We start from the raw sequence: 72089 nt of genomic DNA, 5'->3' as shown, positions 1-72089 counted from the left end.
TTTATCGACAGTTGCTTCTAGCGGGTCTCCGAGGGGCTACACGATGCCCTACTAATTTGGCTCAGGTAAAACAGGTATTACAGGAAGCAGGTGAAACTCCCTCCGCCTTTCTAGACAGATTTAAGGAGGCCTACCGTATGTACACTCCCTATGACCCAGATGACCCAGGACAAATGACGAGTGTCTCTATGTCCTTCATCTGGCAGGCTGCTCCAGATATCAGGACTAAGTTACAGAGGTTAGAAAATTTACAGGGCTATACATTACAGGATTTACTTAAAAAAGCTTAAAGAAAAAGAAGATAGAGTTCGCAGAGAGAGGGAAGAAAAAGAATTGAGTCGAATCTTGGCCGCCGTAGTTCAGGGCCAAAAAAGGAAGGGAGATAGGGGGGGAGCTCGAAAGGGGCTGAAGCTGGATAAAGATCAATGTGCCTATTACAAAGAGAAAGGGCACTGGGCCAGAGAGTGCCCCAAGAAGCCTGGCGGACCCCGAAAGCCTCGACCACGAACCTCCCTCTTGGCTCTAGATAAAGATTAGGGAGGTCAGGGCCAGGAGCCCCCCCCCCCGAGCCCAGGGTAACGCTTAAAGTTGGGGGGCAGCCGGTTACTTTCCTGGTAGACACAGGAGCCCAGCATTCAGTCCTCACCCAAGCTTCAGGACAACTCAGTGACCGGACGGCCTGGGTACAAGGAGCTACTGGTGAGAAACAATACCGATGGACTACGGACCGCCGGGTTCAGCTGGCTACTGGTAAGGTGACCCATTCCTTCTTACATGTTCCGGACTGCCCATACCCTCTGCTGGGCCGTGACCTGCTCACCAAACTAAAAGCATAAATTCATTTTGAAGAGAGAGGGGCCCGAATAACTGGCCCCCATGGAACTCCCCTTCAAGTTCTAACCCTACAATTAGAAGATGAATATAGACTATATGAACTGGGACAGGACAAGCCACAATCCCTAGAAATAGACACTTGGGTCACGAATTTTCCACTGGCTTGGGCAGAGACTGGTGGGATGGGGTTGGCACTCCAACAGCCCCCCTTAATTATACAGTTAAAGGCCACTACAACTCCAGTCTCCATAAAACAATACCCCCTGTCACATGAAGCTTATCAAGGTATAAGGCCTCACATTACGAGGCTTCTGGATCAAGGCATCCTAGTCCCCTGCCGGTCGCCTTGGAATACGCCTCTTCTGCCTGTTAAGAAACCCGGCACTGGAGATTATAGGCCAATACAAGACTTGAGAGAGGTCAACAAGAGGATAGAAGATATTCATCCGACTGTTCCAAACCCTTACAATTTTCTCAGTAACTGTTCATCGATGAGAAACAGGGGTATGCTAAAGGGGTCCTAACACAAAGGTTGGGACCCTGGAAACGCCCTGTGGCCTACCTGTCTAAGAAATTGGACCCTGTGGCCTCCGGCTGGCCACCGTGCCTAAGGATGGTGGCTGCTATTGCTGTCCTGATCAAGGATGCTGGAAAATTGACTTTGGGACAGCCACTCACCATCCTAGCACCCCACGCAGTGGAGGCCTTGGTAAAGCAGCCCCCAGACCGCTGGCTCTCTAATTCTCGCACCAAGCCTTGTTACTGGATGCAGAACGGGTTCAGTTTGGGCCCGTAGTCGCCCTCAATCCTGCCACCTTGCTTCCTCTACCAGAGGAGACAAAACAGCATGACTGCCTACAAATCCTCGCAGAAGTACATGGAACCAGGCCGGACCTATCGGACCAGCCTCTTCAGAATGCTGACCACACATGGTACACGGATGACAACAGCTTCTTGGCAGAGGGAGAGCGAAAGGCTGGAGCTGCGGTCACTACGGAGGACAAAGTGATTTGGGCGAAAGCCCTGCCTGCTGGTACCTCCACACAACGGGCTGAACTCATCGCCTTGACTCAGGCGCTCAAGATGGCAAAAGGTACGAGGCTAAATGTATATACAGACAGCTGTTATGCCTTTGCCACGGCACACATCCACGGGGAGATCTACCAGAGGCGGGAGCTGCTCACATCTGAGGGTAAAGATATTAAAAATAAGGCTGAAATTCTGGCCCTCTTAGAAGCCCTATTCTTGCCCAAAAGACTGAGTATTATACATTGTCCAGGACACCAAAAAGGGCACAACCCAGAGGCACGAAGAAACCGGCTGGCCGATGCCACGGCGCGAGAAGCGGCCATGAGCAAACAAATCTTGCCCTTAAATAGCCCAGACCAACCCATGCCCCCACCAGTGGGACAAACCAGTTGGGTTTATGCCCATGAGGACATAGAGCTCCTAGAAAAAATGGGGGCCATCTACCACCCTCAACTAAAACAGTGGGTCTACAAAGGAAAGACAGTTATGCCAATAAAAATGACTTTTGAGGAAGCTCCCGGAAACGGCGGCACAGGTCTTCCTGGTTGCTGCCGCTGCAGAGAGCCCGTGGGCAGCACCCCACGAGCGAACTTGAGCCCCGGGACCACAGGTAAGACCACCTTTTCTGCTGCAAGAAAGCTGCCTGGTGAGCTTGGGACACACGGAAGCAGAATTCCTGTAGAACCGGGCACGTTCTGTGTTTATCGGAAGTCCCACACCCGGGGATCCCGGCCCTCAGCAGCTCTCTGCCCCCAGACCCTGTGAGAGAGAGACCCAACCGCCTGGTCAGGTGGGCACTCCTGAGGCTGCAGAGCGGAAGAGACCACCAACACTGCTCACCCCTGCCCACATCCCTGGCACAAGAGAAAACTGTATAAGGCCTCTGGGCTCCCGTGGGGGAGGGCCCAGGAGTGGCAGGACCCCTGTGCCTGAGACACCACCAGAACCAGAAGGAAACAGACCGGATAAACAGTTCTCTGCACCCAAATCCCGTGGGAGGGAGAGCTGAACCTTCAGAGAGGCAGACAAGCCTGGGAAACCAGAAGAGACTGCTCTCTGCACACACATCTCGGACGCCAGAGGAAAAAGCCAAAGACCATCTGGAACCCTGCTGCACTGAAGCTCCCGGAAACGGCGGCACAGGTCTTCCTGGTTGCTGCCGCTGCAGAGAGCCCGTGGGTAGCACCCACGAGCGAACTTGAGCCTCGGGACCACAGGAAAGACCAACTTTTCTGCTGCAAGAAAGCTGCCTAGTGAACTCAAGACACAGGCCCACAGGAACAGCTGAAGACCTGTAGAGAGGAAAAACCACACGCCGGAAAGCAGAACACTCTGTCCCCATAACTGACTGAAAGAGAGGAAAACAGGTCTACAGCACTCCTGACACCCAGGCTTATAGGACAGTCTAGCCACTGTGAGAAATAGCAGAACAAAGTAACACTAGAGATAATCTGATGGCGAGAGGCAAGCGCAGGAACCCAAGCAACACAAACCAAGACTACATGCCACCATCGGAGCCCAATTCTCCCATCAAAACAAACATGGAATATCCAAACACACCAGAAAAGCAAGATCTAGTTCCAAAATCATTTTTGATCATGATGCTGGAGGACTTCAAGAAAGACGTGAAGAACTTCCTTAGAGAACAAGTAGAAGCCTACAGAGAGGAATCGCAAAAATGCCTGAAAGAATTCCAGGAAAACATAAATAAACAAGTAGAAGCCCATAGAGAGGAGACACAAAAATCCCTGAAAGAATTCCAGGAAAACATAAATAAACAAGTAGAAGCCCATAGAGAGGAGACACAAAAATCCCTGAAAGAATTCCAGGAAAACATAAATAAACAAGTAGAAGCCCATAGAGAGGAGACACAAAAATCCCTGAAAGAATTCCAGGAAAACACAATCAAACAGTTGAAGGAATTAAAAATGGAAATAGAAGCAATCAAGAAAGAACACATGGAGACAACCCTGGATATAGAAAACCAAAAGAAGAGACAAGGAGCTGTAGATACAAGCTTCACCAACAGAATACAAGAGATGGAAGAGAGAATCTCAGGAGCAGAAGATTCCATAGAAATCATTGACTCAACTGTCAAAGATAATGTAAAGCAGAAAAAGCTACTGGTCCAAAACATACAGGAAATCCAGGACTCAATGAGAAGATCAAACCTAAGGATAATAGGTATAGAAGAGAGTGAAGACTCCCAGCTCAAAGGACCAGTAAATATCTTCAACAAAATCATAGAAGAAAACTTCCCTAACCTAAAAAAAGAGATACCCATAGACATACAAGAAGCCTACAGAACTCCAAATGGATTGGACCAGAAAAGAAACACCTCCTGTCACATAATTGTCAAAACACCAAACACACAAAATAAAGAAAGAATATTAAAAGCAGTAAGGGAAAAAGGTCAAGTAACATATAAAGGGAGACCTATCAGAATCACACCAGACTTCTCGCCAGAAACTATGAAGGCCAGAAGATCCTGGACTGATGTTATACAGACCCTAAGAGAACACAAATGCCAGCCCAGGTTATTGTATCCAGCAAAACTCTCAATTAACATTGATGGAGAAACCAAGATATTCCATGACAAAACCAAATTTACACAATATCTTTCCACAAATCCAGCACTACAAAGGATAATAAATGGTAAAGCCCAACATAAGGAGGCAAGCTATACCCTAGAAGAAGCAAGAAACTAATCGTCTTGGCAACAAAACAAAGAGAATGAAAGCACACAAACATAACCTCACATCCAAATATGAATATAACGGGAAGCAATAATCACTATTCCTTAATATCTCTCAATATCAATGGCCTCAACTCCCCAATAAAAAGACATAGATTAAAAAACTGGATACACAACGAGGACCCTGCATTCTGCTGCCTACAGGAAACACACCTCAGAGACAAAGACAGACACTACCTCAGAGTGAAAGGCTGGAAAACAACTTTCCAAGCAAATGGTCAGAAGAAGCAAGCTGGAGTAGCCATTCTAATATCAAATAAAATCAATTTTCAACTAAAAGTCATCAAAAAAGATAAGGAAGGACACTTCATATTCATCAAAGGAAAAATCCACCAAGATGAACTCTCAATCCTAAATATCTATGCCCCAAATACAAGGGCACCTACATACGTAAAAGAAACCTTACTAAAGCTCAAAGCACACATTGCACCTCACACAATAATAGAGGGAGATTTCAACACACCACTCTCATCAATGGATAGATCATGGAAACAGAAATTAAACAGTGATGTCGACAGACTAAGAGAAGTCATGAGCCAAATGGACTTAACGGATATTTATAGAACATTCTATCCTAAAGCAAAAGGATATACCTTCTTCTCAGCTCCTCATGGTACTTTCTCCAAAATTGACCATATAATTGGTCAAAAAACGGGCCTCAACAGGTACAGAAAGATAGAAATAATCCCATGCGTGCTATCGGACCACCACGGCCTAAAACTGGTCTTCAATAACAATAAGGGAAGAATGCCCACATATACGTGGAAATTGAACAATGCTCTACTCAATGATAACCTGGTCAAGGAATAAATAAAGAAAGAAATTAAAAACTTTTTAGAATTTAATGAAACGAAGATACAACATACCCAAACTTATGGGACACAATGAAAGCTGTGCTAAAAGGAAAACTCATAGCGCTGAGTGCCTGCAGAAAGAAACAGGAAAGAGCATATGTCAGCATCTTGACAGCACACCTAAAAGCTCTAGAACAAAAAGAAGCAAATACACCCAGGAGGAGTAGAAGGCAGGAAATAATCAAACTCAGAGCTGAAATCAACCAAGTAGAAACAAAAAGGACCATAGAAAGAATCAACAGAACCAAAAGTTGGTTCTTTGAGAAAATCAACAAGATAGATAAACCCTTAGTCAGACTAACGAGAGGACACAGAGAGTGCGTCCAAATTAACAAAATCAAAAATGAAAAGGGAGACATAACAACAGATTCAGAGGAAATTAAAAAAATCATCAGATCTTACTATAAAAACCTATATTCAACAAAAATTGAAAATCTTCAGGAAATGGACAATTTCCTAGACAGATACCAGGTATCGAAGTTAAATCAGGAACAGATAAACCAGTTAAACAACCCCATAACTCCTAAGGAAATAGAAGCAGTCATTAAAGGTCTCCCAAACAAAAAGAGCCCAGGTCCAGACGGGTTTAGTGCAGAATTCTATCAAACCTTCATAGAAGACCTCATACCAATATTATCCAAACTATTCCACAAAATTGAAACAGATGGAGCACTACCGAATTCCTTCTACGAAGCCACAATTACTCTTATACCTAAACCACACAAAGACACAACAAAGAAAGAGAACTTCAGACCAATTTCCCTTATGAATATCGATGCAAAAATACTCAATAAAATTCTGGCAAACCGAATTCAAGAGCACATCAAAACAATCATCCACCATGATCAAGTAGGCTTCATCCCAGGCATGCAGGGATGGTTTAATATACGGAAAACCATCAACGTGATCCATTATATAAACAAACTGAAAGAACAGAACCACATGATTATTTCATTAGATGCTGAGAAAGCATTTGACAAAATTCAACACCCCTTCATGATAAAAGGCCTGGAAAGAATAGGAATTCAAGGCCCATACCTGAACATAGTAAAAGCCATATACAGCAAACCAGTTGCTAACATTAAACTAAATGGAGAGAAACTTGAAGCAATCCCACTAAAATCAGGGACTAGACAAGGCTGCCCACTCTCTCCCTACTTATTCAATATAGTTCTTGAAGTTCTAGCCAGAGCAATCAGACAACAAAAGGAGAACAAGGGGATACAGATCGGAAAAGAAGAGGTCAAAATATCACTATTTGCAGATGACATGATAGTATATTTAAGTGATCCCAAAAGTTCCAACAGAGAACTACTAAAGCTGATAAACAACTTCAGCAAAGTGGCTGGGTATAAAATTAACTCAAATAAATCAGTTGCCTTCCTCTATACAAAAGAGAAACAAGCCGAGAAAGAAATTAGGGAAACGACACCCTTCATAATAGACCCAAATAATATAAAGTACCTCGGTGTGACTTTAACCAAGCAAGTAAAAGATCTGTACAATAAGAACTTCAAGACACTGAGGAAAGAAATTGAAGAAGACCTCAGAAGATGGAAAGATCTCCCATGCTCATGGATTGGCAGGATTAATATAGTAAAAATGGCCATTTTACCAAAAGCAATCTACAGATTCAATGCAATCCCCATCAAAATACCAATCCAATTCTTCAAAGAGTTAGACAGAACAATTTGCAAATTCATCTGGAATAACAAAAAACCCAGGATAGCTAAAGCTATCCTCAACAATAAAAGATCTTCAGGGGGAATCACTATCCCTGAACTCAAGCAGTATTACAGAGCAATAGTGATAAAAACTGCATGGTATTGGTACAGAGACAGACAGATAGACCAATGGAATAGAATTGAAGACCCAGAAATGAACCCACACACCTATGGTCACTTGATTTTTGACAAAGGAGCCAAAACCATCCAATGGAAAAAAGATAGCATTTTCAGCAAATGGTGCTGGTTCAACTGGAGGGCAACATGTAGAAGAATGCAGATCGATCCATCCTTATCACCCTGTACAAAGCTTAAGTCCAAGTGGATCAAGGACCTCCACATCAAACCAGACACACTCAAACTAATAGAAGAAAAACTAGGGAAGCATCTGGAACACATGGGCACTGGAAAAAATTTCCTGAACAAAACACCAATGGCTTATGCTCTAAGATCAAGAATCGACAAATGGGATCTCATAAAACTGCAAAGCTTCTGTAAGGCAAAGGACACTGTGGTTAGGACAAAACGGCAACCAACAGATTGGGAAAAGATCTTTACCAATCCTACAACAGATAGAGGCCTTATATCCAAAATATACAAAGAACTCAAGAAGTTAGACCGCAGGGAAACAAATAACCCTATTAAAAAATGGGGTTCAGGGCTAAACAAAGAATTCACAGCTGAGGAATGCCGAATGGCTGAGAAACACCTAAAGAAATGTTCAACATCTTTAGTCATAAGGGAAATGCAAATCAAAACAACCCTGAGATTTCACCTCACACCAGTGAGAATGGCTAAGATCAAAAACTCAGGTGACAGCAGATGCTGGCGAGGATGTGGAGAAAGAGGAACACTCCTCCATTGTTGGTGGGATTGCAGACTGGTAAAACCATTCTGGAAATCAGTCTGGAGGATCCTCAGAAAATTGGACATTGAACTGCCTGAGGATCCAGCTATACCTCTCTTGGGCATATACCCAAAAGATGCCTCAACATATAAAAGAGACACGTGCTCCACTATGTTCATCGCAGCCTTATTTATAATAGCCAGAAAATGGAAAGAACCCAGATGCCCTTCAACAGAGGAATGGATACAGAAAATGTGGTACATCTACACAATGGAATATTACTCAGCTATCAAAAACGAGTTTATGAAATTCGTAGGCAAATGGTTGGAACTGGAAAATATCATCCTGAGTGAGCTAACCCAATCACAGAAAGACATACATGGTATGCACTCATTGATAAGTGGCTATTAGCCCAAATGCTTGAATTACCCTAGATCCCTAGAACAAATGAAACTCAAGACGGATGATCAAAATGTGAATGCTTCACTCCTTCTTTAAATGAGGAAAAAGAATACCCTTGGCTGGGAAGGGAGAGGCAAAGATTAAAACAGAGACTGAAGGAACACCCATTCAGAGCCTGCCCCACAGGTGGCCCATACATATACAGCCACCCAATTGGACAAGATGGATGAAGCAAAAAAGTGCAGACCGACAGGAGCCGGATTTAGATCGCTCCTGAGAGACACAGCCAGAATACAGCAAATACAGAGGCGAATGCCAGCAGCAAACCACTGAACTGAGAATAGGTCCCTCGTTGAAGGAATCAGAGAAAGAACTGGAAGAGCTTGAAGGGGCTCGAGACCCCATATGTACAACAATGCCAAGCAACCAGAGCTTCCAGGGACTAAGCCACTACCTAAAGACTATACGTGGACTGACCCTGGACTCTGACCTCATAGGTAGCAATGAATATCCTAGTAAGAGCACCAGTGGAAGGGGAAGCCCTGGGTCCTGCTAAGACTGAACCCCCAGTGAACTAGACTATGGGGGGAGGGCGGCAATGGGGGGAGGGTTGGGAGGGGAACACCCATAAGGAAGGGGAGGGGGGAGGGGGATGTTTGCCCGGAAACCGGGAAAGGGAATAATACTTGAAATGTATATAAGAAATACTCAAGTTAATAAAAAATAAAAATAAAAAAAAAAACGAAAAAAAATGACTTTTGAATTGATCTCCTTTTTACATAAATTAACCCATTTGGGGTTTAAGAAGATGAAAACCTTACTAGATCGGGAAGAGATAAATCTGTGTTTTTTGAATCGGGACAAAGCGATACAAAAGGTGACTGAGAGTTGCAAAGCGTGCGCTCAGGTTAACCTGGGAAGGACCATGATTGGACAAGGAGTTTGTCCTAGGGGATACCGTCCCGACATCCATTGGGAAATTGATTTTACTGAAATTAAACCAGGTATATATGGATACAAGTATCTCCTAGTGTTTATAGACACCTTCTCAGGATGGGTCGAAGCCTTCCCCACAAAGCACGAGACTACAAAAATGGTCACCAAGAAGCTCCTCGAGGAAATCTTTCCCAGGTATGACATGCCTCAAGCGTTGGGGTCGGACAACGGGCCCGCTTTCGTCTCCCAAGTAAGTCAGTTGGTGGCCAAATTGCTGGGGATTGATTGGAAATTACATTGTGCCTATAGACCCCAGAGTTCAGGTCAGGTAAAACACATGAATAGAACAATTAAGGAGACTTTATCCAAACTCACGCTTGCAACTGGCTCAAAGGATTGGGTGGCCCTCCTTCCCCTAGTTCTATATCGGGCCCGGAATACCCCGGGCCCCCATGGTCTAACTCCTTTTAAAATAATGTATGAAACACCACCCCCATTTGTCCATTTCTTTGATTCAAACATTGCTGATTTTGCTGACAGCCCTTCTCTGAGGGCCCATTTACAGGCTCTACAGATTGTGCAGAGAGACGTCTGGAGACCTTTGGCCGCTGCTTACCAGAACAAGCTTGAGCATCCGGTGGTGCCACACCCGTTCCAGATTGGAGACACCGTGTGGGTGCGCAGACACCAGACCAAGAATCTCGAGCCACGGTTGAAAGGACCCTACACCGTCCTCCTGACTACCCCGACCGCCCTAAATGTAGATGGAGTCTCGGCTTAGATCCACGCACCACACGTCAAGGCAGTCCGGTCTGAGGAATTGACTAATCACAACACTACACCCCAGACATGGAGAGTTCAGCGCACTCCAAACCCCTTAAAGTTAAAACTCCTACATGGCTCCTCCTAGCCCTTTTGTGGCCTAGAGTCAGTGGGGGAATAAGCCCCCACCAGACAGAAATTTCTTGACCAAGTCGAGTGAAAGATTTCACTCAAAGTTAGCAAAAAAAAAATGGGGGAATGAAAGACCCCAGCTTAGCAGCAGTAACGCCATTTTGCAAGGCTGTACTTAAGATGACTGGTTCAGGGAAAGGTTAGAACACTGAGTACACAGCGGCTGCCAAGCAGGATGTGTTTGGTTGAAGGCCTGGCAACAGGACAACTTCGGTTGAGCACCTGACAATGAAAAAAAAGCCCCGGGAGAGGTCCCACACCCTGGTGGGGGACCGAGTCAGTCGTTATGTTCCAAGAAGGTAGCTAAGAAACTTGCCCCCGGGCTGAACCCTTGGGGGGCCGAGTCAGCTGTTATGTTTCAGGAAGGTAGCTAGGAAACTTGCCCCCGGGCTAAACCCTTGCCATATTAGAATCCACCAATTATATCCCTGTAACCATGCATCTGCTTCTGTATGCTTGCTTCTGCTCCCCAAAATCCTATAAAAAGCCCATCCTTGGTTCCGTGGGGCGCACCAGTCCCCCGAGTGACTGAAGCGCCCGCAGGTGCCTGTGCCTGTGTATCCCGACAATAAACCAAATCCTCTTGCTGATTGCATCCTGTGGTGTCTCGGTCTGGTCTTTGGAGTTGGAGGGTCTCCATCCCGAGGGAAAGTTCTCCCTGAGAGCTTTTCAATTCTTGACCCTGTTTTGATTGAAATAGGAGTCAAAAATTCATATGTATTGAAATTTGGCAGTAATAACGGAGTCTGTTATCTCCTACAGCTTGAAGGCAGAAAGTGCTGAAAACCACATCCAAAATTGAATTTTATGAGCACCATAATGCCAAAAAATGTCATTCTGAGTCCTGGTGAATTTGCTGGCAAGCTTAGAAAAAGAATAAAACTAAGTTAGGTAAAGAATGAAACACTAAAATTTGAGCTGGAAACATCTGGAAAAAATCTTCTCATCTCCCAACTTTCTGGGCTTGTGGATGGTAGCCTTTTCTTCCTGTTGGAGAGGAATATTCAACCCTTTACCTGAAGGCAAAATAGAAACCTTTGTCTTGCAAAACCACACTGCATGACTTTCTCCCCACACCCTAGGATCTGCTCCCATCTCTTTGCTATCAGTCTAATAGCTAAGGTCAAGTCACACATCTTGGTTAGACAGTGTGACCTTGCTAAGGAAAGAGGAACTAAATTCTAGAACTGCAGAACCCAGTAGAACTTGCAATATGGAAAGAAAGGGTTGACTCTTCAGAAAGAGGCACCCCATAATATAGCGAATGTAGATTGTTATATTTATTGATGTTCTTTCCCAAAGGACTAAAGGTCATTTACTCATGCAGCTGTGCACTTGCACAGTTGGTATACTCAACCATTTTACAGGCCTTGGGTACAAGGGTCTAAGTTGAGCTTGATACCTAGAAACCCAAAGCATCTTATTAGGGAAAATGGAAGGACACTGATGAGCTGAAGTCCATAATGAATGGGTTTCTGCCTCAAGACAAGCTGGCAATGGGTCCATTGGTCCATAATGTTATCTGTTCTTGGCACTCTAAGTATAACTGGGACACACATAAAGTGAGTTGGCACAACCACATTGGTTCTTTGACCTATGGGACAAGCATTACCACAATGAAGGTCGATTTGAAGACTCTGAAATAAGAGTAAATCTAAACATTTCCAAATCCTGGAGGCAATGGTAGAGTTTAGTGCCACTCTGAGCCTTAAAGGATATAGGCATTCCATATTTCCATCCCATTTATCAATCTATAGTCTAACCTACTTAAAAATCATGATATTCCCTCAGGATAATAACTCTTCTCCCTCTTTTTTTTCTGTAAAGGGGCACTATTTCAGAAATTTCCTTGATCTTGTTAAACTTTTATGCAAAGAAATTCAAATCTTCCTCCCACCCCATACTGTACCCTAACTTATACAACTTTTATGTGGGAGTCTCTTCATCTCTCTCACCTGGTAACACTTTTGTTTACTCCCTTACACTGTTGCATTCCCAGAACTCAATAGCCTCAGATAACTGACCCCTCCCTCTTTATCTTCATTTTCTTTGTGCCATTTTTTAAAACTTGCCAGCCAAGAAAGACTGTGAGATCAGATGCCAGCCAATGGGGAAAAGCTATAGAGTATTATTGCTGTTAGGTTGAAAACCCTGGGGATCCCTTTCTCCATGTGCTTGCTAGCATCGTCATGATATACTACCCCTTTTGAAAAAAAGAAGACAGTATCATTGGTTGGTTTTTCTTTTTCTTTTTTCTTTTTTTTGTTATGTTTCTTTTGTGAAAGAGAATATTCTTTTCTAACATAAGTATTAGAATGGCCTAACTACAAGTCCCACCACGCATAACCCCATTTCAGTGACGGTGCCATACATGGATTTTTTTCCCTTTTTGCATATTAATAGCATGTATGCATGTGGAATCCTGAAGCTGAAGACAGGAGCCTTTTAAATCACTCCTTGTTATATACTGAGGCAGAGTCTGAGTGAACCTAAAGCTCATGTCTTTTTTTTTCCTGGATTTTTTTTATTTACATTTCAAAAGTTATCCCCTTTCCTGGTTTCCAATCCACAAACCTCCTATCCCATCCCCTTCCCCCTTCTTCTATGAGGGTGTTCCTCCACACATCCACCTACCCCTTCCTGCCTCCCTGCCCTGACATTTCCCTACACTGTACGATCCAGCCTTGGCAGGACCAAGGGCTTCTTTTCCCATTGGTGCCCATCCTCTGTTACACATGCAGCTGGAACCATGGGTCTGTCCATGTCTTTGGATGGTGGTTTAGTCCCTGGGAATTCTGGCTGGTTGGTATTGTTCTTATGGGGTTGCAAGCTCCTTCAGCTCCTTCAATCCTTTCTCTAAGTCCTCTAATGGGAACCTCATTCTCAGTTCAATTGTTGGCTGCAAGCATTTGCCTCTGTATTTGTCATGCTCTGGTTGAGCCTCTCAGGAGACAGCTATATCAGGCTCCTGTCAGCATGTACTTTTTGGCATCAGCAATATTGTCTGGGTTTGGTGGCTGTATGTATATGGGCTGGATCCTCAGGTGGGGCAGGCTATGAATGAGCATTCCTTCAGTCTCTGTATAGCTCATGTCTTAGCTAGACTTGCTAGACAGCTTACTCTGGGGATTCTGTCTTCACATGGCTGTTCTTCCTGACTTTGTATTCTGACTTTGTATCTGAATCTTGACACCAGTTATTGTGGTTAGGGACTACCACACTGTGTAATAGGACCTCTTCTTAACCAATTGCACCTGTATAGAGTCTGTATGTCTTTATCATCTTTAACACAAAGAAGGAGAAAAACAGTATGTTGGAAAAGTCAGAAAGATTTATGTATCATAAATCATGGGAAATAAACTCTATGAATGATCAGGTGACTGTTACTATACTGATTATTCTTAAATCTGTTAACTTTAGACATTCAGGGTCATGTTTGCAAAAATAAAGAATACATTCTTGCATTTTAAATTTCCTGTCACAAGAAGGAAGTGTCATGTGCTAGGCCTTTTAAATTTTTAGCAGCACATTTAGGATTATCTGTCAAACCCACTTACCGCTTATATAGAAGCTGTAGTCTTTAAGTAGCATCTATTCCAAAAACAGTTCTTGGCTCTAGTCCTCAGTTGTATAAGTGGCCTTGCTGAGTCCATGTAACAGAGCAGATTTTAGATATGAGATGTTGGTGGTGGGAAAAGAGCCGCATGGAAGTTGAGGAAAGCTCCTGGTCTTGGCGTTCTAGGACTGTCACCACAGTACATAGACTAAGTGGTTTAGACAGTAGAAAATTATTTTTTCATTGTTTTAGAGGGTGGAAGTTCCATGTCAAGTCTACATACAAGAGCATTCTCATATGCTGTAGTGAATGAAAAAGAAGCAGGGGCTTATTTAATAAAGATAGTATAATCCTCGGACCTGAACTATGACTGTAATTTGTGAACAGAAGTCTTTGGGTCTCTAAAATAAACAGATTGAAACACTGTACTACAGTTGTTTGGAGATGGAAACTATAAAGCGATGATTAAATATAAGTGAAATATTGAGATTGAGTGAGACCTTGGTCCAATAGTATTAGTGTCCTTATAAGAAAAGAAAGGAAAATCCTTGTTAGAAAAGCTCCTGCTTCTTTTTTAAGTAGACAGAATGAGTTAGTGGACATCAGCTGATCTCTGTTATTAACTCTCTCAGTGCTGATACATGGGCGCATCAGTGAAACTGCTATAGTGGCAATAATAGAGGGTAGGCATGACCTCCCCCTCCTCAGAGTTCATAATCTAGCAACAGACACCATTATTATATTTTGCCCCTAAAAGTCTAATTTGCAACCAGTAATAGTATGATTATATTGGACTTTTCAAATTGGAAATTAGCATATGTTCTGGGTATGGCTTTGTTTTCTACAGAAAACTATTATTTGATACTTCGGAGAGGATGGGAGACTAGACAAAATTGGTATAACATTTCTTGAAACTAAGAAATCCTTTCTGAAACAAAATGTAATCATAGAATCCTTTGTTCTTATTGGATATCATCCACTAAGAAACTGTCCATTTAGTGCAGTGATGGGATGACCTTGTAAAGATAAAAATGAGGTGCTAGGTTGGAGATGATAACATAAAAAGATGGGGTTCAAGTGCATGAAGCTCCTGGTATCCAATGTTATGTGTCCAAGAGGCAGAATGCATGGATCAAGGGACCAAATTTATCAATGTTCCTTGTACCTCATTTGGAAAATTTGAGATTTCTATCCTTGTGGACTATGAAATTTGTGGTTTAAGAAATCTTATTTGTCAGCAGAAGAACATTTCATTCAAAGGCTATCAATAACTATCTTAATAATTTTTTAACTATAAGTACTACCCTATCACTTTAGATTTCTCAAGACAAGATATCAATAAAGAAAAAGAAGGTCATCATCCTAGCAAAGAAAACTGGAGAGAAAAAAATGTGTTTTCTATGCAATAGGGGCATGAAAAAAAATCTCGTACTCAGATAACTCAGTGGGGAATTTATTATTTTCCTCAATTTTGAGAGTAAATGGATAAATATAACAATCATGACCTGAGAGCAATAACATAAGGGATATCACACCCAATTAAATTAGACCCATGAAAGTATTTGCTAGAGATAAGAGGGACAAGTCAAGAATAAGTAAAAAAGAAGGGCAGTGAATATGTGTTGTGGTCTAGAGACTATCTGCAGAGTTTCTTCTACTCACCTACTACCCATTCATCCATATATCTGCCCATTCATCAACACACCCACCCACACATCTATCCACCCATTTATTCATCTTTCAATCTCTCTCTCCCTTCCTCTCTCCTCCTCTCCTTCTCTCTTTCCATTCTTCTTTCTTCTCCCTTTTCTCCACTCCTTTCTCCTTCCTTCCCTCCCTTCTTTCTCTTCTTCCTCTGTCCCTACTTCTTCCCTTCCTCGCTTTGATTTTTCTTTTATAAGTATGCTGCGGCAACTAAGCAAAACAAAAACAACCATTCAGAGTCATGGAAGACTTTCGCCAGGACTTACAGAAAGTGAGTGAACACAATTGGTAGAAGCTGTGCTGAAGGGGTCTGTTGTATTTCCCAGTTCCTCCGGTCAGGGCCCACAGTTCTGGTAGTAGCTGAGAACTTTTATCTGAATTCCTTTCAGAAATTTTCCTTAGATGGCTCAAGCTCATGTTCCTTCCATAGGGACAGCCCATAGCCAATGGCTGATCAGAAAGTCTCTAAAAATTCAGTTGGTGATTCAGGTGGTATAGCTCAAAGGGACCATCCCAGCCCTAGTTGTCTCTGAGTCCTTTGATGAAGTTTAACTTATCTACATGCTCATTTCCATTTGCGTATCCCTATAGCTGTTGATGCAGAAAGTTAGAGTCCCAACCTTCATCTACCTAAGTTCAATCTTAGAGAATGTGTTTGATACTGTTTCTTATTCTGCAGGTCAGCAGAGACCAAACACACTATTCAGATTCATCACACAAAGCCATCCACTGTACTTAGTATGAAGTGCTGCTGTGTGATTTTATTTTGTTGAGACACTTCCTACTTAACCATTTAGCATTGTGAGCAGATGTTTACAAGTCATTTCTAATTTTCATATGAGCAAACTGAGTAACAGAGAAGTTTGCTTTGATTATTAATTCACACAAGAACTTGGTGTCAAGTCTGGGATTTATGATTTATTATTTTTCCTCCTTCTATGCAATGATTTTGTAAAGGCTTTGAAACACAAGAAAGAAATCAATCTGGGAACCCTAATTCTGCCTATGCCTCTTACACCCAGCTATTGGCTGTCTACATCTTTATTCACCAATCAGAAATAACTTGGGGACAAGGCCACATAGGTCACTTGGGTCTATATACAGACTCTCTTATTTCTGGGGCAACCAGGTCTTGAGGAACCAATATTAGAATGCAAACAGCATCAGGTCAACCCACTACAGGTCTGAAATTCTCTTTCCTAAGAAATATTTTGTTTCTGATTCTTGCCTTTAGATATCTTATTTCCATGATATCTGAGATAAAGGAAAAAGTATATGTTTATGTGTATATATACATATTTACATATATACATACATATAAATATATACATACATATAAATATACATACACACATATATACACATATGAGTATGTATAAAGGTCTTCATAAAAATAGCTAGGCCAATTAAATATCTCTCTTCTCCAGCCTATTAATCTTTTACTTACTTACATATGTGTTGATCATGATTATATTTTTGTTATATTTCAGAATTTTAAAAAGTTGGAGGCCAGTGCTCTTCCAATACTTTTTCTTGTTTCCAATATTGCTTAGATATGATTTTCTTCTAGGAGTTTCTTTGAAAGTCCCTGACTATCTAATGATATGCTGGCTTTCTTCCCCCTCATTATTGTTTTTTAAAACTTTGAAAGTAAATCAGTTTCCCTAAATGTTAGTGGAATAAACATAGCTGCAAGTTAGTTTTCACATCAATACTTCCATATTATTATTTATGATCATCTCATATAGCAGAGACTGACCTGAAACTTCTGATCTTCTTGTCACCAGCTTCTAAGTGCTGGAATTACGAGGGTGCACCATCATGCTCTTCACTATTATAAAGAAAAAAATATTGAGGGAAGTATTCATGAGACCCTTTGAGGGGGCAGGATATGCTTTATATCTTGATCTGGCTGCTGTTAAATTGTGTGTGTGTGTGTGTGTGTGTGTGTGTGTGTGTGTATGTGTGTGTGTGCAGTGAGAGAGCAATCAGGAAGGGAGCAGACTAGATTATTTTTCCATTTCCACACATGCTTTAAGTATTTTGTGACTAGAAACTTCTAGTGCTGGCAGGTTGGTGGAGAAGTCAGTTCTGAGACCTAGGGGCATCATTAAAACAGGTTTAAATGTCCCTGACAATCGAGCACTGTGGACACTGACAGGTTTAGTTATTAGGGATCAGCTATAGTACTCTGAGACGGCTCAGGCTCCCTTTTGTCTGACAAGAGCTTGAGCTCAGGCTTTCTGTTTTTCTCTGCTGACTTGGTGTATCCATTCATCACCACCTCTCATTTTTTGATGAAAGCTTCAGGAACTACTTCTACTTTGGTTTTCTCACCTGCTCTTTATGCTTCTATGTCTGCCCTTTCTTCAGTCTGCTTCCCATGTGATCAGGGTGCTCTTCTCTCGGGACTGCAGCACATGTGTGTGGGTCTCATTTTCCCATTCTTCCTATGGCCTAGACTTTCTTGCTTCTGTTTTTTTTTCTTCACATTACTTTTTATTTCCTTTTTTTGTTAATTGAAACTAAAATTTTTTTCTTACACTATATTCTGATATGATTTCTTCTCCAGTCCTTCCCAGATCTTCCCCACCTCCCCACCTAGCCCAGTATATTCTCCTTCTTGCTCTGTTTCAGAAAAGAATGAAAGTAAAAGTCCAAGAAACACATATAGACATAGAAATACACACATTCACACACATAAAAATCTCATAAAATCACAAAACCACAAACCATAATTTATAAACAAAAGCCCTGTAAGGGAGGAGGTGCAAACAAACCATTATGAGACAACTAAAATAACAAAACAAATCTTCAAAGGTGCTATTGAGTTCATATTGTGTTGTCCATTTACTACTGGGCATGGGACCTGCCCTTTAGTTTGTATATCTAGTGAGACTCCATTGGTGAAGATTTTTGTGTTTGTGAGTGGTTATCAGTTGGAGATAGCTTCTGAGTTAGAGGTGGGGGTTTTGTCTACTGCCTTTCAGTGCTTGAATGCCATGTGGTTTAGACCTGAAGAAGCCTCATGTGTGTATAGTTTTTGTGAGCTCATGTGTCCATCAGTCCTGTTGTGTCTAGAAGACCTTTTTTTCCTTGGTGTCTTTTGTCTCCCTTGGGTCGTACAATTTTCCTTCTGCCTGCAGAATTCTCTAATTTGTGAGAAGGCAGATTTGGTGGAGACATCCCTTTAGGACTGAGTATTCCAGGATGTCTTTCCGCATTCTCCCTCCTCTTCCCTTCGTCCTCCCCTTCCCTTGCTCCCTCTCTCCCTCTCTATCTCTTTATCTCCCTCCTCATCCCCTCTCTGTCTATCTCCCCATCTCTCTGTCCCTGCCATTCCTCTCCTTCTCTATTTGATTCTCCTGTTCCAGTCTACTTCTTTGTCCTTTCATAACTGTTTCTTCAATTTCCCTTCCCAGAGCAATCTAGTCCTCTATACCTAATCTCTATGGTTATATAGATTGTACCCTGTTTATCAAAGGCTTACATGCTAACATGCACATGTAAAGGGATACATGCCACATTTGTACTTTAAGGTCTGGTTACCTCACCCAGTGTGGGTTTTTTGTTGTTGTTGTTTGTTTGTTTTATCTATTTACCTGTGGATTTCATGATTTCTTTTTTTTTAAGTAAAATTTCATTGTGTAAATGTACCACATTGTCTTTATACATTTGTCAGTTGATGGGCATCTAGGCTATTTCCAATTTCTGGCTATCAAGCAACAATGAGCATGAATGAGCAAGTGTCTATAGTAGAATGAGCAGGGCTTTGGGTATCCACTTAAGAGTTGTATAGCTGCATCTTGATGCAGATCTATTCCCTGTCTCCTGAGGAACCACTAGAATGATTTCCATAGTGCTTACAAGCTTGTACTCCTACCACCAATGAGGGGATATTTCTCTAATCCCATTTCCTTGCCAGTGGGAGCTGTCATTTGTTTTACTGACCTACATATGCCTTTCAACGTGTCACTAAATCTAAAATTTCTGTTTCTTAGATGGCTCATATTTATTGCTTATTTCTCTGGCTTTTCATAGGGGATCTTTAATCTTAATTCATTATTTTCATTAGATTGTATGTCTGTATATCACATGCATGTTTGGTGCCAGAGAGGATAGAGAAAGCATTAGCTCTCCTGGAATAAACCACAATCCAGAATTGGAAGGCTCACCTGTGATCCTGATCTTGAGGCTGGGAGATACAAGTTTCTGACCTAGATTTTGGCATGGAGATCTTGAGGCATAGTGCCTATGAATTCCAGGAGACAAAAGCAAGGGGATCTCTGAGTTCAAGGTCATGTGGGACAAAGCAAATCCCAGATCGAGTCGTGCTGGTACACACCTTTAATCTGGGACAAACCTACTAAAGACCTACATAAGGACATTGAAAGAAGGAAGATTCTCTTCTTCACTTGCCTGCCTTGTGAGCCTGAGCAATGACTAGATCTTTGGACTTCCAGTCACAGGTGCTGCTGACCATTGTTGGAGAGTTGGACTATAGACTGTAAGTCATTAACAAATTCTCTTACTATATAGAGACTACCCACAAGTTCTGTGACTCTAGAGAACCCTGACTAATACACAGACCATTGTGACTCACTGTGTGGATGCTGGGAATCAAACCCTGGTTCTCTGGAAAAAGAGTCAGTATTCTTTTTTTTTTAAGAGTCAGTATTCTTAACCATGAAGCTACCACTTTAACACTTAATCTTTTATTTTAAAGTTAATACCATGTAAAAAGGGTACACATTATCTTAAATCTTAAATCTTAAAAGTCATTCTTAAAGTTATATTTTTATTTCATTTTCCGTTTACAACTCAACATGAGAAGGACCAATTGTGTGTATATAGTAAATCCTTTGCCCAATATAGATTTCCAGTAAGTAGATGTTTTTTTTTTGTAGTGATAATCTTATTTATTACAGAAATACAAAGTACCTTAAAGCGATTTAATGCTTAGCTTCAACTTCAAATATCTCTGATATTACTAAATTTAATAAAGAATCAGAGGAAATGGTATAAAGCCATTTCTTGTTATAATTCTCTATTACTTGTAACAGAAACATTAGGCATTAAGAGCAAGAGTTGGATTTGTTTTCTGAACCAGGATGCAGCCTATTGTAGAGAAGCTTCCATGGACTGCTGAAGACAATATATATTCTTTTGTGTTTGGTGGGATATTATGTAGATTTTTATTTGATGCACAATGCCATTTAATTCTGATGTTCATTTTTCTGTCCAGAGGACTGGTCTATTGAAGAAAGTGGGATATTAGGATCACTTACTATTTTGAGTTGTTGTTAATCTTTGTCTTTACCTCTAAAAATATACCTTTTGTAAAATTGGGTGCACCAGAGTTTGGTGCATATATGTTTAGGGTTGAAGTGTCTTCTTGATTAATTGTTCCATTCTATTAGAATATCTTTTTTTAATCTCTTCTGATTAGTTTTCATTCGAAGTCTGTTTTGCCAGTTATTAGGTTAGTAATGCCTGCTTTCTTCTTGGTCCCATTTTCTTGGAATAATTTTTTTCATCCATTCACTTTAAGGTGGTGGCTATCTTTAAGCTACGTTTCTTGTAGACTGCAGAGAGATTTTGTTTCTTTTTTTTTTTTTTTTTTGTCTCTGTCTCAAAAAGGACTTTAGAATTTTTTATTGTTGATTATTGTATAAAGTGAAAAGAAAATTATTTATATTTATTACTGAAACAGTAAAATTATATGAAAATTATTTTAAAGCGTCATAAACCTAATTTTTTTCTTTTCTTGGATTTTTTTATTTACATTTCATTTTTTTTTCTTTTCTTTTTTTTTTTTTATTAACTTGAGTATTTCTTATATACATTTCAAGTGTTATTCCCTTTCCCGGTTTCCGGACAAACATCACCCTCCCCCCTCCCCTTCCTTATGGGTGTTCCCCTCCCAAACCTCCCCCCATTGCCACCCTCCCCGCATAGTCCAGTTCACTGGGGGTTCAGTCTTAGCAGGACCCAGGGCTTCCCCTTCCACTGGTGCTCTTTCTAGGATATTCATTGCTACCTATGGGGACAGAGTCCAGGGTCAGTCCATGTATAGTCTTTAGGTAGTGGCTTAGTCCCTGGAAGCTCTGGTTGCTTGACATTGTTGTACTTTTGGGGTCTCGAGCACCTTCAAGCTCTTCCAGTTCTTTCTCTGATTCCTTCAACGAGGGACCTATTCTCAGTTCAGTGGTTTGCTGCTGGCATTCGCCTCTGTATTTGCTGTATTCTGGCTGTGTCTCTCAGGAGCGATCTACATCCGGCTCCTGTCGGTCTGCACTTCTTTGCTTCATCCATCTTGTCTAATTGGGTGGCTGTATATGTATGGGCCACCTGTGGGGCAGGCTCTGAATGGGTGTTCCTTCAGTCTCTGTTTTAATCTTTGCCTCTCCCTTCCCTGCCAAGGGTATTCTTTTTCCTCATTTAAAGAAGGAGTGAAGCATTCACATTTTGATCATCCGTCTTGAGTTTCCTTTGTTCTAGGGATCTAGGGTAATTCAAGCATTTGGGCTAATAGCCACTTATCAATGAGTGCATACCATGTATGTCTTTCTGTGAGTGGGTTAGCTCACTCAGGATGATATTTTCCAGTTCCAACCATTTGCCTACGAATTTCATAAACTCGTTGTTTTTGATAGCTGAGTAATATTCCATTGTGTAGATGTACCACATTTTCTGTATCCATTCCTCTGTTGAAGGGCATCTGGGTTCTTTCCAGTTTCTGGCTATTATAAATAAGGCTGCGATGAACATAGTGGAGCACGTGTCTCTTTTATATGTTGAGGCATCTTTTGGGTATATGCCCAAGAGAGGTATAGCTGGATCCTCAGGCAGTTCAATGTCCAATTTTCTGAGGAACCTCCAGACTGATTTCCAGAATGGTTTTACCAGACTGCAATCCCACCAACAATGGAGGAGTGTTCCTCTTTCTCCACATCCTCGCCAGCATCTGCTGTCACCTGAGTTTTTGATCTTAGCCATTCTCACTGGTGTGAGGTGAAATCTCAGGGTTGTTTTGATTTGCATTTCCCTTATGACTAAAGATGTTGAACATTTCTTTAGGTGTTTCTCAGCCATTCGGCATTCCTCAGCTGTGAATTCCTTGTTTAGCTCTGAACCCCATTTTTAATAGGGTTATTTGTTTCCCTGCGGTCTAACTTCTTGAGTTCTTTGTATATTTTGGATATAAGGCCTCTATCTGTTATAGGATTGGTAAAGATCTTTTCCCAATCTGTTGGTTGCCGTTTTGTCCTAACCACAGTGTCCTTTGCCTTACAGAAGCTTTGCAGTTATATGAGATCCCATTTGTCGATTCTTGATCTTAGAGCATAAGCCATTGGTGTTTTGTTCAGGATATTTTTTCCAGTGCCCATGTGTTCCAGATGCTTCCCTAGTTTTTCTTCTATTAGTTTGAGTGTGTCTGGTTTGATGTGGAGGTCCTTGATCCACTTGGACTTAAGCTTTGTACAGGGTGATAAGCATGGATCGATCTGCATTCTTCTACATGTTGCCCTCCAGTTGAACCAGCACCATTTGCTGAAAATGCTATCTTTTTTCCATTGGATGGTTTTGGCTCCTTTGTCAAAAATCAAGTGACCATAGGTGTGTGGGTTCATTTCTGGGTCTTCAATTGTATTCCATTGGTCTATCTGTCTGTCTCTGTACCAATACCATGCAGTTTTTATCACTATTGCTCTGTAATACTGCTTGAGTTCAGGGATAGTGATTCCCCCTGAAGTCCTCTTATTGTTGAGGATAGCTTTAGCTATCCTGGGTTTTTTGTTATTCCAGATGAATTTGCAAATTGTTCTGTCTAACTCTTTGAAGAATTGGATTGGTATTTTGATGGGGATTGCATTGAATCTGTAGATTGCTTTTGGTAAAATGGCCATTTTTACTATATTAATCCTGCCAATCCATGAGCATGGGAGATCTTTCCATCTTCTGAGGTCTTCTTCAATTTCTTTCCTCAGTGTCTTGAAGTTCTTATTGTACAGATCTTTTACTTGCTTGGTTAAAGTCACACCGAGGTACTTTATATTATTTGGGTCTATTATGAAGGGTGTCGTTTCCCTAATTTCTTTCTTGGCTTGTTTCTCTTTTGTATAGAGGAAGGCAACTGATTTATTTGAGTTAATTTTATACCCAGCCACTTTGCTGAAGTTGTTTATCAGCTTTAGTAGTTCTCTGGTGGAACTTTTGGGATCACTTAAATATACTATCATGTCGTCTGCAAATAGTGATATTTTGACCTCTTCTTTTCCGATCTGTATCCCCTTGATCTCCTTTTGTTGTCTGATTGCTCTGGCTAGAACTTCAAGAACTATATTGAATAAGTAGGGAGAGAGTGGGCAGCCTTGTCTAGTCCCTGATTTTAGTGGGATTGCTTCAAGTTTCTCTCCATTTAGTTTAATGTTAGCAACTGGTTTGCTGTATATGGCTTTTATTATGTTTAGCTATGGGCCTTGAATACCTATTCTTTCCAGGACTTTTATCATGAAGAGGTGTTGAATTTTGTCAAATGCTTTCTCAGCATCTAATGAAATGATCATGTGGTTCTGTTCTTTCAGTTTGTTTATATGATGGATCACGTTGATGGTTTTCCTTATATTAAACCATCCCTGCATGCCTGGGATGAAGCCTACTTGATCATGGTGGATGATTGTTTTGATGTGCTCTTGAATTCGGTTTGCCAGAATTTTATTGAGTATTTTTGCATCGATATTCATAAGGGAAATTGGTCTGAAGTTCTCTTTCTTTGTTGGGTCTTTGTGTGGTTTAGGTATAAGAGTAATTGTGGCTTCATAGAAGGAATTCGTTAGGGCTCCATCTGTTTCAATTTTGTGGAATAGTTTGGATAATATTGGTATAAGGTCTTCTATGAAGGTTTGATAGAATTCGGCACTAAACCCGTCTGGACCTGGGCTCTTTTTGGTTGGGAGACCTTTAATGACTGCTTCTATTTCCTTAGGAGTTATGGGGTTGTTTAACTGGTTTATCTGTTCCTGATTTAACTTCGATACCTGGTATCTGTCTAGGAAATTGTCCATTTCCTGAAGATTTTCAAGTTTTGTTGAATATAGGTTTTTATAGTAAGATCTGATGATTTTTTGAATTTCCTCTGAATCTGTAGTTATGTCTCCCTTTTCATTTTTGATTTTGTTAATTTGGATGCACTCTCTGTGTCCTCTCGTTAGTCTGGCTAAGGGTTTATCTATCTTGTTGATTTTCTCAAAGAACCAACTTTTGGTTCTGTTGATTCTTTCTATGGTCCTTTTTGTTTCTACTTGGTTGATTTCAGCTCTGAGTTTGATTATTTCCTGCCTTCTACTCCTCCTGGGTGTATTTGCTTCTTTTTGTTCTAGAGCTTTTAGGTGTGCTGTCAAGCTGCTGACATATGCTCTTTCCTGTTTCTTTCTGCAGGCACTCAGCGCTATGAGTTTTCCTCTTACCACAGCTTTCATTGTGTCCCATAAGTTTGGGTATGTTGTACCTTCATTTTCATTAAATTCTAAAAAGTTTTTAATTTCTTTCTTTATTTCTTCCTTGACCAGGTTGTCATTGAGTAGAGTATTGTTCAATTTCCACGTATATGTGGGCATTCTTCCCTTATTGTTATTGAAGACCAGTTTTAGGCCGTGGTGGTCCGATAGCACGCATGGGATTATTTCTATCTTTCTGTACCTGTTGAGGCCCGTTTTTTGACCAATTATATGGTCAATTTTGGAGAAAGTACCATGAGGAGCTGAGAAGAAGGTATATACTTTTGCTTTCGGATAGAACGTTCTATAAATATCCGTTAAGTCCATTTGGCTCATGACTTCTCTTAGTCTGTCTACATCTCTGTTTAATTTCTGTTTCCATGATCTGTCCATTGATGAGAGTGGGGTGTTGAAATCTCCCACTATTATTGTGTGAGGTGCAATGTGTGTTTTGAGCTTTAGTAAGGTTTCTTTTACATATGTAGGTGCCCTTGTATTTGGGGCATAGATATTTAGGATTGAGAGTTCATCTTGGTGGATTTTTCCTTTGATGAATATGAAGTGTCCTTCCTTATCTTTTTTGATGACTTTTAGTTGAAAATTGATTTTATTTGATATTAGAATGGCTACTCCAGCTTGCTTCTTCTGACCATTTGCTTGGAAAATTGTTTTCCAGCCTTTCACTCTGAGGTAGTGTCTGTCTTTGTCTCTGAGGTGTGTTTCCTGTAGGCAGCAGAATGCAGGGTCCTCATTGCGTATCCAGTTTGTTAATCTATGTCTTTTTATTGGGGAGTTGGGGCCATTGATATTGAGAGATATTAAGGAATAGTGATTATTGCTTCCCGTTATATTCATATTTGGAAGTGAGGTTATGTTTGTGTGCTTTCATTCTCTTTGTTTTGTTGCCAAGATGATTAGTTTCTTGCTTCTAGGGTATAGCTTGCCTCCTTATGTTGGGCTTTACCCTTTATTATCCTTTGTAGTGCTGGACTTGTAGAAAGATATTGTGTAAATTTGGTTTTGTCATGGAATATCTTGGTTTCTCCATCTATGTTAATTGAGAGTTTTGCAGGATACAGTAACCTGGGCTGGCATTTGTGTTCTCTTAGGGTCTGTATGACATCTGTCCAGGATCTTCTGGCCTTCATAGTTTCTGGCGAAAAGTCTGGTGTGATTCTGATAGGTCTGCCTTCATATGTTACTTGACCTTTTTCCCTTACTGCTTTTAATATTCTTTCTTTATTTTGTGCGTTTGGTGTTTTGACAATTATGTGACGGGAGGTGTTTCTTTTCTGGTCCAGTCTATTTGGAGTTCTGTAGGCTTCTTGTATGCCTATGGGTATCTCTTTTTTTAGGTTAGGGAAGTTTTCTTCTATGATTTTGTTGAAGATATTTACTGGTCCTTTGAGCTGGGAGTCTTCACTCTCTTCTATACCTATTATCCTTAGGTTTGATCTTCTCATTGAGTCCTGGATTTCCTGTATGTTTTGGACCAGTAGCTTTTTCCGCTTTACATTATCTTTGACAGTTGAGTCAATGATTTCTATGGAATCTTCTGCTCCCGAGATTCTCTCTTCCATCTCTTGAATTCTGTTGGTGAAGCTTGTATCTACAGCTCCTTGTCTTTTCTTTTGATTTTCTATGTCCAGGGTTGTTTCCATGTGTTCTTTCTTGATTGCTTCTATTTCCATTTTTAATTCCTTCAACTGTTTGATTGTGTTTTCCTGGAATTCTTTCAGGGATTTTTGCGATTCCTCTCTGTAGGCTTCTACTTGTTCTCTAAGGGAGTTCTTTATGTCTTTCTTGAAGTCCTCCAGCATCATGATCAAATATGATTTTGAAACTAGCTCTTGCTTTTCTGGTGTGTTTGGATATTCCGTGTTTGCTTTGGTGGGAGAATTGGGCTCCGATGATGCCATGTAGTCTTGGTTTCTGTTGCTTGGGTTCCTGTGCTTGCCTCTCGCCATCAGATTATCTCTAGTGTTACTTTGTTCTGCTATTTCTGACAGTGGCTAGACTGTCCTATAACCTGTGTGTCAGGAGTGCTGTATACCTGTTTTCCTGTTTTCTTTCAGCCAGTTATGGGGACAGAGTGTTCTGCTTTCGGTCGTGTAGTTTTTCCTCTCTACAGGTCTTCAGCTGTTCCTGTGGGCCTGTGTCTTGAGTTCACCAGGCAGGTTTCTTGCAGGGGAAAAATTGGTCCTACCTGTGGTTCCAAGGCTCAAGTTTGCTCGTGGGGTACTGCCTAAGTCCTCTCCGCTGTGGCAGCAACCGGGAAAATCTGTGCTGCTCCTTCCGGGAGCCTCCGTGCACCAGGATTTCAGATGACGTTTGGTGTTTTCCTCTGGCGTCTGGATGTGCACAGAGTGCAGTCTCTTCTGGTTTCCCAGGCGTGTCCGCCTCTCTGAAGGTTCAGCTCTCCCTCCCACGGGATTTGGGTGCAGAGAACTGTTTATCCGGTCTGTTTCCTTCAGGTTCCGGCAGTGTCTCAGGCGCAGGAGTCCTGCCGCTCCCGGGCCCTCCCCTACGGGAACCCAGAGGCCTTATACAGTTGCCTCTTGGGCCAGGGATGTGGGCAGGGGTGGGCAGTGTTGGTGGTCTCCTCCGCTCTGCAGCCTCAGGAGTGCCCACCTGATCAGGCGGTGAGGTCTCTCTCCCACGGGGTTTGGGAGCAGAGAGCTGCTGCGGTCCGGGATCCGCCGGTGTGGGACTTCCGGTAAACACAGGAAGTGCCCGGCCTTAGAGGAATTTTGCCTCTGTGTGTCCTGAGTTCACCAGGCAGGTTTCTCGCAGGGGAAAAGTTGGTCCTACCTGCAGTTCCAAGGCTCAAGTTTGCTCGTGGGGTACTGCCTAAGTCCTCTCTGCTGTGGCAGCAACCGGGAAGATCTGCGCCGCTCTTTCCAGGAGCCTCCGTGCACCAGGGTTCCAGATGGCGTTTGGTGTTTTCCTCTGGCGCCTGGATATGCACAGAGTGCAGTCTCTTCTGGTTTCCCAGGCGTGTCCGCCTCTCTGAAGGTTCAGCTCTCCCTCCCACGGGATTTGGGTGCAGAGAACTGTTTATCCGGTCTGTTTCCTTCAGGTTCCGGCAGTGTCTCAGGCGCAGGGGTCCTTCCGCTCCCGGGCCCTCCCCTACGGGAACCCAGAGGCCTTATACAGTTGCCTCTTGGGCCAGGGATGTGGGCAGGGGTGGGCAGTGTTGGTGGTCTCCTCCGCTCTGCAGCCTCAGGAGTGCCCACCTGATCAGGCGGTGGGGTCTCTCTCCCACGGGGTTTGGGAGCAGAGAGCTGCTGCGGTCCGGGATCCGCCGGTGTAAGTAGATGTTTTAAATAATGCAATGTGGATATGGCTCAGTGCAGTCTCTGAATAATTACCATGACTCTCGAATAAGGCAAATACTTTTTTGATGGATCATTAGAAACACATCTGTGATAGAGTTTTAATCTATTAATGACCATGGAAACTATTTTAATTGCTTTCAGAGTGAGGAATTCTTTGTGATGTGAAGAATTTCTCTTTTTCTCTTTTTCTTTCTTTCTTTTTTTTTCTTTTTTCTTTCTTTTTTCTTTTTTAAATCTGAAGAAAGGCTCTGTGGAAACACTTGGGTCTCCCTGGAAAGGGACAATAGAATACATTTTGTGTGTGAACTGGTGAGGATGGGAATAGGAGGGAAGAGAGAAGGAGAGAGTACAGGCAGATATGACTGGAATAGGGATTTGGCATTTGGAAAGCAATATGGAAACTTAGTGTATTGGAAACTTCCTAAAACCTATGAGCGTGAACCTAGCAAAGACTCCCAGTAGTGGAGGATATGGATCCTGAACAACTCATCTTTCATAACTGCACAAAGATTCTAGTAAAGAACTACTATCTATCCATCTCTTTTGCTAGCCTGGGTTTTCTTAGATTGTCTCCCTTGAAATGGATATACCTGTGCTTTTAAAATTCTAGAAGACCTTAGCCTATCTGCAGATATAAAAATAGCAATAGCAACTGACAGCCAGTCTTTTCACCCCTATCATTTATGGGACTATTTAAAGCTATATCTATTTCATGCTCTTAGGGTAATATGAGGTTTATATTCAACTCCCTTTAATCTGAAATACCGAGTGAGCCTCAAACCACTTAGCAGCCTTCCATTTTTTACTGGGAGGGGAAAAACAGTGATGTAATTTACTGTCCACATTTTATAGTTTTCCATTTGGAAAAAAAAGAAAACTTGCTTATGCAGTTCCTGTATTTGCACAAAGTAGAGTGGGAACTGGTTTTTAAACAAGCTCTTCCTAAGTTATACTGAAAGCCCAAAACAGGTGATACACTAACTAAATTAGTAATGGAGATAAGAGGCCTCCTCCCAGACAAACATTGGTGTCAGGGAGATATGAGGTGAGGGGAGGCAGGGCAATTAGGTTCTGTGAGCACAGCAGGACACAGGATATGCAAGACAGAGGGTCACTGCTAGCCTGCCATGCTAAATGTAAAAAGGAGCTAGATAATAATTTCTAGTCCTCTCAGTTGAGCTCAGCACTTCTTGAGTATGGAGTCTCTCTGTTACCTTGTCTGAATCTTAGTCTTTCAATACTCAACCTCACATAATAGTTCTGTTACTGAATGAGCAGGGTCTGTATTGACCTTTGCTTAAGGAAATAGAAAGGTGTGGGAGTTCTTGAAGCTACCCTCCATCTTGCTTCTTATTTTACTATACCCTTGATGACAGTGCTCAACCACCTCACATTCTGCAGTACTTTACATCAACATAATGTTCACTTCTCTCTTCCTATTCATGGAGTGTTGCTGAGCATCTGCTTCAAGAAATCATGTCCTGACCTAAGCATGCTTGTGCTATTCAGTCCATTCCTAAAAAATAGAACCCATGGGATTGTGTATGTGTGCATATATAGCTGTATTAGTTTTCATGTTTATGTAACTGAACATGTGATGAGAAGTAACTTAGAGGAGGAGGGGCTCATTTCATCTTATAGATTTAAGTGGTACAATTCATCATCATAGGGAAGACATGTGGCAGGAATGGGAGATCATTGATCACATTGTGACTAGTCAGCAAGCACAGAGAGAATGCTGGTGACTCTAACAGTTTTCTTTTTATTTAGTCCAGAACCCAAACCGTATATCACAGTGGGTCTTCTTACCCTACTTAAACCTTTTTGGGAACACCTTCCATGTGTTTCTGGATTCCATCAAGTTGACACCCAGGATTAATAACCACAACACACACACACACACACACACACACACACACACACACACACACACACACAAACACTCTTAAATATATACATACACATGTAACTTGTGTACATACTTACACAATCCCATATACATACAGACACCAATTAGAATCAGTAGAATGTGTAAGTGAATGCATACACACATATCCCAATAATATTTGTATGCTTATCTAAATTTATTTATAGAACTAGCTTATGGAATTGTGGAGGATGACAAGTCTCAAATGTGTATGGTAGGCAGATTTGAGGCCTAAAGAGGAGTTAGTGCTGAAGTAGAAGTCCTAAGAAGTTGAGAACCCTTGAGGGATGTCAGTATGTTTTCTGTTAAAGTCTTTAAACAAATGGATGAGACTGCCAACATTATGAATAACCTTCTTCATTCATAGTCTACTGATAATAAATGCAAATATTATCTATAAATAAATAATTTGAATAAATACATGAATACCATGGCCTAGGCAGATTATTACATAAAATCAGTCATCACAGACACTGTGAAATTAGTGGAGGAAAATGGTGTGGGCCCTGCCCATAAACATCCTGTGGATAGTTAGATAAATACGCACATACATAAATATATTTAAATCAACTTGTGAACCTTGGTATAACTTTCATAGTAGCTATAAACAAAGGGCTTTGAGAATCCAGGTCAGGTGGTGATTTTGGACTTGAGACAATAAGAAAGAGCTTCATTAAACTGGAGGCAGATATTGAGAGATATTGAGACAAATGTATGAGAGGTACCTCCTATGCCTAGGAGCCAGGGCACAGGGATCAGTTGCCAGTTTGTCCTAAAATTGTCTTGACAATTAGGCAGTTGAATTATCTATTTTAATGGCTAATTTGAGGTGAGACCCATCTGAGGTAGGAATAGCTGTTCCTCTTATTGTTGGGGTTGAGGGCTTCTCCCTTTGAAGTTTAAAGGCTCCAGTGTGATGCTGGAGAGATGGCTCAGTAGTTGAGAGCATTAACTGCTCTTCCAGAGGTCCTAAGTTCAAATCCCAGCAACCATATGGTGGCTCACAACTATCTGTAATGAGTTCTGATGCATTCTTCTGGTGTTTCTGAAGATAGCTACAGTGTACTTATAAATAATAAAATAAATAAATCTTTAAAGGCTCTAGTGACTTACTGTCCATATCATGTACAGAGGTACAATATCTCTTCCCATAGAAACCTGTCCTGCAATAGGGCAAATTTTCTTAGGGGGATTAGGATCTGTTATGGGGAGAGAGCTTTGTGGGTATTCATTTCCTCCAATGTTCTGTCTCCCCACATTTGAAATAGATTCCTTCAGTTTTTACTGCAGCTGCAAATGTCTGACCCACAGATATAATCTGGTTTGATGTGGTTCCTATATCTTGAGTTGCCACAATCCTCATATTGTGGTGTTCCTTCCAGACATCCCAGTAGACTACTCTGTATTTAGAAATCATGTTTCCCATACAATGGTTTTAAGAAGGAAGTCTCTGGCTGTGGGGTTGGGGATTTTTCTTTCCAGGCTCACTCTAGTGGGTTCTCTGGGCTTTTGATGGAGACATAGAGCAGGGAGGAGGGGAGATCTTGTGAACCTGAGGATAGGGTGAGCCTGTCCCAAGTTTGGGTTACACAGAGGTGGACCTGTTAATAATACGCTGCTGTCTGTGTTGCTCTGCTCCAGTGGAAAAGTCTTCCTGCCAAAAGATTTCATCCAAATTCCCATGGGGTGTTGCCTTGGTCCCAATTTTGTCTGACCTGTTGAAGACATTCATCTCAAAATTGGGCTCTCTTTTCAAAAATATCAAGTTAGCAAATATCTCTCCAATCTTGCGGTGTGTTTAGGTTGGCAATATGACTCTGTAGGAGAGACTTTGTCCAGAATATGTGGATGCCATGTTTCTTCATTGCCTGCCTGAGTTCCTTTAAGTCTGAGGCTTGGAATGGGTACCAGTTGAGTGGTTTAGTTCTTTTTGGATTAATACTAACAGGGAATGCTCAAGTGTCATGGGATTCTGGTTCCCAATTGAAGCCCTGAGTGGCATGGGAGGTGGGATTTGTTTTTGCAAGAGAGTCATAAAAATTACAAAATTGTTGTGTGGTAGATGGTTAAGAGTAGGGGACTATGGCATTTGGTGGGTTTTTTGTCAAAGAATTTTGTATATCTTTGGCTTTTGTGCCTGGGAAGATATCTCTTTCTGACTGGGTAGGGAAAGTTGGAGTAGGGGGGAGATGAAGGTGGAAGCTTATTAGTTGTTTCCTTTTTTCATTTTTTTATTGGCTATTTTTATTTACATATCAAATGTTATTCCCTTTCCTAACCATAAGCCTCCTATTCTATCCCACTCCCCTTCTATACGGGTGTTTCCTTTCCTCAGCCATAGGCCCTTCCTGCCTGCCCACCCTGACATTCCCTACACTGGGGGTTGTAGCCTTGGCAGGACCAAGAGATTTCCCTCCCATTGGTGCCCAACAAGGCCATCCTCTGTTATATATACAGGTGGAGCCATGGGTCTGTCCATGTGTACTCTTTGGGTAGTGGTTTAGTCCCTGGGAGCTCTGATTGGTTGCCATTGTTCTCCTTATGGGGTTGCAAGCCCCTTTAGCTTCTCAATCTTTGCTCTAATTCCTCCATCAGGGACACCATTCTCAGGTCAATGGTTGACTGCTAGCATTCACCTCTGTATTTGTCATGCTCTGGCTGGGCCTCTCAGGAGACAGTTATATCAGGTGCCTGTCAGCATGAACTTTTTGGTTTCATCAATATTGTTTAGGTTTGGTGATTGTATATGGGCTGTATCCCCAGGTGGGGTAGACTCTGAATGGCCATTCCTTCAATCTGCTCCATACTTTGTCTCCATATCCTCTCCTATGAATATTTTTGTAATCTCTTTTAAGAAAGACTGAAGCATCCACACTTTGGTTGTCCTATTTATTTATTTATTTATTTATTTATATTGGATATATTTCTTTATTTGCATTTCAAATGTTATTCCCTTACCTGGTTTCCTGACCATAAACCTCTATCCCCTCCTCCTCCCTCTCCCCCATAAGGGTGTTACCCCCACCCCATCCAATACCCCTTACTACCCTCTGGACATTCCCCTGCACTGGGGGTAAAACCTTGGCAGGTCCAAGGGCTTTTCCTTCCACTAGTGCCCATCAAGGCTACATATGCCATGGATCAGTCCATGTATAGTCTTTGGGTAGTGGTTTAGTCCCTGGAAGTTCTGGTTGGTTGGCATTGTTTTCCTTATGGGATTGCAAGCCCATTCAGCTCTTTCAGTCCTTTCTCTACTTCCTCCATCAAGGGTCCTGTTCTCAGTTCAGTGGTTTGATACCAGCATTTGCCTCTGTATTTGACATGCTCTGCATGTGTCTCTCAGAAGAGCTCTATATCCAGTTCCTATCAGTATGCACTTCTTAGCTTCATCAATCTTATCTAGTTTTGGTGGCTGTATATATCTGCTAGATATCTTGGTGGAAACACATCCCAACTCTGAGGTGGCCCAGTGTCTCCTGCTGCCGCAGACTTTCCTACACTCAAATCGTCAAATAAAAGAACACACAACACAATAATCTTTGACTCAATTGGTAAGATATAGTTGCCCACCTAAACATACAAAGTCCAGTACCATCCATCCCTTAAGAACATTTGTAACAACCTGTAAAGGTACAGGGTAGAACCTTAACGTCACCTGCCAATTGTCCTGCCACAACTTCTCTCTCTCCCTCTCCTCCTTTTCATTCCAGTCTTCTCCTCTTCCTTCAAACTTCTCTCCCACCCATCCTTCCTTCTATTCCAATGACAGGCCTCCTTCTATCCTGTACTTGCCCCTCACCTGTATTTTACAAATTCAATGGGGGAGAAGTTCCTGGTGAAGTCACCTGATTCCTGAGTAAGTGACTAGGCAGCTGTGGTTGGGGCAGTGGAATTAGCATCAAAATACAGAAAACTCCAGGGCAAACCACAACATTTAGTTATCCTTCTTCTTGAGATTCATGTGGTCTGTGGACTGAATCTTGGGGAATTCGCACTTTTGGGCTAATATCCCCTTATCAGTGAGTGAATACCGTGTGTGTATTTCTGTCGTTGGGTTACCTCACTCAGGATGATATTTTCTAGTTCAATTCATTTGCCTATGAATTTAATGAAGTCATTGTTTTTGATAGCTGAGTAGTACTCCATTGTATGAATCCGTTCCTCTCTTGAAGGGCATCTGTGTTCTTTCCAGCTTCTGGCTATTATAAATAATGTTATGAACATAGTGGAGCATGTGTCTTTGTTGTATGTTGGAGCATCTTTTGGGTATATGCCCGGGAGTGGTATAGCTGGGTCCTCAGGTAGTGCAATGTCCAATTTTCTGAGAAACCTCCAGACTGATTTCCAGAGTGGTTGTAAAGCTTGCAATCCCACAAAAAATGGAGGAGTGTTCCTCTTTCTCCACATCCATGCCAGCATCTGCTGTCACCTGAGCTTTTTAATCTTAGCCATCCTGACTGGTGTGAGGTAGAATCTCAGGGTTGTTTTGATTTGCATTTCCCTGATGACTAAGGATGTTGAAAATTTCTTTAAGTGCTTTTTGGCCATCCGATATTCCTCAGTTGAGAAGATTTTGTTTACCTCTGTACTCCATTTTTTTAATAGAATTATTTGGCTCTTTGGAGTCTAACTTCTTGAATTCTTTGTATATTTTGGAAATTAACCCTTTATCAGATGTAGGATTGGTAAAGATCTTTCCCCAATCTGTTGGTTGCTGTTTTGTCCTAATGACAATGTCCTTTGCTTTACAGAAGCTTTGCAGTTTTATGAGGTCCCTTTTATCGATTCTTGATCTTAGAGCATAAGGCATTGGCGTTCTGTTCAGGAAATTTTCCCCAGTGGCCATGTGTTTATAGGCTCTTCCACACTTTTTCTTTTGTTAGTTTGAGTGTATCTGGTTTTATGTGGAAGTCCTTGATCCACTTGGACTTAAGCTTTGTATAGGGCAATAAGAATGGATTGCTTTGCATTCTTCTACATGCTGACCTATAGTTGAACCAGCACCATTTGTTGAAAATGCTATCTTTTTTCCACTGGATGGTTTTTAGCTCCTTTATCAAAGATCAAGTGACCATAGGTGTGTGGGTTCATTTCTGGGTCTTCATTTCTAGTCCATTGATCTACCTGCCTGTCTCTGTACCAACACCATGCAATTTTTAATCATAATTGCTCTGCAATGCTGCTTGAGGTCAGGGATTGTGATTCCCCAAGATGTTCTTTCATTGTTGAAAATAGTTTTCACTGCCCTGGGAATTTTGCTTTTTCTAATGAATTTGAAAATCACTCTTTCTAATTCTATAAAGTATTGAGTTGGAATTTTGATGGGGATTGCAGTGAATTTTTAGATTGCTTTTAAAAAGATGGTCATTTTTACTATAATAATCCTGCCAATCCATGAGCATGGGAAATCTTTCCATCTTCTTAGATCTTCAATTTCTTTCTTCAGAGACAAAGTTCTTGTCATACAGATCTTTCCCTTGCTTGTTAGAGTCACATCAAGGGATTTTATATTAGTTGTGGCTATTGTGAAGGGTGTCATTTCCCTAATTTCTTTCTCACCTTGTTTATCCTTTGAGTAGAGGAAGGCTGCTGATTTGTTTGAGTTAATTCTATATCCAGCCATTTTCTCCACATTTTCTAGTTTTCTTGAATACAGTCTGATAATTTTTTGAATTTCCTCAATTTCTGTTGTTATATCTCTCTTTTCATTTTGTTAATTTGCATACTGCCTCTGTGCCCTCTAGTTAGTCTGGCTAAGTGTTTATCTATTTTGTTGATTTTTCTCAAAGAACCACCTCCTGAATTTGTCTTTATATGGTTCTTTTTATTGCTACTTGGTTGATTTCAGTTCTAAGTTTGATTTCCTGCAGTCTACTCCTCTTGGGTATATTTGCTTCTTTTTGTTCTAGAGCTTCCAATTGTGCTGTTGAGCTGTGAGTGTATGCTCTCTCCCATTTCTTCCTGGAGGCACTGAAAGCTATGAGTTTTCCTCTTAGCACTTCTTTCATTGTTTCTTATAAGTTTGGGTATGTTGTGCCTTCATTTTCATTATATTCTACAAAAATCTTTATTTTTTTATTTCTTTCTACACCAAGTTGTCTTGGAGTAGTGTGTTGTTCAGCTTCCATGTGTATGTGCTTTCTTTAGCTTTTGCTGTTTTTGAAGACCATCCCTAGTCGATAGTGATCTGATAGGATGCATGTGATTATTTCAGTCTCCTATTGAGGCCTGTTTTGTGACCAGTTATATGGTCAGTTTTTGAGAAGGTGCCAATTTTTCTGCAATTTTTGTAGAATAAAATGTTCTATTGATGTCTGTTAAATCCATTTGGTTTATAACTTCTGTTACTTTCACTGTGTATTTATTTAGTTTCTGTTTCCATGATTTGTCCATTGGTGAGTGTGGTGTGTTGGTGTCTCTGACTATTATTGAGTGTGGTGCAATATTTGCTTTGAGATTTAGTAAAGCTTCCTTTATGAATGGGGTATCATTGCTTTTGGAGCATAGATGTCCAGAATTGAAAGTTTGTCTTGGTAGATTTTTCCTTTGATGAGTTTGAAGCGTCTTTCTTTTTCTTTTTTGATAACTTTGGTTTGTAAGACTCTCAGAGAGAATCTTCCCTCAGGAGGGAGATCCTCGAGCCCAATGACCAGTCCGAGTCCACAGGCTGCAATCAGCAAGAGGATTTTTATTGATCAGGGAGCACAGGTATCTGTCAGCGTCTCAGTCAATTCGGAAGACTGGCACGCCTAACAGAACCAGGGACGGGTTTTTATAGGGTATTGGGGAGCAGAAACAGGCTTACAGAAGCAGATGTATGGTTGGTGGATTCAAGTGAGGCGCGGATGTATGGTTACACCCAATTGGCTATTTAAATGAGGTTGTCACACAGCAAGAGAATACGTGCAGGTTGGGGCGTCCGGAATGTCAGGGGCTAGGGGCTTATCTCTTGTTAGGTGGCCCATAAAGCAATATCAATAATTTAGACTGGTTTTTGTATTTTGTTTTCTTTTATGGTCTGTTTTGTCTAAATGATGGGTCAGCTTGTCCCACAAAGCTTGGACACATCTGAACTTTCCCAGGCTTATTTTAGTTTTGAGTCTGTGTATCTAAAAACTTATTTTTTATTTCTATAGTTGAGGGCCTTGGGCTTGTACAATTCCCTTTTTGGGAGGGGGTCTTTCAGGTTGAAAGTCAATTTTATTTGATATTAGATTTGCTACTCCAGCTGGTTTGTTGGAAACATTTGCTTGGAAAAATTTTTCCTAGTCTTTTACTCTGAGATAGTGTCTGTCTTTGTGACTGAGGTGTGTTTCCTGTCTTATTGCTTATATGTCCTGTCTATGTCTTTGGGGGTGGAATTGAGCCCATTCATGTTAAGAGATATTAAAGAATAGTGATTGTTGTTGGAGATTTAGTTCAGTCTTAGAGCACTTGCCTAGCAAGCCCAGATTCTCAGTTTGTTCCTCAGCTCCAAAGCAGGGAAAAAAAGAATATGAATTGTTGTTTCCTGTTCTTTTTGTTGTTATTGGTGTTTATGTGGCTACCTTCTTTTGGGTTTGTTGCAAGAAGATTACTTTTTCCTCTTTCTAGGGTAAATTTTCCCACGTGTTTTGGAGTTTCCCATCTGTTATCCTTTGTAGGGCTGGATTTGTGGAGAGATATTGTATAATTTCTTTTGTCATGGAATGTGTTTTTTCATCTATGTTAATTGAGGGTTTTGCTTGATATAGTAGCCTGGACTGGCATTTGTGCTTTGTTAGGCTCTGTATGACATCTGCCCAGGATGTTCTGGCTTTTATAGTCTGTGATGAGAAGTCTCATGTAATTCTGATAGGTCTGCCTTTATATGTTATTTGACCTTTATCCCTTACCGCTTTTAACATTCTTTCTTTGTTTTGAGCATTTGGTGTTTTTACTCTATGTGACAGGAGGGATTTCTTTTCTGGTCAAACCTATTTGGAGTTATGTAGGCTTCTTTTATGTTCATGGGTATCTTTTTCTTTAGGTTAGGGAAGGTTTTTCTATAATTTTGTTGAAGATGTTTACTGGCTTTTTAAGTTGTGAATCTTCATTCTTTTCTATGCCTATTATTCTTAGGTTTGGTCTTTCTCTTTGTGTTCTGGATTTCCTGGATGTTTTGGGTTAGGAGTTTTTTGCATTTTGTATTTTCTTTGATGGTTGTATCACTATTTCTATGGTATCTTCTGCCCCTGAGATTCTCTCTTCGATCTCTTGTATTTTGTTGTTGATGCTTGCATTTATGACTCTTGTGGGAGTGTGGTCCAGTGTTCCAGGACAGGAATCTGGTATGAATCAGTAAGACACCTACCATCCTCAGATGGGTGCCAGGTTCTTTGAACCCACTTAACCTTAACCAAGTTTTTTTTGCATGGTCCACTCCTTCACAGTGCTGCTTGTCATATGGCAAGCACTATGCTTAGTGTTGACATTCACTACAATAATTACCCCAGTATTGTGTAAGTAAAGTTACTAGATTCCATACTGGTGATGTCCAACCAGTATAGACTTGACCTAATTCCTGGGCCAGAGGAAGGAATATTTCTCAGGTGGAGGGATTAGTGAAAAGAAGAACTTTGTCATTACAGAGATGTGTCTTGATCAGGAAAGACTTCGGCCTTTGCATAATGCTCACCTGAGTGTTTCATAGCCTTTCTGCTATATACAGAAGCTTTCATAATAGTACTTAAGGGAGTAGATTTTATAATAGCCCTATCTTTAATTACATTGCATGTCTGTCTGTCTGTCTGTCTATCTATCTATCTATCTATCTATCTATCTATCTATCTATCTATCTATCATCTATCTATACATGAATGTGTGTCTTGCGCATTTGAAGGACAGAGACTGTAAGATTGGTCACTATCTTTTTTTTTTTTTGATTGTTCTCTTTCTTAACTTGTGAGACAACTCTATTACTGAACCTGAAGCTCTTGGTTGTCTAGGCTAGCTGGTTAGCAAGCCTTGAGGAATCCTCTTTTCTCTGTCTCCCTCTTTTTAATTTTCCACAAAATCTGTTTCCAACCAAAGTAATTACTTTTATCCAAAATAAAATGGATAAAAAAAGGATGAAAGAGGTTTAGGGAATGGTTCAATATCATGCAAGTTGGCGTTCAGCCTGAAGGTGCCACATATAAAACATAATGCTCTTTCCAGTAAAGTACACTGCCTTAACCCTCAGACAAATAGCCATAATAATGGTGTAAACAACCACCAAAAAACAAAACAACAACAAAAAAGAAAACAGAAAACCTAGTGCTACAGTGTAGTTTTCTATGAGGCACATATGGGGAGATGAGCTCCAAAAAAGTGTGAGCAAAAGAACACAAACTGCCTGGTGTACTAAAGCAAGAGAGTCTGGGAGCAAAGGTAGGTAGTGAACCTAAGACAAAGGCAATGAGAATAAAAGGAGGAATTTGTGTTGAGCTGTGCTGTATATCTAGAAGACAAAGGTTTGTAACTGAGTTTGTAAAAGTGAAGCAACTTAAGCATCAGGGCTCTTAGTTAAAAGCAAAGGAACACCCAAAGCTACTTGAAGCAGGAAAGGAACTAAGGAAGGACATTTCACATATCCCATTCTTTCCATGAGCATCAGAAAGTTTTGGAGATCACAATCCAGGAGCTGTACGCAAATTGCACCATAGAATACATACCTCCCACAAGAATTAAACCACTGGAACAAAACAGATCATATCCAAGATGATCACTGATGACTGGTTAGCCTTCTCCAGAATACAAACCTAGTTTTCTAATTCTAAAGCAAACTAAAGCTAAAGCTCTGGGTCCTCACTGATTGCACTTTAGATAAGAATGACTCACAGTATGAGAACATCTTTGACTATGGAACATGTGTTCAGTGAATTTTGGGTAGCCACACACATGCTTATTCCAGATGGTGAGAGGAAGCTTAGAATCAAAATTATTCCAAAGCTTCCTATATAGCAAGTGGATTATTTGAGATGCTGTGGGGCAATATATAGAGAAAATAGAAATAGGACTAGATTTGTGGGACTAAAGAAATCAGTTTTTGAATAAATTTAATTTAAAATATAGGGAAGTAAAACTGAAAAAATAAAATATAAGGAAGAATTTGCAGATAGCTGTACAATCAGACACTAGAAATTTGGGTCCTATGTTCAAGATAAGAAGTATTACTAGAGGTAGAGACTTAGGGAACACTATTTACATTTGGAAATAAATGAGGTTGACTAGGAAACCTAAAAATCACTTACTCTTGGAGTACTGTTTGAAAAGGAGAAAGACTCATGTAAGGAATTTGGAGACAACTAGTTGAAGAGATAGAGGGAGAATAAAGATACTATGAGTTCAGGGTGCTAAGTAAATTGAAAACAGAAAAAAAGCTGTGAGCAAGGACAATGTTACAGAGTGGTGCATTACTCTGTAGGGTTACTGGGTGGAAGGCCACTGGTAATGTGTAGAAGTGCTTTTTATTTTTAAATTTTTTTCCTTCATCTTTATTAACTTAGGTATTTCTTATTTACATTTCAATTGTTATTCCCTTTCCCGATTACTGGGCCAACATCCCACAACACCTCCCCCTCACTTCTATATGTGTGTTCCCCTCCATATCTTCCCCCCATTACCGCCCTTCCCCCAACAATCATATTCACTGTTCAGTCTTGGCAGGACCAAGGGCTTCCCCTTCCACTGGTGCCCCTACTAGGCTATTCATTGCTACCTATGCACTTGGAGCCCATGGTCAGTCGATGTATATATAGTCTTTGGGTAGTGGCTTAGTCCCTGGAAGCCCTGGTTAGTTGGCATTGCTGTTCATATGGGGTCTCAAGCCCCTTCAATCTCCTTCAGTCCTTTGTCTGATTCCTTCAACAGGGGTCCCGTTCTCAGTTCAGTAGTTTGCTTCTGGCATTCGCCTATGTATTTGCCATATTCTGACTGTGTCTCTCAGGAGAGACCTACATCTGGTTCTTGTCAACCTGCACTTCTTTGCTTCATCCATCTTATCTAGTTTGGTGGCTGTATATGTATAGGCCACATGTGGGGCAGGCTCTGAATGGGTGTTCCTTCTGCCTCTGTTCTAAACTTTGCCTCCTTATTCCCTGCCAAGGGTATTCTTGTTCCTCTTTTAAAGAAGGAGTGAAACATTCACATTTTGGTCATCCTTCTTGAGTTTCATGTGTTCTGTGCATCTAGGGTAATTCGAGCATTTGAGCTAATATCCACTTATCAATGAGTGCATACCATGTGTTTTTCTGTGATTGGGTTACCTCACTCAGGATGATATTTTCCAGTTCCATCCATTTGCCTATGAATTTCATAAAGTCATTGATTTGATACCTGAGTAGTATTCCATTATGTAGATGTACCACATTTTCTGTATTCATTCCTCTGTTGAAGGGCATCTGGGTTCTTTCCAGCTTCTGGCTATTATAAATAAGGCTGTTCTGAAGATAGTGGAGCATGTGTCTTTGTTATATTTTGGGGCATCTTTTGGGTATATGCCCAAGAGAGGTGTAGCTGGGTCCTCATGTAGTTCAATGTCCAATTTTCTGAGGAACCTCCAGACTGATTTACAGAATGGGTGTACCAGTCTGCAATCCCACCAAAAATGGAGGAGTGTTCCTCTTTTTCCACATCCTCGCCAGCATTTGCTGTCACCTGAGTTTTTGATCTTAGCCATTCTCACTGGTGTGAGGTGGAATCTCAGAGTTGTTTTGATTTGCATTTCCCTAATGACTAAAGATATTGAACATTTCTTTAGGTGTTTCTCAGCCATTCAGTATTCCTGAGCTGTGAATTCTTTGTTTAGCTCTGAACCCCATTTTTAATAGGATTATTTGGCTCCCTGCATTCTAAGTTCATGAGTTCTTTGTATATTTTGGATATAATTCCTCTGTCTGTTTTAGGATTGGTAAAGACCTTTTTCCAATCTGTTGGTTGCCATTTTGTCCTAACAACAGTGTTCTTTGCCTTACAGAAGCTTTGCAATTTTATGAGATCCCATTTGTCAATTCTTGGTCTTAGAGCATAAGCCATTGATGTTTTGTTCAGGAAATTTTCTCCAGTGCCCATGTGTTTGAGATTCTTCCCCACTTTTTCTTCTATTAGTTTGAGTGTGTCTGGTTTGATGTGAAAGTCCTTGATCCACTTGGACTTAAGCTTTGTACAGGCTGATAAGCATAGATCGATCTGCATTCTTCTACATGTTGCCCTCCAGTTGAGCCAGCACCATTTGCTGAAAATGGTATCTTTTTTTATATTGGATGGTTTTGGCTCCTTTGTCAAAAATCAAGTGACCATAGGTGTGTGGGTTCATTTCTGGGTCTTCAATTCTATTCCACTGGTCTATCTGTCTGTCTCTGTACCAATACCATGCAGTTTTTATCAATATTGCTCTGCAATACTGCTTGAGTTCAGGAATAGTGATTCCCCCGGAAGTCCTTTTATTGTTGAGGATAGTTTTAGCTATCCTGGGTTTTTTCTTATTCCAGATGAATTTGCAAATTGTTCTGTCTAACTCTATGAAGAATTGGGATGGAATTTTGATGTGGATTACATTGAATCTGTAGATCACTTTTGGTAAAATGGCCATTTTTGCTATATTAATCCTACAAATCCATGAGCACAGACAATCTTTACATCATCTGCGATCATCTTCAATTTCTTTCTTCAGATGCTTGAAGTCCTTATTATACAGATCTTTTACTTGCTTGGTGAAAGTCACCCCTAGATATTCTCTATTATTTGGGACTATTATGAAGGGTGTCTTTCCCCCAATTTCTTTCTTGGCTTGTTTCTCTTTTGTGTAGAGGAAGGCTACTGATTTATTTGAGTTAATTTTATACCCAGCCACTTTGCTGAAAGTGTTTATCAGGTTTAGTAGTTCTCTGGTGGAAATTTTGGGATCACGTAAGTATACAATCATGTTTTCTGTAAATAGTAATATTGTGCCTTATTCCTTTCCAATCTGTATCCCTTTGATCTCCTTTTGTTTTCTGATTGCTCTCGCTAGGACTTCGAGAACTATATTGAATAAGTAGTGAGAGAGTGGGTAGTCTTGTCTAGTCCCTGATTTTAATGGGATTGGTTCAAGTTTCTCTTCATTTAATTTAATAATAGCTACTGCTTTGCTGTATATTGCTTTTACTATGTTTAAGTACGGGCCTTGAGTTCCTGTTCTTTCCAGGACTTTTATCATGAAGGGGTGTTGAATTTTGTCAAATGGTTTCTCAGCATCTAATGATATATGATCATATGGTTTTTATCTTTCAGTTTGTTTATATGGTGGATTATGTTGATGGTTTTCCGTATATTAAACCATGTTTGCATCCCTGGAATGAAGCCTACTTGATCATTATGGATGATTCTTTTGATGTGATCTTGCATTAGGTTTGCCAGAATTTTATTGAGTATCTTTGTGTCAATATTCCTAAGGGAATTTGGTCTGAAATTCTCTTTCTTTGTTGGGTCTTTGTGTAGTTTAGGTATAAGAGTAATTGTGGCTTCATAGAAGGAATTTGGTAACACTTCTGTTATAATTTTATGAAATAGTTTGGATAGTATTGGTAAGGGTCTTTTATGAAGGTCTGATAAAATTCTGCACTGAACCCATCTGTACCTGGGCTCTTTTTGGTTGGGAGACTATTAATGACTGCTTCTATTTCTTTAGGAGTTATGGGGTTGTTTAACTGGTTCATTTGTTCTGGATTTAACTTCAGTACCTGGTACCTGTCTAGGAAATTGTCCATTTCTTCCAAATTTTCACGTTTTGTTGAATATAGCCTTTTGTAGTAGGATCTGATGATTTTTTAAAAATTTTCTCTGGCTCTGTTGTTAAGTCTCCCTTTTCATTTCTGATTTTGTTAATTTAGACATACTCCCTGTGTCATCTGGTTAGTCTTGCCAAGGGTTTATCTATCTTGTTGATTTTCTCAAAGAACCAGCATTTGGTTCTATTGAATCTTTGTATAGTCCTTTTTGTTTCTACTTGGTTGATTTCAGCTCTGAGTTTGATTATTTCCTGCCTTCTACTCCTCCTGGGTGTGTGTGCTTCATTTTGTTCTAGGGTTTTTAGGTGTGCTGTCAAGCTGCTGATATATGCTTTCTCCTGTTTCTTTCTTCAGGCACTGAGAGCTATGAGTTTTCCTCTTAGCACAGCTTTCATTGTGTCCCATAAGTTTGGGTAAGTTGTACCTTCATTTTGATTAAATTCTAAGAAGTCTTTAATTTCTTTATTTCTTCCTTGAGCAGTTTATCATTGAGTAGAGCATCATTCAACTTCCATGTATATGTTTGTATTCTTTCATTATTCTTATTGAAGACTAGCTTTAGCCCGTGGTGGTCTACTAGGATGCATCGGATTACTTCTATCTTTCTGTATCTGTTGAAGCCTGGTTTATGACCGATTATGTGGTCCATTTTGTAGAAAGTACCATGAGGCTGAGAGAACAAGGTATATCCTTTTGTTTTAGGATAGAATTTTCTATAAATATCTGTTACTTCCATTTGGTTCATGAGTTCTCTTAGTCTGTCTATGTCTCTGTTTAATTTCTCTTTCCATGATCTGTCCATTGATGAGAGTGGGGTGTTCAAAACTACTATTATTGTGTTAAGGGCTATGTGTGCTTTGAGGTTTAGTAAGATTTCTTTCATGTATGTAGGTGCCCTTGTATTTGGAGCATAGATATTTAGGATTGAGAGTTCATCTTGGTGGATTTTTCCTTGGATGAATGTGAAGTGTTCTTCCTTATCTTTTTTGACGTCTTTTCGTTGAAAATCTATTTTATTTGATATTAGAATTACTATTCCTGCTTGCTTGTTCAGACCATTTGCTTGGAATGTTGTTTTCCAACCTTTTAACTCTTAGGTAGTGTCTGTCCTTGTCCCTGAGGTGTGTTTCCTGTAGGCAGCAGAATGCTGGATCCTCATTATGTATCCAGTTTGTTAATTTGTGTTTTTTTATTGGGGAATTGAGTCCATTGATGTTCAGAGATATTAAGTAATAGTGATTGTTGCTTCCTGTTATATTCATATTTGTATGTAAGATTATGTTTCTGTGCTTGTCTTCTCTATGTTTTGTTGCAAGACAATTAGTTTCTTGCTTTGTCTAAGGTGTAGCTTGCCTCCTTGTGTTGGTTTTTACCATTTATTATCCTATGTAGGGCTGGAAGTATAGAACGATATTGTATAAATTTGGGTTTGTCATGGAATATCTTAGTTTCTCCATCTATGTTAATTGAGAGTTGTTTTTTTTTTTTATTAACTTGAGTATTTCTTATATACATTTCGAGTGTTATTCCCTTTCCCAGTTTCCGGGCAAACATCCCCCTCCCCCCTCCGCTTTCTTATCGGTGTTTTGCTGGATACAGTAACCTGGGCTGGCACTTGTGTTCTCTTAGGGTCTGTATGACATCTGTCTAGGATCTTCCGGCTTTCCTAGTCTCTGGTGAGAAGTCTGGTGTAATTCTGATAGTTCTGCCTTTATATGTTACTTGTCCTTTTTCCTTTACTGCTTTTGATATTCTTTCTTTGTTTTGTGCATTTTGTGTTTTGACTATTATTTGATGGGAGAAGATTCTTCTCTGGTCTAATCTATTTGGAGTTCTGTAGGCTTCTTGTATGTTTATGGGGATCTCTTTCTTTAGGCTAGGAAAGTTTTCACCTTTGATTTTGTTGAAAATATTTACTGGTCCTTTGAGTTGGGAGTCTTCACTCTCTTCTCTACCTAATATCCTTAGGTTTGATCTTCTCATTGTGCCCTGGAGTTCCTGTATGTTTTGGGCCAGTATTTTTTTCCATTATACATTATCTTTAACCATTGTGTCAATTATTTCTATGGAATCTGCTCCTGTGATTCTCTCTTCTATCTCTTGTATTCTGTTGGTGATGATTGTATCTACGGCTCCTTGTCTCTTCCTTTGGTTTTCTATATCCAGGGTTGTCTCCCTTTGTGCTTTCTTTATTGCTTCTCTTTCCATTTTTAATTCCTTCACCTGTGTGATTGTGTTTTTCTATAATTCTTTGGAGGATTTTTGTGATTCCTCTCTATAAGCTTCTACCTGTTTATTTATGTTTTCCTGCATTTCTTGAAGGGAGTTCTTTATGTCTTTCTTGAAGTCCTCCATGATCAAATGTGATTTAAAATCTAGATCTTGGTTTTCTGTTTGTTTGGATATTCAGTGTTTGCTTTGGTGGGAGAATTGGGCTCTGATGATGCCATGTAGTCTTTGTTTCTGTTACGTGGGTTCCTGTGCTTGCCTCTTGTCATCATGTTGTCTCTAGTGTTACCTTGTTCTGCTATTTCTGTCAGTGGCTAGACCCTCCTATATGCCTATGTGTCAGGAGTGCTGTAGACCTATTTTCCTGTTCTCTTTCAGCCAGTTATGGAAATAGAGTGTTCTGCTTTCAGGCATGTAGTCGTTTTTGTCTACTGGTCTTCAGGTGTTCATGTGGTCATTTTTCTTGAGTCCACCAGGCAGGTCACTTGAATCAGAATAGGTGGTTTTACCTGTGGTTTCAGGCCTGTAGTCACTTCTCAGAGCCGTGTTTCAGCTCTCTGTGAGGGCAACAACCAGAAGGGCCTGCCCTGCCTTTGCTCTGGACCCTGTGCACAGGGGGCCCAGATGGCACTAGGGGTTTTTCTCTAGAGTCAGAAATGTGGGTAGAGAGTAGTCTCCTTTGGCTTCCTGGGAATGTCTGCCCCTCTGAAGGTCTAGCTCTCCCTCCCACTGGATTTTGGTGCAGGGAGCTGTTTGACTGTGCCCCTTCAGATCATGGTGGGGTCTGGATGGCAGCGTTGACTGCCCCTATCTTCCTGTTCCCAGAGGACCAATACAGTTTCCTCTTGGGCCAGGGATGTGGGTAATGGTGGACAGTAATGACAGTCCCTCCTGTCATGCAGTCTTAGGATTTCCCACCTGTCTGGGCAGTGTGCTCTCTCTCCCACAAGGTTTGGGAGTGGGAAGCTGTGGGCTGGGATCAGCAAGGTTTTGGGCCCCACCTAGAAACCAGAAGTGCCCAGTCCCAGAGGAATTTTGCCTTCGTGAGTCCTGCGTCCACCAGGCAGGTCACTTGGAGCAGAAAAGTTGGTGTCACCTCTGGTCTCGTGTCTGGTGTCACTTCTCAGAGCCATGTTTCAGCTCTCCATGAGGGCAGCAACCAGAAGGGCCTGCCCCACCTTTGCTCGGGACCCTGTGTACAGGGAGCCCAGATTGCATTAGGCATTTTCTTCTAGAGTCAGAAATGTGGGCAGAGAGTAGTCTCCTCTGGCTTCTCAGGCATGTCTGCCCCTCTGAAGTTCTAGCTCTCCCTTCCACGGGATTTGCCTGCAGAGAGCTGTTTGACTGGGTCCCTTCAGATCCACGCGGTGTCTGGACTGCAGAGTCAAGTCACAGAAGTGCTTTTTTGATCTTGGTTTGTTTTCCTCTGGTCAGGATCACATAGGACTAGGGTCAATAGTGGCAAACTTTGATCTAGTCTCCTCTGGATCTAGTCTCCTCAGCCTACTTTCTCTGACTTAGGTCCTTAAGTCCATCTTGTGCTTCATTTTCTAAAACAAACTGATCTCCAAACCAGAACCCCATTTAATCTCAGTCTCCAGATCTAAAATAAAAGTTCCACTGTTTGTTCAGATCCAACCAGAGCATAGTCTCCTACTGAGCCTCTATCCAGCTTCTCTCAGTTCTTGTTGGTGTTCATTTGGAACAGAGTAAATTGTGTAACACCCTACGTCCGACCTCAGGTTTTGACTGGTTCTCTGTGCCCACCGTCCTATTCATATTTCTGGGCTCAACTTCCACCTGCCCATGGCTATCCCATTTATGTAGTGTTCTTCCTGTGCCTCACCTGTACCCACTATTTTCTTAATACCTGGAAATGTTGTCTCTATGAACATTTGATTGGCAAGTCATGGATCTACTTTTCTTTGTCCACCTTTCTCACTTCATCTCTTCTTTCACTTTGAAGATGCTTTGCTTTCTCTATGGGTATGATAGTTAATATTGATAGTAATTGGACAGGATTTAGAATTGTGTAGTACAGTGGTTCTCAACCTGTGGGTTGTTATACCTTTGTGGGGTCAAACAACCCTTTTACAAGGGTCATATACTCAGATATCCTGCATATCAAATATTTATGTCAAAATTCATAACCATAGCAAATTACAGATATGAAGAAGTAATGAAAATAATTGTATGTTTGGAGGTCACCACAACATAAGGAAATATACTAACATTTTACAGCATTAGAAAGGTTGAGAACCATTGATCTAGGAGGCAAGCCTCAAGGCAAACATGTAAGGAATTATGTAGATTAAATTAACTTTGGGCCCACCTGTGAGCTCTATCTAGATTCACTTAATTGCAGTGGGAAGATCTTAACTGTAGGTGGTGTTGACTTTTGGACATTCTTCATCCCAGTCCCATGGTCCCAGAAATAAGGCTCAGACTCACATGTATTTATAAATACACTAGAACTATGTTTTTTTTTCTTGGCCCTTATCTCTTACCTCTTAATCAGAAAACAGTACATTTAAAAATCCTTCTAGGGATATATATATACTGAAATACTTGAATCTTTAGTGCAATACTATGACTAAGATTTGGTCCATCAATTTGGTGATGGAGGCAAGTAACTTGGCATAAATGAAAACTCACTGGTCAGAAGATTATATTATTAAGGCTGATGGGAATATGGGCTTCCTTATCACTCTGATATTTATGTATATGTATCTGACGAAACCGATGAAAGGTTTTAACTTAAAATATATAAGAAATTATGAAGAGTATTATAAATATATGTTAAAATAAAGCAAAAAATATATGCCAAAATTTTGTTGAAAGTTGTGTAAAGTTTTTCTTGGGGGAAAAAATAATTGTCTTTCTATTTATCCCAACTAAGTCACCTATGACACACATTAAGAAGCAACTTGGTGAACTAATGAATTAACTAATGGTACAGGAGTGACCCGTCCAGCGAGTCCAGTTATTCAGGGTCCCGAAGAGGCTTTCTACCTGCAGGCCAAGGGTTGAAGAGAAGAAGGAGACCAAACAAAGTTCTGTTGTCAAGATCTCGTTTATTGAGTGAAATGTATGGCATTTAAAGCTCTGAGGCAGGAATAGAAGTGGGAACTGAAGCTTAGGGTGCGGGAGTATTAGGAAGTGCCCAAGGATATAGGGTGAATCACTAAACTGCAAGGTATCCTCCTTAAACAAAGAGGCAACAGTCTTCCGGGAACATGTTCTTTGAAAAGGTCGAACCCTTCTCAGGAATCTGCTCAGGGACATCCGGTGTTTTGCTCAGGCTGAAACATCCTGTGATTGCTCCCGGGGTCTTCCTGGGAGAGGCTTTTGTCCAACAATCTCATAATCTTACAGAAGCCACCTTAGGGGTGAGCTTCTGTGGCCATACAGCCTAGAGTCACGTAGCCACCTTGAGCTATGCAGTCACAAAGTGGCCAGGCCCAAATCCAATACGGCACCCTACACAGGAGCATGAATTATTTGTGAGGAATTACCTCATTGAAGAAAACTGTCTTCTATAGTAAGTAATCATATCATGCTCATACTTCCTTAGGAAAGGTGGGTCTTTGTGAGCCTTCCCCACTGACTATTTGTGATTGATAGTACACCTGAGCTTATACATAGAGGCTGAGAGTTGATAAGGGTAAGGTGGCATCATGCCCAGAGGACAGTTTTCTACAACAAAGTATTTGAGTATCCAAAGTGGGGAAAATACTGATTATAAAATAGTGGAAGAGATTAGAATATTTGGGGAGGTACATAACATTAGAGCAAGCTTGAGGAAAAAGGAGAGCTTTCTTGGTATTACATCTTATGAACTAGGCCTTCTAGGTGAATAAATCCATCTGTGTACTTCTCAAGGGGAGTGTGGATTGAAGCACAGGTATTTTGAGACATCCACTATGGGGATGAAGAAAAACCTGATTAGAGGTAAGCAACCATAGAGATAAAGTGTGAGTTTGAGGAAAGCTGCTTCCATACTTGCAGTTAGAACTTCTTAGTGAAGTAGAAATTCTTAAAAGTGCTTTGGCTTTTCTGCCAAAAATGGGGATATGTTTTGTAAATCAGTAAAGGAGCAATCAACCTAAGCAACTGATTTATTTCTTTAAAGGTGCTTTAAGATAATTCCTTAAGGGAAAATTCCCACTAAAAATATGAGTTTATATTTGATATAGCGTATTATGAAGGTGGGATATTGGATATTTATTGCTATTAAGGTGAAGAAAAATTTGAAATTGGTTGTAACTTCTCACAGTGATTTATAGGAGTTTATCTCCTCTTTTAGTTCTCAATTCTCACCCCACACCTTTGCATATGATTTCAAGAGGTTCAAAACCTAGAGATTCCTATTAAGTTTTCATACTGAGCAATGAAGTAGAGGATTAAGTGGAAACAAGGTTGTTTATATCTAACATAGGGGTCAGAAGTAATATGAAAAAAAAACTTGGTCTTGTTACCAGAGTTCAGGAGGGTTTTATTTAAGTCAGATCTATTCTGTTATCCTCTAATGCCAAGTAATTGTCTTCTATATAAAATGCTTCTCCCACCAAAGTATTAACTAGAACAGGGATGTGGTCAGGATTTTCTGAATGTAGACTATTAAAAACACTTCAGAGACAAAGGAAATAGGTGAAAGGTAGAGAACTTGCCTAGCATACACAAAGTCCTGATTATAATCCCCAGTATTGAAAGAAAAGCAACAAAACAAAATACTTATTTCAAAACAAATAAAAACACTGGTTTTTCACAGCACAGCATATTAGCATGGTCAGATTTATTTCATAATTTACTGCTCACTCATAAAACAATAAGGTAGCAACTGTTATGTCTTATTGAACAAAGAAGCTAACATGTATTACCTAGGACACAGCAAGCATCACTCCATTAGTCATTAGGTCAATTTTACAGAGTTGGTGTTTTCTTCTTTGAAAAAAAATGCAAGAACTGAGTCTCACACAGTTTAATACACAGATCCTGCCTGGAAACAGCTGGTCTCCCAGGAGTGTTGACACACCTGAGAGCATAGGTGAGACTACCACTTCTGTTCAAATACCTGGCCCAAGAGGAACCCACCAGGACCCCTCAGAACACAGGAACAGAAGAGCAGTCTGGGAAAGGATCCTTCAGGTTTCCATCTCTGCCAGGAGCTAACACTATGCCACAGCTCTCTGTACCCAGATCCTGCCAGAAGAGAGCTGATCTTCCAGGAGTGCTGACACACAGGCTTACAAGAGGGTCAAGTCACTGTTAGAAATGGAAAGACTACCTAACAACAGAGAGAAGCAGATGGTGAGAGGCAAGTGGAAAAAATCTAAGCAACAGAAACCAAAGCCACCTGGCATCATCAGAATCCAGTTCTCACAACATAGCAAGACCTAAATAACCCAATTCACAGGAAAAGCAAGAATCTGATTTAAAATCACATCTCATGATAATGTTAGAAGACTTTAAGAACATCTCCTTTAAAGAAATACTGGACAAAAATAGGTAAGCAGATAAAGCCCTTAAAGAGGAAACATAAAAATCCTTTAAAGAATTATGGGAAAATGTAACCAAAGAGGTAAAAAATTGAACAACCATCCAGAATCTAAAAATGGAAATAAGACCAATAAAGAAATAACAAAGGAGACAACTCTAGAGATAGAAAACCTAGGAAACAAATCAAGAGTCACCAACAGAATGCAAGAGATAGAAGAGAGAACCTAAGGAGCAGAAGATTCCATAGAAAACATTGACACAACTTTCATACAAAATGCAAAAATATCCTAACCCAAAACATACAGGAAATTCAGAACACAATGAGAAGACCAAACCTAAGAATAATAGGTATAGAAGAGAACCAAGATTCCCAACTTAAAGGCTCAGTAAACATCTTCAACAAAATTATAGACAAAAACTTCCCTAATCTAAAGAGATGCCCATGAACATACAAGAAGTCTACAGAACAGATTGAACCAGAAGATAAATTCCTCCTGTTACATACTAGTCAAAACACCAAATGCACAAAACAAAGAAAGAATATTAAAAGCAGAAAGGGAAAATGTCAAGTAAAAGTAGACCTAATAGATTACACTAGTTTTCTCAACAGAGGCTATGAAAGCTGTACGATCCTGGGTAGACCCTAAGAGAACACAAGTGCCAGCCTAGGCTACTATATCCAGCAAAACTTTCAATTACCATAGATGGAGAAACCAAGATATTCTGTGACAAAACCAAATCACACAATATATTTCCACAAATCCAACACTAGAAAAGGATAATAGATGGAAAATCCCAACACAAGGTTGGAAACTATACCCTAGAAAAAGCAAGAAAGTAATCTAATTTCAACTATCCAAAAGAAGAGAGCCCTGTAAACATAATTCCACTCCTTAGTTCTTTTTTTTTTTTTTCTGGAGCTGAGGACCGAACCCAGGGCCTTGTGCTTGCTAGGCAAGTGCTCTACCGCTGAGCTAAATCCCCAACCCCCATAATTCCACTCCTAACAACAAAAGTAACAGGAAACAACAATCACTATTCCTTAATATTTCTTAATATCAATGGATTCACTTCCCAAATATAAAGACATAGACTAACTTACTGGATATATAAACAGGACCCAGCATTGTATTGCATGCAGAAAACACACCTCAGTGACAAAGACAGATGTTACTTCAGAGTAAAAGGCTGGGGCTGGGAAAAATTTTTTCAAGTAAAAACTGGAAAAAAGCTGGAGTAGTCATTCTAAATTGAATAATGTTGACTTTCAACCAAAAGTTATCAAAAAATATAAGGAAGGACACTTCATACTCATCAAAGGAAAGGTCTACCAAGATGAACTCTCAATTTTGGATATCTATCGTACAAATGCAAGGGAACTCACATTTATTAAATAAAACCTTATTAAAACTCAAAGCACACATTGCACCTTACACAATAATAATGAGAAACTTCAACACCCCACTCTCATCAAAGGACATATTATTGAAACAGAAACTAAACAGAGACATAGTGAAAGTAACAGAAGTTATGAACCAAATGGATTTCACACACACACACACACACACACACACACACACACACACACACACACACACATTTCATCCTAAAAACAAAAGAATATATCTTCTTTTCAGTACCTCATTGTACCTTCTTCAAAACTGACCATATAATCGTTTACAGAATAGGCCTCGAGAGATAAAAGAAATAGTAATAATTGAATGCATCCCAGCTGATCACCATAGACTAAGGCTGGTCTTCAACAACAACATAAACAACAGACCCATGGAAGCTGAACAATGCTCTACTCAATGATAACTTGGTCAAAGAAAAAGGAAAGAAAGAAATTGAAGACATTTTACAATTTAATGAAAATGAAGGTACAACATACCCTAACTTATGGGACACAATGAAAGCAGTGTGAAAAGAAAAACTCAGAGCTGTGAGTGCCTCCAAAAAGAAACGGGAGGGAGCACAAATTAGCAGCTAGACAGCACCCTTGACAGATCTAGAACAAAAAGAAGCAAATACACCCAAGAGGATTAGGTGGCAGGAAATAAGAAAATTCTGAGCTGAAGTCAACCAAGTAGAAACAAAAAGAACTATACAAAATATCAAGAAAACCTGGAGTTGGTTCTTTGAGAAATCAAGGCTATAGATAAATGCTTAGCCAGACTGCCCAGAGGGTACAGAGACAGTATCCAAATTAAGAAAACCAGAAGGGAAAAGAGAAGAGAAACTGAGGAAATTTAAAAAAAATCATCAGATTTTACTACAAAAGCCTATACTCAGCAAAACTGGAAAATCTGGATGAAATGGACAATTTTCTAGACAGATACCAAGTATGAAAGTTATATCAGGATCAAATAAACAATCTAAACAGAACTACAACACCTAGAGAAATAGAAGCAGTTATTAAAAGCCTCACAACCAAAATTCTATCAGACCTTTATAGAAGACCTAATACCAATACTCTCCGAACTATTCTACAAAATAGAAACAGAAGGAACATACCCAATTCCTTCTATGAAGTCACAATTACACGTATATCTAAACCACACAAAGACCCAAAAAACAAAGAGAACTTCAGACCAATTATCCTTATGAATGTCAATGCAAAAATACTCCTTTTGCATAAAATTGCTGCAAACAAAATCCAAGAACACATCAAAGTCATCATCCATCATGATCCAGTAATCTTCATTGCAGGGATGCAGGGATGCAGGGATGCAGGGATGCAGGGATGCAGGGATGCAGGGATGCAGGGATGCAGGGATGCAGGGATGCAGGGATGCAGGGATGCAGGGATGCAGGGATGCAGGGATGCAGGGATGCAGAGATGCAGGGATGCAGGGATGCAGAGATGCAGGGATGGGTCAATATACAGAAATTCATCAATGTAAGCCACTATATAAACAAACTCAAAGAAAAAAGACCACATGATCATCTGATTAGATGCTGAGAAAGCATGTGAAAAAATTCAACACCCCTTCATGAAAAAAGTCCTGGAAAGATCATGAATTCAGGCCCATACCTTACCAAAGTAAAGGCAATATACAGAAAAACAGTAGCCAACAGCAAACTAAATGGAGAGAAACTTGAAGCAATCCCACTAAAACCAGAAAATAGACAAGGCTGCCCACTTCTCCCTACTTACTCAGTATAGTACTTGAAGTCCTAGCCAGAGCAGTCAGACAACAAAAGGAGGTCAAAGTGATACAAATTGGAAAAGGAAAAGTGAAAATATCACTATTTACAGATGATATGATGGTTTACTGAATTGGCCCAAAAATTACACCAGAGAACTCCTACAGCTGAAAAAAAAAACTTCAGCAAAGAGGTTGGATATAAAATTAATTTAAACAAATCAGCAGCCTTCCTCTACTCAAAGGATAGATAGGCTGAGAAAGAAACTACAGAAGTGACACACTTCACAATAGCCACAAATAACTAACCAAGCAAATAAAAGATCTGTAAGATAAGAACTTCAAGTCTCTGAAAAAAGAAATCGAAGATGGAAAGATCTCCCATGTTCATGTATTGACAGGATTAATACTGTAAAAATGGCCATCTTGCCAAAAGCAATCTACAGATTCAATGCAATCCCCATCAAAATTTCAACACAATTCTTCATAGAGTTAGAAAGAGCAATTTGCAAATTCATTTTGAAAAGCAAAGCCCCCAGGATAGCAAACACTATTCTCCATAACAAAAGAACTTCTAGGTGAATCACCATCCTTGACCTCAAGCAGTATTACCAAGCAATCATTATAAAAAGTGCATAGTATTGCTACAGAGATGGGGAGGTAGAGGTATATCAATGGAATAGAATTGAAAACCCAGAAATGAACCCACATAACTATGGTCACTTGATCTTTGACAAAGGAGCTAAAACCATCCAATGGAAAAAATGTAGCATTTTCAACAAATGGTGCTGGTTCAACTGGAGGTAAGTATATACAAGAATGCAAATCTATCCCATTCTTCTTGCCCTGTACAAAGTTTAAGTCCAAGTGGCTCAAGAACCTCCATATAAAACCAGATACACTCAAACTAATAGAAGAAAAAGTGGGGAAAAACTTTAAACACATGGGCACTGGGGAAATTTTCCTGACCAAAACATCAATGGTTTTTGCTCTAAGATCAAGAATTGACAAATGGGACCTCATAAAATTTCAAAGCTTCTGTAAGACAAAGGATACTGTCTTTAGGACAAAATGGCAACCAACAGATTGGGAAAAGTTCTTTATCAATGCTACACCCAATAGAGGGGTAATATCCAATATATACCAAGAACTCATGAAGTTAGACTCCAGAGAATGAAATAACCCTATTAAAAATGGGGTATAGGATTTAAAAAAGAATTCTCAACTGAGGACTATCAAATGGCTGAGAAGCACCAAAAGAAATGTTCAACATCCTTAGTCATCAGGGAAATACAAATCAAAAGAACCCCTCATACCAGTCAGAATAGCTAAATCAAAAACTCAGGTCCAGCAGATGCTGGCAAGCATGTACAGAAAGCGAAGAACTCTGCCATTGTTGGTGTGATTGTAAGGTGGTTCAATCACTCTAGAAATAGTCTGGAAGTTCCTCAGAAAATTGGATATAGTACTACCTGGGGACGCAGGTATACCACTCTTGTGCATATACCCAAATAATGCTCCAACATATGACAGGACATATGCTCTACTATATTCATATTAGCCCTATTTATAATAGCCAGAAGCTGAAAAGAACCCAGATGTCCTTCAGCAGAAGAATGGATACAGAAAATTAGGTACATTTACCCAATGGAATACTTCTCAGTTCAATGATTTGCAGCTAGCATTCACCTCTGTAATTGTCATGCTCTGGCTGAGCCTCTCAGGAGACAGCTATATCAGGCTCCTGTCAGGATACACTTCTTGGCTTCATCAATATTGTCCAGTTTTCCTGGCTGTATATATATGGGCTGGATCCCCAGGCGGGGCAGGCTCTGAATGGCCTTTCCTTCCGTCTCTGCTCCAAACTTTGTCTCCATATTGCCTCCTATGAATATTTTTGTTTCCCTTTTTAAGAAGGACTGAAGCAATCACACTTTGGTTGTCCTTCTTCTTGAGGTTCATGTGGTCTATGGATTTTATCTTGGGTAATATAAACTTTTGGGTTAGTATCCACTTACCAGTGAGTACATACCATGTGTGTGCCTTTTTTATAATTAGGTTACTTCACTCAGGATGATACTTTCTAGTTCTATCCATTTGTCTATGAATTTCATGAAGTCATTGTTTTTAATAGCTGAGTAGTATTCCACTGTGTAAATGTATCACATTTTCTATATCCTTTCCTCTGTTAAAGGGCATCTGGATTCTTTCTAGCTTCTGGCTAGCTACTATGAGTAGGGCTGCTATGAACATAGTGGAGCAACTGTCTTTGTTGTATGTTGTAGCATCATTTGGGTATTTGCTCAGGAGGGTTATAGCTGGGTCCTCAGGTAGTACAACATCCAATATTCAGAGGAACCACAAGACTGATTTTCAGAGTGGTTGTACCAGCTTACAATGCCACCAACAATGGAGGAGTGTCCCTCTTTCTCCACACCCTGACCAGCATGTGATGTTACCTGAGTTTTTGATCTTAGCCATTCTGACTGGTGTGAGGTGGAATCTCAGGGTCGTTTTGATTTGCATTTCCCTGATGATGAAGGTTGTTGAACATTGTACTTCTCAGCCATTTGATATTCCTCAGCTGAGAATTCTTTGTTTAGCTCTGTACCCCATTTTTAATAGGGTTATTTGCCTCTCTGGCATCTAACTTCTTGAGTTCTTTGTATGTATTGGTTATAGCTCTCTATCGGATGTAGGATTGGTAAAGATCTTTTCCCAGTCTGTTGATTGCCATGTTGTCCTAATGATAGTGTCCATTGCAGTTTTATAAGGTCCCATTTGTTGATTCTTGATTTTAGAGCATAATCCATTGACATTTTGTTCAGGAAATTTCCTCCAGTGCCATGTGTTTGAGGCTTTGCCCCCCCCCCCACTTTTTCTTCTATTAGTTTGAGTGTATCTGGTTTTACGTGGAGGTCCTTGATCTACTTGGAATTAAGCTTTGTACAGAGCAATAAGAATAGATAGATTTGCATTCTTGTACATGCTGACCTCCAGTTGAACCAGCACCATTTGTCTTTTGTCCACCGGATGGTTTTAGCTCCTTTGTCAAAGATCAAGTGACCATAGGTGTGTGGGTTCATTTCTGGGCCTTCAATTCTATTCTGGGCCATTGATCTACCTGCCTGTCTATGTACCAATACCGTGCAGTTTTTAATCACTATACCTCTCTAATACTGCTTGAGGTCAGGGATGTTGAATCTGCAAGAAGTTCTTTTATTGATGAAAATAGTTTTTGCTGTCCTGGGATTTTTGCTTTTCCAAATGAATTTGAAAATCGCTCTTTCTAATTCTATGAAGAATTGAGTTCGCAGTTTGGTGGGGATTGCATTGAATCTGCAGATTGCTTTTGGCAAGGTGGTGATTTTTACTATAATAATCCTGCAAATCCATGAGCATGGGAAATTTTTCCATCATCTTAGATCTTCAGTATCTTTCTTCAATGACTTGAAATTCTTGTCATACAGATCTTTCACTTGCTTGTTAGAATAACACCAAAGGAATTTATATTATTTGTGGCTATTGTGAAGGGTGCTATTTCCCTAATTTCCTTCTCACCCTGTTTATACTTTGAGTAGAGGAAGGCTACTGATGTGAGTTAATTTTATACCCAGCCACTTTGCTAAAGGTGTTTATCAGGTTTAGTAGTTCTCTGGTGGATCTTTTGGGGTCACTTAAGTTTACTATCATATCATCTGCAAAAGTGGTATTTTGATTTCTTCCTTTCTAATATGTATCCCTTTGATCACTTTTTGTTGTCTGATTGCTCTGGCTAGGACTTCAAATACTATATTGAATAAGTAGTAAGAGTGTGGGCAACCTTTTCTAGTCCCTGATTTCAGTGAGATTTCTTCAAGTTTCTATCCACTTAGTTTAATCATGACTACTGGTTTACTGTATATTGCTTTTACTATGGTTAAATATGAGCCTTGGATTACTGATCTTACCAGGACTTTCATTGTGAATTTTGTCAAATGGTTTCTTGGCATCTAGTGAGATGATCATGTGGTTTTTTTTGTTTTGTTTTGTTTTGGTTTGGTTTGGTTTGGTTTTTTGTTTGTTTGTTTGTTTGTTTGTTTTTTCAGAGCTGAGGACCGAACCCAAGGCCTTGTGCTTGCTAGGCAAGCGCTATACCACTGAGCTAAGTCCCCAACCCCAATCATGTGGTTTTTATTCTTTGAGTTTATAGTGGATTATGTTGATGGATTTTTATATATTGAATCATTCCTGCACCCCTGGGATGAAGCCTACTTGATCATGATGGATGATCATTTTGATGTATTCTTGGATCTGGTTTGCAAGAATTTTATTGAGTACTTTTGCATCGACATTCATAAGTAAATTTGTCTGAAGTTCTCTTTGTTAGGTCTTTGTGTGGTTTATGTATAAGCATAATTGTGGCTTCATAGAAGAATTGGGTAGTGCTCTTTGTGTTACACTTTGTGGAACAGTTTGGACAGTTTTGGTATGAGGTTGTCTATGAAAATCTGATAGAATTCTGCACTAAACACATGTGGTCCTGGTTGGGATACTTTTATTAACTGCTTCTATTTCTTTGGAGTTATGGGACTGTTTAGATGGTTTATCTGATCCTGACTTAACTTTGGTACCTGGTATCTGTCTAGAAAATTGTCCATTTCATTCAGATATTCCAGTTTTGTTGAGTATAGGCTTTTGTAGTAGGATCTGATAATTTTTTGAATTTCCTCGGATTCTGTTGTTACATCTCCCTTTTCCTTCTGATATTGTTAATTTGGATATACTCTCTGTGCCCTCTGGTTAGTCTGGCTAAGAATTTATCTATCTTGTTCATTTTCCCAAAGAGCCAGCTCTTGGTTTTGTTGATTCATTGTATAGTCCTTTTTTTTCTACTTGGTTGATTTCAGCTCTGAGTTTGATTATTTCCTGCCTTCTACTCCTCTTGGGTAGAAGAGCTTCTAGAGCTTTTAGGTGTGCTGTCAAACTGCTGATGTATGCTTTCTCTTGTTTCTTTTTGCAGGTACTCAGAGCTATGAGTTTTCCTTTTAGTTTTCATTGTGTCCCATTAATTTGGGTATGCTGTGCCTTCATTTTTATCAAATTCTAAAAACTCTTTAATTTCTTTATTTTTCCCTTGACAAAATTATCATTGAGTAGATCTTTGTTCAACTTCCATGTGTATGTGGGCTTTCTGTACTTTTTGTTGTTATTAAGGACCAGTATTAGTCAGTGGTAATCTGATAGGATGCATGGGATTATTTCAATCTTCTTGTATCTGTTGAGGCCTGTTTTGTGACTGATTATATGATCAATTTTGGAGGAGGTACAATGAAGTGCCGAGAAGTAGGTATATTCTTTTGTTTTAGGATGAAATGTTCTATAAATATCTGTTAAATATACACTTGGTTAATAACTTCTGTTAGTTTCTCTATGTCTCTGTTTAGTTTCTGTTTCCATGATCTGTCTATTGATGAGAGTGGGCTGTTGAAATCTCCAATTATTATTGTATGAGTTAGAATGTGTGCTTTGAGCTTTAGTAAGGTTTCTTTTATGAATGTAGGTGCCCTTGCATTTGGAGTACAAATATTCAGGATTGTGTGGTGCATTTTTCCTTAGATGGATATAAAGTGTCCTTTCTTATCTTTTTTGATAACTTTTGGTTGATGTTAGAATGGCTACTCCAGCTTATTTCTTAGGACAATATGCTTGGAAAGTTGTTTTCCAGACTTTTACTCTGAGGTAGTGTCTGTCTGTCTGTCTCTGAGGTATGTTTCCTGTATGCAGCAAAAGTGCTGGGTCCTCTTTATGTATCCAATCTATTAGTCTGTCTTTTTATTGGGGAATTGAGTCCATTGATGTTAAGAGAAATTAAGGAACAGTGATTGTTTTTTCCTTTTATTTTTATTGTTAGAGGTGGAATTATGTTTTTTGTGGCTCTCCTCTTTTGGTTTTGTTGCATAGAGATTACTTTCTTGCTTTTTGTAGGGTGTTCCTTGTGTTAGAGTTTTCCTTCTATTATCCTTTATAGGGCTGGATTTGTAGAAAGATATTGTGCAAATTTGGTTTTGTCATATCTTGTTTTCTCCATCTATGTTTATTGAGAGTTTTGCTGGATATTGTAGCCTTGGCTGGCATTTGTTTTCTGTTAAAGTCTATATGACATCTGCCCATGATCTTCTGGCTTTCGTAGTCTGCGGTGAGATGTCTGGTGTAATTCTGATAGGTGTGCCTATATATCCTACTTGACCTTGTTCTCTTACTTTTTTTTTTTTTTTTGTTAACTTGAGTATTTCTTATTTACATTTCGAGTGTTATTCCCTTTCCCGGTTTCCAGGCCAACATCCCCCTAACCCATCCCCCTCCCCTACTTTATGGGTGTTCCCCTCCCCATCCTTCCCCCACTGCCGCCCTCCCCCCAACAATCATGTTCATTGGGGATTCAGTCTGAGCAGTACCCAGGGTTTCCCCTTCCACTGGTGATCTTACTAGGATATTCAATGCTACCTATGATGTCAGAGTCCAAGGTCAGTACATGTATAGTCTTTAGGTAGTGGCTTAGTCCCTGGAAGCTCTGGTTGCTTGGCATTGTTGTTCATATGGGGTCTCAAGCCCCTTCAAGCTCTTCCAGTCCTTTCTCTGATTCCTTCAACGGGGGTCCTATTCTCAGTTCAGTGGTTTGCTGCTGGCATTCGCCTCCATATTTGCTGTAATCTGGCTGTCTCTCAGGAGAGATCTACATCTGGCTCCTGTCTACCTGCACTTCTTTGCTTCATCCATCTTGTCTAATTGGGTGGCTGTATATATATGGGCCACATGTGGGGCAGGCTCTGAATGGGTGTTCCTTCAGTCTCTGTTTTCATCTTTACCTCTCTATTCCCTGCCAAGGGTATTCTTGTTCCCCTTTTAAAGAAGGGGTGAAGCATTCACATTTTGATCATCTGTCTTGAGTTTCATGTGTTCTAAGCATCTAGGGTAATTCAAGCATTTGGGCTAATAACCACTTATCAATGAGTGCATACCATGTGTGTTTTTCTGTGATTGGGTTACCTCACTCAGGATGATATTTTCCAGTTCCAACCATTTGTCATTGTTTTTGATAGCTGAGTAATATTCCATTGTGTAGATGCACCACATTTTCTGTATCCATTCCTCTGTTGAAGGGCATCTGGGGTCTTTCCACCTTCTGGCTATTATAAATAAGCCTGCTATGAACATAGTGGAGCACGTGTCTTTTTTATATGTTGGGGGATCTTTTGGGTATATGCCCAAGAGAGGTATAGCTGGATCCTCAGGCCAATGTCCAATTTTCTGAGGAACCTCCAGACTGATTTCCAGAATGGTTGTACCGGTCTGCAACCCCACCAACAATGGAGGAGTGTTCCTCTTTCTCCGCATCCTCGCCAGCATTTGCTGTCACCTGAGTTTTTGATCTTAGCCATTCTTACTGGTGTGAGGTGAAATCTCAGGGTTGTTTTGATTTTGATTTCCCTTATGACTAAAGATGTTGAACATTTCTTTAGGTGTTTCTCAGCCATTCGGCATTCCTCAGATGTGAATTCTTTGTTTAGCTCTGAACTCCATTTTTTAATAGGGTTATTTGTCTCCCTGCGGTCTAACTTCTTGAGTTCTTTGTATATTTTGGATATAAGGCCTCTATCTGTTGTAGGATTGGTAAAGATCTTTTCCCAATCGGTTGGTTGCTGTTTTGTCCTAACCACAGTGTCCTCTGCCTTACAGAAGCTTTGCAGTTTTATGAGATCCCATTTGTCAATTCTTGATCTTACAGCATAAGCCATTGGTGTTTTGTTTAGGAAATTTTTTTCCAGTGCCCATGTGTTCCAGACACTGCCCTAGTTTTTCTTCTATAAGTTTGAGTGTATAGGATTTGATGTGGAGGTCCTTGATCCACTTGGACTTAAGCCTTGTACAGGGTGATAAGCATGGATCGATCTGCATTCTTCTACATGTTAACCTCCAGTTCAACCAGCACCATTTGCTGAAAATGCTATCTTTTTTCCATTTGATGGTTTTGGCTCCTTTGCCAAAAATCAAGTGACCATAGGTGTGTGGGTTCATTTCTGGGTCTTCAATTCTGTTCCATTGGTCTATCTGTCTGTCTCTGTACCAATACCATGCAGTTTTTATCACTATTGCTCTGTAATACTGCTTGAGCTCAGGAATAGTGATTCCCCCTGAAGTCCTTTTATTGTTGAGGATAGTTTAGCTATCCTGGGTTTTTTGTTATTCCAGATGAATTTGTAAATTGTTCTATCTAACTCTTTGAAGAAATGGATTGGTATTTTGATGGGGATTGCATTGAACCTGTAGATCGCTTATGGTAAAATGGCCATTTTTACTATATTAATCCTGCCAATCCATGAGCATGGGAGATCTTTCCATCTTCTGAGGTCTTCTTCAATTTCTTTCTTCAGTGTCTTGAAGTTCTTATTGTACAGATCTTTTACTTGTTTGGTTAAAATCACACCGAGGTACTTTATATTATTTGGGTCTATTATGAAGGGTGTCGTTTCCCTAATTTCTTTCTCGGCTTGTTTCTCTTTTGTGTAGAGGAAGACTACTGATTTATTTGAGTTAATTTTATACCTAGCCACTTTGCTGAAGTTGTTTATCAGCTTTAGTAGTTCTCTGGTGGAACTTTTGGGATCACTTCAATATACTATCATATCATCTGCAAATAGTGATATTTTGACTTCTTCTTTTCCAATCTGTATCTCCTTGACCTCCTTTTGTTGTCTGATTGCTCTGGCTAGAACTTCAAGAACTATATTGAATAAGTAGGGAGAGAGTGGGCAGCCTTGTCTAGTCCCTGATTTTAGTGGGATTGCTTCAAGTTTCTCTCCATTTAGTTTAATGTTAGCGACTGGTTTGCTGTATATGGCTTTTACTATGTTTAAGTATGGGCATTGAATTCCTATTCTTTCCAGGGCTTTTATCATGAAGGGGTGTTGAATTTTGTCAAATGCTTTCTCAGCATCTAATGAAATGATCATATAGTTTTGTTCTTTCAGTTTGTTTATATAATGGATCACGTTGATGATTTTCCATATATTAAAACATCCCTGCATGCCTGGGATGAAGCCTACTTGATCATGGTGGATGATTGTTTTGATGTGCTCTTGGATTCGGTTTTCCAGAATTTTATTGAGTATTTTTGCGTCAATATTCATAAGGGAAATTGGTCTGAAGTTCTCTTTCTTTGTTGGGTCTTTGTGTGGTTTAGGTTTAAGAGTAATTGTGGCTTCATAGAAGGAATTCGGTAGTGCTCCATCTGTTTCAATTTTGTGGAATATTTTGGATAATATTGGTATGAGGTCTTCTATGAAGGTCTGATAGAATTCTGCACTAAATCCGTCTGGACCTGGGCTCTTTGTGGTTGGGAGACCTTTAATGACTGCTTCTATTTCCATAGGAGTTATGGGGTTGTTTAACTGGTTTATCTGTTCCACATTTAAACTTGGTACCTGGTATCTGTCTAGGAAATTGTCCATTTCCTGCAGATTTTGAAGTTTTGTTGAATATAGGCTTTTATAGTAAGATCTGATGATTTTTTGAATTTCCTCTGAATCTGTAGTTATGTCTCCCTTTTCATTTCTGATTTTGTTAATTTGGACACACTCTCTGTGTCCTCTCATTAGTCTGGCTAAGGGTTTATCTATCTTGTTGATTTTCTCAATGAACCAACTTTTGGTTCTGTTGATCCTTTCTATGGTCCTTTTTGTTTCCACTTGGTTGATTTTAGCTCTGAGTTTGATTATTTCCTGCCTTCTACTCCTCCTGGGTATATTTGCTTCTTTTTGTTCTAGAGCTTTTAGATGTGCTGTCAAGCTGCTGATATATGCTCTTTCCTGTTTCTTTCTGCAGGCACTCGGAGCTATGAGTTTTCCTCTCAGCACAGCATTCATTGTTTCCCATAAGTTTGGGTATGTTGTACCTTCATTTTCATTAAATTCTAAAAAGTTTTTAATTTCTTTCTTTATTTCTTCCTTGACCAGGTTATCATTGAGTAGAGCATTGTTCAATTTCCACGTATATGTGGGCATTTTTCCCTTATTGTTATTGAAGACCAGCTTTAGGCCGTGGTGGTTTGATAGTACGCATGGAATTATTTCTATCTTTCTGTACCTGTTAAGGCCCGTTTTTTGACCAAATATATGGTCAATTCTGGAGAAAGTACTATGAGGAGCTGAGAAGAAGGTATATCCTTTTGCTTTAGGATAGAATGTTCTATAAATATCTGTTAAGTCCATTTGGCTCATGACTTCTCTTAGTCTGTCTACGTCTCTGTTTAATTTCTGTTTCCATGATCTGTCCATTGATGAGAGTGGGGTGTTGAAATCTCCTACTATTATTTTGTGAGGTTCAATGTGTGTTTTGAGCTTTAATAAGGTTTCCTTTACGTATGTAGTTGCCCTTGTATTTGGAGCATAGATATTTAGGATTGAGAGTTCATCTTGGTGGATTTTTCCTTTGATGAATATGAAGTGTCCTTCCTTATCTTTTTTGATGACTTTTAGTTGAAAATTGATTTTATTTGATATTAGAATGGCTACTCCAGCTTGCTTCTTCCAACCATTTGCTAGGAAAGTTGTTTTCCAGCCTTTCACTCTGAGGTAGTGTCTGTCTTTGTCTCTGAGGTGTGTTTCCTGTAGGCAGCAGAATGCAGGGTCCTCGTTGTGTATCCAGTTTGTTAATCTATGTCTTCTTATTGGGGAGTTGAGGCCATTGATGTTGAGAGATATTAAGGAATAGTGATTATTGCTTCCTGTTATATTCATATTTGGATATTAGGTTATGTTTGTGTACTTTTCTTCTCTTTGTTTTGTTGCCAAGACGATTAGTTTCTTGCTTCTTCTAGGGTTTATCTTGCCTCCTTATGTTTGGCTTTGCCATTTATTATCCTTTGTAGTGTTGGATTTGTAGAGAGATATTGTGTAAATTTGGTTTTGTCATGGAATATCTTGGTTTCTCCATCTATGTTAATTGAGAGTGTTGCAGGATATAGTTACCTGGACTGGCATTTGTGTTCTTTTAGGGTCTGTATGACATCTGTCCAGAATCTTCTGGCTTTCATAGTCTCTGGCGAAAAGTCTGGTGTGATTCTGATAGGTCTGCCTTTATATGTTACTTGACCTTTTTCCCTTACTGCTTTTAATATTCTTTCTTTATTTTGTGCATTTGGTGTTTTGATTATTATGTGATGGGAGGATTTTCTTTTTTGGTCCAATCTATTTGGAGTTCTGTAGGCTTCTTGTATGCCTATGGGTATCTTTTTCTTTAGGTTAGGGAAGTTTTCTTCTATGATTTTGTTTAAGATATTTACTTGTCCTTTAAGCTGGGAGTCCTCACTCTCTTCTATACCTATTATCCTTAGGTTTGATCTTCTCATTGTGTCCTGGATTTCCTGTATGTTTTGGACCAGTAGCTTTTTCCGCTGTACATTATCTTTGACAGTTGAGTCGATGATTTCTATGGAATCTTCTGCTCCTGAGATTCTCTCTTCTATCTCTTGTATTCTGTTGGTGAAGCTCGTATCTATGGCTCCTTGTCTCTTCTTTTGGTTTTCTATATCCAGGGTTGTTTCCATGTGTTCTTTCTTGATTGTTTCTATTTACATTTTTAATTCCTTCAACTGTTTGATTGTGTTTTCCTGGATTTCTTTCAGGGATTTTTTTGATTTCTCTCTGTAGGCTTCTACTTGTTTATTTATGTTTTCCTGCATTTCTCTAAGGGAGTTCTTCATGTCTTTCTTGAAGTCCTCCAGCATCATGATCAAATATGATTTTGAAACTAGATCTTGCTTTTCTTGTGTGTTTGGATATTCCGTGTTTGCTTTGGTGGGAGAATTGGGCTCCGATGATGCCATGTAGTCCTGGTTTCTGTTGCTTGGATTCCTGCGTTTGCCTCTCGCCATCAGATTATCTCTTGTGTTACTTTGTTCTTCTATTTCTGACAGTGGCTAGACTGTCCTATAAGCCTGTGTGTCAGGGGTGCTGTAGACCTGTTTTCCTGTTTTCTTTCAGTCAGTTATGGGAACAGAGTGTTCTGCTTTCGGGCGTGTAGTTTTTCCTATCTACAAGTCTTCAGCTGTTCCTGTGGGCCTGTGTCCTGAGTTCACTAGGCCGGTTGCTTGGGGTATGAAGGTTTGTTTTACCTGTGGTCCCGAGGCTCAAGTTTGCTTGTGGGGTGTTGCTTATGAGCTCTCCGCGGCTGCAGCAACCAGGAAGATCTGCGCAGCCCTTTCCGTGAGCGTCTTTGCACCAGGATTCCAGATGGCGTTTGGTGTTTTCCTCTGGAATCAGTAATGTGGGCAGAGTGCAGTCTCTTCTGGTTTCCCAGGAATGTCTGCCTCTCTGAAGATTTAGCTCTCCCTCCCACGGGATTTAGGTGCAGAGAACTGTTTATCTGGTTGGTCCCTTCAGGTTTTGGTTGTGTCTCAGACGCAGGGGACCTGCTGCTGCAGTGCCCTTATCCAAGGGAACCCAGAGGCCGTATACAGTTTCCTCTTGGGCCAGGGATGTGGACAGTGGTGGGCAGTGTTGGTGGTCTCTTCTGCTCTGCAGTCTCAGGAGTGCCCACCTATTCAGGCGGTGAGGTCTCTCTTCCATGATGTTTGGGAGCAGCGAGCTGCTGCGGGCAGGGATCCGCGGGTTTGGGACTCCCATTAGAAACTGGAAGTGTCTGGTCCTAGAGGAATTTTGCCTCTGTTTGTCCTGAGTTCACCAGGCAGGTCGCTTGGAGCAGGAAGGTTTGTCTTACCTGTGGTCCTGAGGCTCAAGTTTGCTCGTGGGGTGCTACCTTTGAGCTCTCGGTGGGGGTAGCAACCATGAAGATCTGTGCCTCCCTTTCCGGGAGAGTCCGTGCACCAGAGTTCCAGATGGTGTTTGATGTTTTCCTCTGGAATCAGTAATGTGGGCAGAGTGCAGTCTCTTCTGGTTTCCCAGGCATGTCTGCCTCTCTGAAGATTCAGGTCTCCCTCCCACGGGATTTGGGTGCAGAGAACTGTTTATCTGGTTGGTCCCTTCAGGTTCTGGAGGTGTCTCAGACGCAGCGGATTTGCTGCTGCAGTGCCCTTATCCAAGGGAACCCAGAGACTGTATACAGTTTCCTCTTGGGCCAGGGATGTGGGCAGGGGTGGGCAGTGTTGGTGGTCTCTTCTGCTCTGCAGTCTCAGGAGTGCCCACCTGTCTAGGTGGTGAGGTCTCTCTCCCACGGGGTTTGGGAGCAGCGAGCTGCTGTGGACAGGGATCCACAAGTTTCTCTCTTACTGTTTTTAATAGTCTTTCTTTGTTTTGTGCATTTAGTGTTTTGATTATTATGTGACAGGAAGCATTTTTTTCTGATCCAATCTATTTGGAGTCTGCAGGTGTCTTTCATGTTCATGGGCATATCTTTCTTTACATTAGGCAAGTTTTCTTCTATAATTTTGTTGAAGATATTCACTGACCCTTTAAGTTGGGAATCTTTGCTCTCTTCTATACCTATTATCTGTAGGTTTGGTATTTTCATTAAGTCCTGTATTTCCTGGATGTTTTGGGTTAGAAACTTTTTGTGTTTTTCATTTTCTTTGATGGTTGTATCAATATTTTCTATGGTATCTTCTTCTCTTGAGATTCTCTCTTCTATCTCTTGTATTCTGTTTGTGAGACTTGCATCTATGACTCCTGATTGATTTCCTTGGTTTTCTGTCTCCAGCGCTGTCTACGTTTGTGATTTGTTTATTGTTTCTATTTTGTTTTTAGATCCTGGATGGTTTTGTTCAATTCCTTCACCTGTTTTGTTGTTTTCCTGTAATTCTTTAAGGGATTTTTGTGTTTCCTCTTTAAGGACTTATTTCTCTGTTTTGTCCTGTGTTTCTTTAAGGGAGTTATTTGTCCTTCTTAAAATCCTCTATCATCATCATGAGATGTGATTTTAAATCTAAATCTTGCTTTTCCCATATATTTGGATATCCAGTATTTGCTTTGGTGGGAGAACTGTCCTCTGATGATGTTAAACAGTCTTGGTTGTGTTGCTTAGGTTCTTGTGCTTGCCTCTCACTATCAGGCTGTCTCTGGTGTTAGCTTGTCTTATCTCTGACAGTGCCTTAACCCTCATGTAGGCCTGTGTGTTAGCACTCCTATAGACCTGTTTTCTTTCAGCAGGATCTGGGAACAGATGGCTGCTTTTGGGTTTTTGTGTCCTGAGGCCACCAGGTGGGTTGCTTAGATGATACGAGTTGGTCTTGCCTCTGCTCTCAGGTATGTTGGTGCTCCTGGTGATTGGCTTTCACCTTGGCTCCAGGTAGAATCTGGAAGAGTCCTACCCCTAACTGCTCCTAGATTCCTGTGCCCAGAGTGCACAAAGGGTACTAGGCAGCTTCCTCTTGGGCCAGGAATATAAGCAGATGTTGTTGTCTCCTCTGAGTTCTCAGGTTTGTCTACACTTTTGAGAGTCCACCTCTCTACCCCATGGGATTTGGGTACAGAAAGCTTTGGTACTGGTTCAGTTCTGGATACAGGCAGGAGAGGGTTCCTGCCACTGACTGCTCCTATCTTTCTGTATCCAGAGGGCACTAGGCAGGCTCCTCTTGGGCCAGGAATGTGAGCAGTAGTGGTGTTCTTCCCTGAGGTATCAGGATTGTCATCACTTCTGTGAGTCAAGCTTTCTCCCCCATGGTAATTGGCTACAGAGATGATTTTTTTTCCTTTCTAATTGTTTGATTTTGTCTTAAAGAATGTAAGAAATATCTTGTGTAGGGATTTTTTTTCCTGCCTCCCAGTTACCATTTCTTAATATAAGCTCTTCTTTTATTATTATTTTTATGTTTTTATCTATAGGTCTTTAACTCTAAGAGTGATGCATTCTATCAAATGATTCACTTCTGAGAAATCAAAGCAGGTAGAAATGAAATGTCTTATTTTATAAACTCCACAATAGTTTCATATGCTTTTCACAATATATATCCTTCCACCAGTATTTCCTGGCACCATCTGTAATAGTTTCTAATAGTTTCCTATTAGAGAATATTTTTGAGGTAGATTGCATGCTGGCAACCATATGGGTCACTGCCTTGGAGATGAGGAAAGAACCTCAGAGAAGTACTAGCTTGTCAATAATATAGCTAATTGTTCTGTTTCCCTCCCCTGTTAGAATATGCTGTACTTATTAGGTGCAATCCCATACAAATCACACCATCTGCAGGTCTCTTGTGAGAAGTTTTATTGGTAGAGGCTGTCTTTTTGAGGGTCGGGAGAGGATGAGAAGAGGAGGAGGAGAAGGAAGTATGGGTTTGGAAGACAACTATTTTATCTGGGTCATAAAGGGTCTGTGTGGCATATGGCAATGGATGCAGGAGCAGCACTGTTGCCTAACGATGACATGTCTCATCATTGGGTTCAAGAGCTGCCTACATAGAGAGGAAAAGGGGTGGTGGTGGTGGTGGCGGTGAGGTGGGAATATGGATGTAGGATCTCTTAAATTACTTCCTGTTGTCTAGGGGCATCATCAAATTTGGGGTATAGATGACCCTCACCATTGAGACTTATCGAACAGTCATTTGCATTAGGTTCTTCTGTGGAAAGTGGTTGATAATCCTGTAAAAGGAACTAATTAATTGTTTGGTTAGATTTTTTTTAAATATGTCATTGGAGGAATGTGGAAATGAGGTTAATAAGGCAGGGAGAAATAGTAAAGCTAGAAAAATGAGAAGCAGGGTAAGGAAAGGCAGTATCCATTTCCATATAGGGTTTTTTGAAAATCCAGTAATTAAAGGCTTCAAGCTGTTCCCTGCATTTTTGGATATGATTATATGATTATATGATTATAGCTGCTAGATTTTGTTTCTTACTATCCCAGACTTGTAGTTGTAGAAGCAGCATTCTTGGAGAAAAAGGCAAAGACCACCTTCTTCTGCTGTAAGAACATGTTGGTTCTGAAACACCACTGCTGCCAGGGAATTGATCTCTCTTTGGAGGCTGAGCATGATTTGGGTCACCTCTTGACGACCGTTGTCAATCTGGGAAGAGAACTGATTGTATAAGGTTAGAGAGGTAGTTAGCCCTGTTGTTTCAGTACCTATAGTTATTCCAGCAGTGGCCAGGAATAGCACAACTTGAACTACCCTCTTGTTATGTTGGGCAGCTATTGTGTCTACAACCAGGATTGGTAGAGGCTCTTTTCCATGGATTATTCCTAATTCAGAGAAAAGGAAAACCAACCTTCCAAATCCTCAGCAGCTGGCAGGTAGACGACAATATACCTGAGTGCCACAAAGAATTGACCTGTTTTGGACTATAGGGCACCGTGGCAGGGTTGAGTTATGAAGGGTTATGGTTCTATTACAGTTTAGGGAGCTTAGCATTCCTACAGAATGTGTCCTGGATGTTTTAAAACAGTCTGATACACCAAAAGTTATGGGGTTGTGGCAAAAGGAGAGTCAGGGCAGCTTATGAAAGTTGAGGTGATGTTGCTTGGCAGGGTCACTGGATAAGCTATAAGTGGCAATTGTGAGTTAGTTCCAGGGGCTATACATAGCCAGCATCTTTCAAGTGGCCATGTTCTTAATGATTTGGTAGGATGTCCATACATGAGTTCAAAAGGTGAGATGAAAAGTGGGGCTTGGGGAGAGCCCTTAGCCTAGAAAGACCCAGAGGTAAGAGTTTTACCCAATTGAGGTGAAGTTCCTATGACATTTGGCAAGAGTGGTTTTTAGGAAGTAGTTAGTTCTTTCTATCTTTCCTGAAGCTGAAGGATGATAGGGAATATGAAAATGCCAGGGGATGTCAAGGGCTTTAGACTTTCAGAAACTTGAGAGGTGAATTTAGGAGCATTGTATGACTGGAGGGAGGCTGGGACTTCAAATTAGTGAATGATTTCTCAGAGGAGGAGATCAGAGAGTCTGAACCCTTCTGCTGTTGCATAGAGAATGTCTCCATCCACTCTGAAAAGGTGTCCACCAAGACCAATAGGTACTTGGCACATTTGACAGTGGGCATGTAGGTAAAGTCAAGTTGCCAGTCAGTTTTAGGAAAGGAGCCTCTAGCCTGGTGGATAGGAAAAGGGGTGTTGTGATACGTGGAATTGGAGTCTGACATCTGACAGATTT

Source organism: Rattus norvegicus, chromosome 2 (assembly GCF_021556685.1).
Source record: "Rattus norvegicus strain SHRSP/BbbUtx chromosome 2, alternate assembly SHRSP_T2T, whole genome shotgun sequence".
In the NCBI taxonomy this organism is placed as follows: domain Eukaryota; kingdom Metazoa; phylum Chordata; class Mammalia; order Rodentia; family Muridae; genus Rattus; species Rattus norvegicus.
This window is presented reverse-complemented; position numbering follows the sequence as displayed.